Here is a 72089-nt window from a genome sequence, read left to right as displayed (position 1 = left end):
CTTCCCTCCTCTTCTCTACCCTCCTCTTCTCTTCCCTCCTCTTCTCTTCCCTCCTGTTCTCTACCCTCATCTTCTCTACCCTCCTCTACTCTACCCTCCTCTACCCTCCTCTTCTCTTCCCTCCTCTTCTCTACCCTCCTCTTCTCTACCCTCCTCTTCTCTACCCTCCTTTCCTCTACCCTCCTCTTCTCTACCCTCCTCTACCCTCCTCTACTCTACCCTCCTCTACCCTTCTCTTCTCTACCCTCCTCTTCTCTACCCTCCGCTACCCTCCCCTTCTCTACCCTCCTCTACCCTCCCCTTCTCTTCTCTTCCCTCCTCTTCTCTACCCTCCTCTCCTCTACCCTCCTCTCCCCTCCTCTTCTCTACCCTTCTTTCTCTACCCTCCTCTTCTCTACCCTCCTCTTCTCTTCCCTCCTCTTTTCTTCCCTCCTCTTCTCTACCCTCCTCTTCTCTTCCCTCCTCTTCTCTTCCCTCCTGTTCTCTACCCTCATCTTCTCTACCCTCCTCTACTCTACCCTCCTCTACCCTCCTCTTCTCTTCCCTCCTCTTCTCTACCCTCCTCTTCTCTACCCTCCTCTTCTCTACCCTCCTTTCCTCTACCTTCCTCTTCTCTACCCTCCTCTACCCTCCTCTACTCTACCCTCCTCTACCCTTCTCTTCTCTACCCTCCTCTTCTCTACCCTCCGCTACCCTCCTCTTCTCTACCCTCCTCTCCTCTACCCTCCTCTCCTCTACCCTCCTCTTCTCTACCCTTCTTTTCTCTACCCTCCTCTTCTCTACCCTCCTCTTCTCTTCCCTCCTCTTTTCTTCCCTCCTCTTCTCTACCCTCCTCTTCTCTTCCCTCCTCTTCTCTTCCCTCCTCTTCTCTTCCCTCCTCTTCTCTTCCCTCCTGTTCTCTACCCTCATCTTCTCTACCCTCCTCTACTCTACCCTCCTCTTCCCTCCTCTTCTCTACCCTCCTCTTCTCTACCCTCCTCTTCTCTACCCTCCTTTCCTCTACCCTCCTCTTCTCTACCCTCCTCTACCCTCCTCTAATCTACCCTCCTCTACACTGCTCTTCTCTACCCTCCTCTTCTCTACCCTCCGCTACCCTCCCCTTCTCTACCCTCCTCTACCCTCCTGTTCTCTACCCTCCTCTACCCTCCTCTTCTCTACCCTCCTCTTCTCTTCTCTATCCTCCTCTACTCTACCCTCCTCTACACTGCTCTTCTCTACCCTCCTCTTCTCTACCCTCCTCTTCCCTTCCCTCCTCTTCTCTACCCTCCTCTTCTCTACCCTCCTCTTCCCTTCCCGCCTCTTCTCTACCCTCCTCTTCTCTACCCTCCTCTTCTCTACCCTCCTCTTTTCTACCCTCCTCTTCTCTACCCTCCTCTCCTCTACCCTCCTCTTCTCTACCTTCCTCTTCTCTACCATCCCCTTCTCTACCCTCCTCTTCTCTACCCTCCTCTCCTCTACCCTCCTCTTCTCTACCCTCCTCTTCTCTACCATCCCCTTCTCTACCCTCCTCTTCTCTACCATCCCCTTCTCTACCCTCCTCTACCCTCCTCTTCTCTACCCTCCTCTACCCTCCTCTGCTCTTCTCTACCCTCCTCTTCTCTGCCCTCCTCTTCTCTACCCTCCTCTTCTCTTCCCTCCTCTTCTCTACCCTCCTCTTCTCTACCCTCCTCTACCCTCCGCTCCTCTACCCTCCTCTACCCTACCCTCCTCTTCTCTACCCTCCTCTTCTCTTCCCTCCTCTTCTCTTCCCTCCTCTTCTCTACCCTCCTCTTCTCTACCCTCCTCTCCTCTACCCTCCTCTACCCTACCCTCCTCTTCTCTACCCTCCTCTTCTCTTCCCTCCTCTTCTCTTCCCTCCTCTTCTCTACCCTCCTCTTCTCTTCCCTCCTCTTTTCTTCCCTCCTCTTCTCTACCCTCCTCTTCTCTTCCCTCCTCTTCTCTTCCCTCCTGTTCTCTACCCTCATCTTCTCTACCCTCCTCTACTCTACCCTTCTCTCCACTCCTCTTCTCTTCCCTCCTCTTCTCTTCCCTCCTCTTCTCTACCCTCCGCTTCTCTACCCTCCTCTACTCTACCCTCCTCTACTCTACCCTCCTCTTCTCTTCCCTCCTCTTCTCTACCCTCCTCTTCTCTACCCTCCTCTTCTCTACCCTCCTTTCCTCTACCATCCTCTTCTCTACCCTCCGCTACCCTCCTCTACTCTACCCTCCTCTACCCTCCTCTTCTTTACCCTCCTCTACTCTACCCTACTCTACCCTTCTCTTCTCTACCCTCCTCTTCTCTACCCTCCGCTACCCTCCTCTACTCTACCCTCCTCTACCTTCCTCTTCTCTACCCTCCTCTTCTCTACCCTCCTCTTCTCTACCCTCCTCTACTCTACCCTCCTCTTCCCTCCTCTTCTCTACCCTCCTCTTCTCTTCCCTCCTCTTTCTTCCCTCCTCTTCTCTACCCTCCTCTTCTCTTCCCTCCTCTTCTCTTCCCTCCTGTTCTCTACCCTCATCTTCTCTACCCTCCTCTACTCTACCCTTCTCTCCACTCCTCTTCTCTTCCCTCCTCTTCTCTACCCTCCTCTTCTCTACCCTCCTTTCCTCTACCCTCCTCTTCTCTACCCTCCTCTACCCTCCTCTACTCTACCCTCCTCTACCCTTCTCTTCTCTACCCTCCTCTTCTCTACCCTCCGCTACCCTCCTCTACTCTACCCTCCTCTACCTTCCTCTTCTCTACCCTCCTCTTCTCTACCCTCCTCTACTCTACCCTCCTCTTCCCTCCTCTTCTCTACCCTCCTCTTCTCTACCCTCCTCTTCTCTTCCCTCCTCTTCTCTACCCTCCTCTTCTCTTCCCTCCTCTCCTCTACCCTCCTCTTCTCTACCCTCCTCTTCTCTACCCTCCTCTACTCTACCCTCCTCTTCCCTCCTCTTCTCTACCCTCCTCTTCTCTTCCCTCCTCTTCTCTTCCCTCCTCTTCTCTACCCTCCTCTTCTCTACCCTCCTCTTCTCTACCCTCCTCTTCTCCTCCCTCCTCTTCTCTTCCCTCCTCTTTTCTTCCCTCCTCTTCTCTACCCTCCTCTTCTCTTCCCTCCTCTTCTCTTCCCTCCTGTTCTCTACCCTCATCTTCTCTACCCTCCTCTTCTCTACCCTCCTCTACCCTCCTCTACTCTACCCTCCTCTACCCTTCTCTTCTCTACCCTCCTCTTCTCTATCCTCCGCTACCCTCCTCTACTCTACCCTCCTCTACCTTCCTCTTCTCTACCCTCCTCTTCTCTACCCTCCTCTTCCCTCCTCTTCTCTACCCTCCTCTTCTCTACCCTCCTCTTCCCTCCTCTTCTCTACCCTCCTCTTCTCTACCCTCCTCTTCTCTACCCTCCTCTTCTCTTCCCTCCTCTTCTCTACCCTCCTCTTCTCTTCCCTCCTCTCCTCTACCCTCCTCTTCTCTACCCTCCTCTTCTCTAACCTCCTCTTTTCTACCCTCCTCTACCCTCCTCTTCTCTACCCTCCTCTTCTCTACCCTTCTCTTCTCTACCCTCCTCTACTCTTCCCTCCTCTTCTCTACCCTGCTCTTCTCTACCCTCCTTTTCTCTTCCCTCCTCTTCTCTACCCTGCTCTTCTCTACCCTCCTCTACCCTCCTCTTCTATACGCTCCTCTCTTCTACCCTCCTCTTCTCTTCCCTCCTCTTCTCTACCCTCCTCTACCCTCCTCTTCTCTACCATCCTCTACCCTCCTCTTCTCTACCATCCTCTTCTCTTCTCTACCGTCCTCTACTCTACCCTTCTCTACCCTCCTCTTCTCTACCCTCCTCTACACTGCTCTTCTCTACCCTCCTCTTCTCTACCCTCCTCTTCTCTTCTCTACCCTCCTCTACTCTACCCTTCTCTACCCTCCTTTTCTCTACCCTCCTCTTCCCTCCTCTTCTCTACCCTCTTCTTCTCTACCCTCTTCTACTCTACCCTCCTCTACCCTCCTCTTCTCTACCCTCCTCTTCTCTACCCTCCTCTACCCTCCTCTTCTCTATCGTCCTCTTCTCTACCCTCCTCTTCTCTACCCTCCTCTTCTCTACCCTCCTCTTCTCTACCCTGCTATTCTCTACCCTCCTCTACCCTCCTCTTCTCTACCCTTCTCTTCTCTACCCTCCTTTACTCTTCCCTTCCCTCCTCTTCTCTACCCTCCTATTCTCTACCCTCCTCTTCTCTACCCTCCTCTTCCCTTCCCTCCTCTTCTCTACCCTCCTCTTCTCTACCCTCCTCTTCTCTACCCTCCTCTTCCCTTCCCTCCTCTTCTCTACCCTCCTCTTCTCTTCCCTCCTCTTCTCTACGCTCCTCTCCTCTACCCTCCTCTTCTCTTCTCTCCACTTCTCTTCCCTCATCTTCTCTACCCTCCTCTTCTCTACCCTCCTCTTCTCTACCCTCCCCTTCTCTACCCTCCTCTACCCGCCTCTACTCTACCCTCCTCTACACTGCTCTTCTCTACCCTCCTCTTCTCTACCCTCCTCTTCTCTACCCTCCTCTTCTCTACCCTCCTCTTCTCTTCCCTCCTCTTCTCTACGCTCCTCTCCTCTACCCTCCTCTTCTCTACCCTCCTCTTCTCTTCCCTCCTCTTCTCTACCCTCCTCTCCTCTACCCTCCTCTTCTCTACCCTCCTCTTCTCTACCCTCCTCTTCTCTACCCTCCTCTTCCCTTCCCTCCTCTTCTCTACCCTCCTCTTCTCTTCCCTCCTCTTCTCTACGCTCCTCTCCTCTACCCTCCTCTTCTCTACCCTCCTCTTTTCTACCCTCCTCTTCTCTACCATCCCCTTCTCTACTCTCCTCTTCCCTTCCCTCCTCTTCTCTAACCTCCTCTTTTCTACCCTCCTCTTCTCTACCCTCCTCTCCTCTACCCTCCTCTTCTCTACCCTCCTCTTCTCTACCATCCCCTTCTCTACCCTCCTCTTCTCTACCATCCCCTTCTCTACCCTCCTCTACCCTCCTCTTCTCTACCCTCCTCTACCCTCCTCTTCTCTACCCTCCTCTGCTCTTCTCTACACTGCTCTTCTCTACCCTCCTCTTCTCTACCCTCCTCTTCTCTACCCTCCTCTTCTCTACCCTCCCCTTCTCTACCCTCTTCTTCTCTACCCTCCTCTTCTCTACCCTCCCCTTCTCTACCCTCCTCTACTCTTCCCTCCTCTTCTCTACCCTCCTCTTCTCTACCCTGCTCTTCCCTCCTCTACTCTACCCTCCTCTCCTCTTCTCTACCCTCTTCTTCTCTACCCTCCTCTTCTGTACCCTCCTCTTCTCTACCCTCCTCTTCTCTACCCTCCTCTACCCTCCTCTTCTCTACCCTCCTCTTCTCTACTCTCCCCTTCTCTTCCCTCCTCTTCTCTACCCTCCTCTACCCTCCTCTTCTCTTCCCTCCTCTTCTCTAACCTCCTCTTCTCTTCCCTCCTCTTCTCTACCCTCCTCTTCTCTTCCCTCCTCTTCTCTTCCCTCCTCTTCTCTACCCTCCTCTACCCTCCTCTTCTCTACCCTCCTCTTCTCTTCCCTCCTCTTCTCTTCCCTCCTCTACTCTACCCTCTTCTTCTCTACCCTCCTCTTCTCTTCCCTCCTCTTCTCTACCCTCCTCTTCTCTACCCTCCTCTTCTCTTCTCTTCCCTCCTCTTCTCTTCCCTCCTCTTCTCTACCCACCTCTTCTCTACCCTCCTCTTCTCTACCCTCCTCGTCTCTACCCTGCTCTTCTCTACCCTCCTCTTCTCTTCCCTCCTCTTCTCTACCCTCCTCTTCTCTACCCTCCTCTTCTCTACCCTCCTCTTCTCTACCCTCCTCTTCTCTACCCTCCTCTTCTCTTCCCTCCTCTTCTCTACCCTCCTCTTCTCTTCCCTCCTCTTCTCTTCCCTCCTCTTCTCTACCCTCCTCTACCCTCCTCTTCTCTTCCCTCCTCTTCTCTACCCTCCTCTTCTCTTCCCTCCTCTACTCTACCCTCCTCTTCTCTACCCTCCTCTTCTCTTCCCTCCTCTTCTCTACCCTCCTCTTCTCTACCCTCCTCTTCTCTTCTCTTCCCTCCTCTTCTCTACCCTCCTCTACTCTTCCCTCCTCTTCTCTCCCCTCCTCTTCTCTACCCTCCTCTTCTCTACCCTCCTCTTCTCTACCCTCCTCTACTCTACCCTCCTCTACCCTCCTCTTCTCTACCCTCCTCTTCTCTACCCTCCTCTACCCTCCTTTTCTCTACCCTCCTTTGCTTCCTGTAGCCTGTGGTTGCTTTCAATAGAGAAAAATGTACTCAATGTCCCCGACTGACTGACGTTGCCTTGATTCCCTCTCTCCGTCCTACACACACACACACACACAAAGGAACACAAGCACACACACCCTCCCTCTCTCTGAATGTCCCTAACTGACATGGCCTAGCTCTTCTCCTCCTGTCCTGTCCTCACGCACGGGAAACACTGTGCCCACAGAGTGATATTCACACACACACACACACACACACACACATACACAGATGTACACACGCACACAAACACTATGGATCTCTGTTGACCCACTGATAGCAGAGTTAAGGCCTTCCTTCTTGATGGCATTTACATTTGTTTCTTTCTCTCTGTGGTGAGTGGAAGCCTGGACTGTACAGTGTGTATTTTCAGGTTCCTTTCTTGGTGTGTGTGTGTGTGTGTGTGTGTGTGTGTGTGTGTGTGTGTGTGTGTGTGTGTGTGTGTGTGTGTGTGTGTGTGTGTGTGTGGAAAGCTAGCTGCTTTATTTAGAGTGAGTGCCGGAGGCTGTGTCTGTCAGTTCTCATCAGCTGTGTGGATAGAGGCTGGAGGGAGAGAAGGAGAGAGAAAGGCAGAGAGTGGGAGGAAGAGAGAGAGAGAGAGGTAGAGGGGGAAATTGCATCAGGCCCCTGGCCCTACTCTGAGCTTGGCTATAGCCCTCCTTTCTCCCCTCTCAGCCCTCTCTCCCTCCTTTCTCCCCTCTCAGCCCTCTCTCCCTCCTTTCTCCCCTCTCAGCCCTTTTTCCCTCATTTCTCCCCTCTCAGCCCTCTCTCCCTCCTTTCTCCCCTCTCAGCCCTCTCTCCCTCCTTTCTCCCCTCTCAGCCCTCTCTCCCACCTTTCTCCCCTCTCAGCCCGCTCTCCCTCCTTTCTCCCCTCTCAGACCTCTCTCCCACCTTTCTCCCCTCTCAGCCCTCTCTCCCTCCTTTCTCCCCTCTCAGCCCTCTCTCCCTACTTTCTCCCCTCTCAGCCCTCTCTCCCTCCTTTCTCCCCTCTCAGCCCTCTCTCCCTCCTTTCTCCCCTCTCAGCCCTCTCTCCCTCACTTCTCCCCTCTCAGCCCTCTCTCCCTCCTTTCTCCCCTCTCAACCCTCTCTCCCTCCTTTCTCCCCTCTCAGCCCTCTCTACCTCCTTTCTCCCCTCTCAGCCCTCTCTCCCTCCTTTCTCCCCTCTCAGCCCTCTCTCCCTCCTTTCTCCCCTCTCAGCCCTCTCTCCCTCCTTTCTCCCCTCTCAGCCCTCTCTCCCTCCTTTCTCCCCTCTCAGCCCTCTCTCCCTTCCTTCTCCCCTCTCAGCCCTCTCTCCCTCCTTTCTCCCCTCTCAACCCTCTCTCCCTTCTTTCTCCCCTCTCAGCCCTCTCTCCCTCCTTTCTCCAACATCATCCCCTTCTCATTCTGTCCTCCCCCCTACTCTCTATAACACCCTGCCACTTTAGAAGGCTCTTCTCCAGCCTTTCCTGCAGTTAAATGACCTAGTGGCCTCATGGGTGGAATGTTTTTCATGTTTTTCATAATTTCATAATTAATAAACATAGAATATCTGGTGTTTCTATGTCAAACAGTTTTGTAATATTTCAGTCTTCTGTGACTGTATATAAAGTGTAATATTGGGATGCAAACTCAACATTCTATACATTTCAACCTATATATCTGACATGGTGCAGGTGTCTTCTTTTTTTTAAGCCCGTAACCATGTGTGTGAGGTGTATACTTTTGTTTCAAAGTAGATTTGTTTGACTACCAAGAAACACTCTCTGCGACCCTGATTTAGCCCACTGCAGTAAAAGGTTAAATGATCCCACTATCCTCCTCTTTCTCCTCTCCTCCTCCTGCCACTGGTATTTTTCCTGTCCTCCTTTTCTCCTAAACCATCCTTTACCTCCCACATATTTTCTGGGCTACACTACAAACTCACTCACACTCACACACACACACACACACACACACACACACAGACACACACCTTCTCCTCTCTAAATCATCTACCTCTCCCCCTCTCCCCCTCTCCTCCCTGACTTTAAGACCCCATCCCTCTATTTCTCTTGACCAACTCAGTTGTCTTGTGGTTAGTGTCCGCCCTGAGATTGGAAGGTTGTGTGTTGGTCGAGTCATACCAAAGACTGTAAAAATGGGACCCGATGCTTCTCTGCTTGGCACTCGGCATTAAGGAGATAGATTGGGGGGTAAGGTCCTGCGATAGACTAGCGTCCTGTCCAGGGGGTGTACTGGTACATCAAGCTGCCTCACGCTACAGAAACAGGAGATGGGCTCCTTCCCCATGAGCTGTTCCGGCACAAGCCAAGGCTACTTACCTCTCTTTCTCACAGTGTTATAAAAGTTGGCTACAGGAAACTATAAATCGCTGCCCTCTGGCATCCCATTCTCGACCTCTCCCAAACACACACCCACACACACTGCCCCCTGGCGCCCCTCCTCTCCTGCAGCCTAGGATATAAATAGAGCATGGCACCAGAGCTCCGACATGTGTGTGGGAGGATGTCGAGAATGAGATAAACCAGGAACCAGCAAGTCAGTCAGAGAGATACCACCACCACTACGCCAGTCTGTCTGTCTGTCTGTCTGTCTGTCTCCTAGTCAGAGAGATACCACCACCACTAAGCCAGTCTGTCTGTCTGTCTCCTAGTCAGAGAGATACCACCACCACTACGCCAGTCTGTCTGTCTGTCTGTCTCCTAGTCAGAGAGATACCACCACCACTAAGCCAGTCTGTCTGTCTGTCTCCTAGTCAGAGAGATACCATCACCACTACGCCTGTCTGTCTGTCTGTCTGTCTCCTAGTCAGAGAGATACCACCACCACTACGCCAGTCTGTCTGTCTGTCTCCTAGTCAGAGAGATACCACCACCACTAAGCCAGTCTGTCTGTCTGTCTGTCTGTCTGTCTGTCTCCTAGTCAGAGAGATACCACCACCACTAAGCCAGTCTGTCTGTCTGTCTCCTAGTCAGAGAGATACCACCACCACTAAGCCAGTCTGTCTGTCTGTCTGTCTGTCTGTCTGTCTCCTAGTCAGAGAGATACCACCACCACTAAGCCAGTCTGTCTGTCTGTCTCCTAGTCAGAGAGATACCACCACCACTACGCCAGTCTGTCTGTCTGTCTGTCTCCTAGTCAGAGAGATACCACCACCACTAAGCCAGTCTGTCTGTCTGTCTCCTAGTCAGAGAGATACCACCACCACTACGCCAGTCTGTCTGTCTCCTCTGTCCTGGGGAAGGTACTCTTCTATTGCTTTTAAACTCTATCCCTCTAATACATACACTATATATACGGGGGGGGTCAATGCAAATAGTCCGGGTAGCCATGATTAGCTGTTCAGGAGTCTTATGGCTTGGGGGTAGAAGCTGTTAAGAAGCCTTTTGGACCTAGACTTGGCGCTCCGGTACCGCTTGCCATGCGGTAGCAGAGAGAACAGTCTATGACTAGGGTGGCTGGAGTCTTTGACAATTTCTAGGGCCTTCCTCTGACACCGCCTGGTATAGAGGTCCTGGATGGCAGGAAGCTTGGCCCCAGTGATTTACTGGGCCGTACGCACTACCCTCTGTAGTTACTTGCGGTCAGAGGCAGAGCAGTTGCCAAACCAGGCGGTGATGCAGCCAGTCAGGATGCTCTCGATGGTGCAGCAGGATAACTTTTTGAGGATCTGAGGACACATGCCAAATCTTTTCAGTCTCCTGAGGGTGAATAGGCTTTGTGGTGCACTCTTCATGACTGTCTTGGTGTGTTTGGACCATGATAGTTTGTTGGTGATGTGGACACCAAGGAACTTGAAGCTCTCAACATGTTCCACTACAGCCCCGTCGATGAGAATGGGGGCGTGCTCAGTCCTCTTTTTTTCCCTGTAGTCCACAATCATCTCCTTTGTCTTGATCATGTTGAGGGAGAGGTTGTTTTCCTGGCACCACACGGCCAGGTCTCTGACCTCCCTATAGGCTGTCTCATCGTTGTCGGTGATCAAACTTAATGATGGTTTTGGAGTCGTGCCTGGCCATGCAGTCATGGGTGAACAGGAAGTACAGGAGGGGACTGAGCACGCACCCCTGAGGGGCCCCCGTGTTAAGGATCAGTGTGGCAGATGTGTTGATACCTACCCTTACCACCAGGGGGCAGCCTGTCAGGAAGTCCAGGATCCAGTTGCAAAGGGAGGTGTTTAGTCCCAGGGTCCTTAGCTTAGTTATGAGCTTTGAGGGCTCTATGGTGTTGAGCTCTGAGCTGTAGTCAATGAATAGCATTCTCATGTAGGTGTTCCTCTCGTCCGGGTGGGAAAGGGCAGTGTGGAGTGCAATAGAGATTGTATCATCTGTGGATCTGTTGTGGTGGTATGCAAATTGGAGTGGGTCTATGGTTTCTGGGATAATGGCATTGATGTGAGCCATGACCAGCCTTCCGAAGCACTTCATGGTTACAGACATGAGTGCTACGGGTCGGTAGTCATTTAGGCAGGTTATCTTAGTGTTCTTGGGCACAGGGACTATGCTGATCTGCTTGAAACATGTTGGTATTACAGACTCAGTCAGGGACATGTTGAAAATGTCAGTGAAGACACTTGCCAGTTGGTCAGCGCATGCTTGGAGTACACGTCCTGGTAATCCGTCTGGCCCTGCAGCCTTGTGAATGTTGACCTGCTTAAAAGTCGTACTTACATCAGCTACGAAGAGGGTGATCACATAGTCATCCGGAACAGCTGATGCTCTCATGCATGCTTCAGTGTTGCTTGCCTCGAAGCGAGCATAGAAGTGATTTAGCTCGTTTGGTAGGCTTGTGTCACTGGGCAGCTCGCGGCTGTGCTTCCCTTTGTAGTCTGTAATAGTTTTCAAGCCCTGCCACATCCGACGAGCGTCAGAGCCAGTGTAGTACGATTCAATCTTAGTCCTGTATTGACTCTTTGCCTGTTTGACGGTTCGTCGGAGGGCATATCGGGATTTCTTATAAATGTCTGGGTTAGATTCCCGCTCCTTGAAAGCGGCAGCTCTACCGTTTAGCTCAGTGCGGATGTTGCCTGTAATCCATGGCTTCTGGTTGGGGTATTTATGTACGGTCACTGTGGGGACAACGTCATCGATGCACTTATTGATGAAGCCAGTGACTGATGTGGTGTACTCCTCAATGCTATCTGAAGAATCCAGGAACATATTCCAGTCTGTGCTAGCAAAGCAGTCCTGTAGCTTAGCATCTGCGTCATCTGACCACTTCCTTATTAACCGAGTCACTGGTGCTTCCTGCTTTAGTTTTTGCTTATAAGCAGGAATCAGGAGGATAGAGTTATGGTCAGATTTGCCAAATGGAGGGCGAGGGAGAGCTTTGTATGCATCTCTGTGTGTGGAGTAAAGGTGGTCTAGAGTTTGTTTTCCGCTGGTTGCACATTTAACATGCTGGTAGAAATTAGGTAGAACGGATTTAAGTTTCCCTGCATTAAAGTCCCCGGGCCACTAGGAGCGCTGCCTCTGGATGAGCGTTTTCCTGTTTACTTATGGCCTTATACAGCTCATTGAGTGCAATATTAATGCCAGCATCGGTTTGTGGTGGTAAATAGACAGCTACAAAAAATATAGATGAAAAGTATCTAGGTAAATAGTGTGGTCTACAGCTTATCATGAGATACTCTACCTCAGGCGAGCAAAACCTCGAGACTTAGTATTAGTATTAGATTTTATGCACCAGCTGTTGTTTACAAATATACACAGACCGCCACCCCTTGTCTTACCGGAGTCAGCCGTTCTATCCTGCCGATGTAGCGTATATCCCACCAGCTGTATGTTGTCCATGTTGTCGTTCAGCCACGACTCGGTGAAACATAAGATATTACAGTTTTTAATGTCCCGTTGGTAGGATAACCGTAATATTAGGTCATCCAATTTGTTCTCCAATGATTTAACATTGGCTAATAGGATTGATGGAAGAGGCAGTTTACTCGCTCGCCGTCGGATCCTTACAAGGCACCCCGACCTACGTCCACGATATCTCCATCTCTTTCTCATGCGAATGACAGGGATTTGGGCCTTGTCGGGTGTCTGTAGAATATCCTTTGCGTCCGACTTGTTGAAGAAAAAATCTTCATCCAATACGAGGTGAGTAATCGCTGTCCTGATATCCAGAAGCTCTTTTTGGTCATAAGAGACGGTGGCAGAAACATTATGTACAGAATAAATTACAAATAACGCGAGAAAACACACACAATAGTACAATTGGTTAGAGGGCTGTAAAACGGCAGCCATCTCCTCCGGCACCATTCGTAGGTATATTGTACATTGCGAAGTGGAAACGTCTAGGAGCAACAATTGGCTCAGCCGAGAAGTGGTAGGCCACACAAGCTTACAGAACGGGACCGCCGAGTGCTGAAGCGCGTAGCGTGTAAAAATCGTCTGTCCTCGGTTGCAACATTCACTACCGAGTTCCAAACTGCCTCTGGAAGCAACTCCAGCACAATAAATATTCATCGGGATCTTCATGAAATGGGTTTCCATGGCCGAGCAGCCGCACACAAGCCTAAAATCACCATGCACAGTGCCAAGCTTCGCCCGTTTTGAGGATAACACAGTGCCACTGACGAGGCCCACTACCAAGGACTGTGGCCTCTCCTTTTCCGTGGCCGACGTGAGTAAGACGTTTAAGCATGTTAACCCTTGCAAGGCTGCCGGCATCCCTAGCCGCGTCCTCAGAGCATGCTCAGACCAGCTGGCTGGAGTGTTTACGGACATATTCAATCTCTCCCTATCCCAGTCTGCTGTCCCCACACGCTTCAAGATGGCCACCATTGTCCCTGTTCCCAAGAAAGTAAAGGTAACTGCACTAAATGGCTATCATCATGAAGTGCTTTGAGAGACTAGTCAAGGATCATATCACCTCTACCTTTCCTGCCACAATAGATCCACAGATGATGCAATCACCATCACACTGCACACTGCCCTATCCCATCTGGATAAGAGGAATACCCTATGTAAGAATGCTGTTCATTGACTATAGCTCAGCATTCAACACCATAGTACCCTCCAAGCTCATCATTAAGCTCGGGGCCCTGGGTCTGAACCCCGCCCTGTGCAACTGGGTCCTGGACTTCCTGATGGGGCCCCCCTAGGTGGTGAAGGTAGGAAACAACACCTCCACTTCACTGATCCTCAACACAGGGGCCCCACAAGGGTGCGTGCTCAGCCCCCTCCTGTAGATGGGATAGGGCAGTGTGCAGTGTCACCAAAGCACCATATACTACCCATTACTGTGTCCACGCTCAAGGTCCTAAACGATATTATAACCGCGATCGATAATAGACAGTACTGTGCAGCCGTCTTCATCGACCTGGCCAAGGCTTTCGACTCTGTCAACCAACGCATTCTTTTTGGCAGACTAAATAGCCTTGGTTTCTCAAATGACTGCCTCGCCTGGTTTACCAACTACTTCTCAGAAAGAGTTCAATGTGTCAAATCGGAGGGCCTGTTGTCTGGACCTATGGCAGTCTCTATGGGGGTGCCACAGGGTTCAATTCTTGGGCCGACTCTTTTCTCTGTGTATATCAATGATGTCGCTCTTGCTGCTGGTGACTCTCAGATCCACCTCTACGCAGACGACACCATTTTGTATACATCTGGCCCTTCATTGGACACTGTGTTAACAAACCTCCAATACAACACTCCTTCAATAGCCTCCAACTAATCTTAAACACTAGTAAAACTAAATGCATGCTCTTCAATCGAACGCTGCTGGCATCCGCCCACCCGACTAGAATCACTACTCTCGACGGGTCTGACCTAGAGTATGTGGACAACTACAAATACCTAGGTGTCTGGTTAGACTGTAAACTCTCCTTCCAGACTCACATAAAGAATCTCCAATCCAAAGTTAAATCTAGAATCGGCTTCCTATTTCGCAACAAAGCCTCCTTCACTCATGCTGCCAAACATGCCCTCGTAAAACTGACTATCCTACCGATCCTTGACTTCGGCGATGTCATTTACAAAATAGCCTCCAACACTCTACTCAGCAAATTGGATGTAGTCTATCACAGTGCCATCCGTTTTGTCTCCAAAGCCCCATACGCTACCCACCACTGTGACCTGTACGCTCTTGTTGGCTGGTCCTCACTACATATTCGTCGCCAAACCCACTGGCGCCAGGCCATCTATAAATCACTGCTAGGCAAATCCCCGCCTTATCTTAGCTCATTGGTCACCATAGCAACACCCACCCGTAGTATGCGCTCCAGCAGGTATATCTCATTGGTCATCCCCAAAGCCAACACCTCCTTTGGCCGCCATTCCTTCCAGTTCTCTGCTGCCAATGACTGGAACGAATTGCAAAAATCTCTGAAGCTGGAGACTCTTATCTCACTCACTAACTTTAAGCATCAGTTGTCAGAGCACCTTACCGATCACTGCACCTGTACACAGCCCATCTGAAATTAGCCCACCCAACTACCTCATCCCCATATTGTTATTTATTTTGCTAATTTGCACCCCAGTATCTCTATTTGCACATCATCTATCATTCCAGTGTTAATACTAATTGTAATTATTTTGCACTATAGCCTATTTATTGCCTTACCTCCATAACTTGCTACATTTGCACACACTGTATATATATTTTCTGTTGTATTTTTGACTTTATGTTTTGTTTTACCCCATATGTAACTCTGTGTTGTTGTTTTTATCGCACTGCTTTGCTTTATCTTGGCCAGGTCGCAGATGTAAATGAGAACTTGTTTTCAACTGGCTTACCTGGTTAAATAAAGGTGAAATAAAATGTTTTTTTTAAACTCCCTGTTCACCCATGACTGAGTGGCCAAGCACGCCTCCAACTCAATCATCAAGTCTGCAGACGACACAACAGTAGTAGGTCTGATTACCAACAATGACGAGACAGCCTACAGGGAGGAGGTGAGGGCCCTGGCAGAGTGGGGCCAGGAAAATAACCTCTCCCTCAACTTCATCAAAATAAAGGAGCTGATCGTGGACTTCAGGAGACAGCAGAGGGAGCAAGCCCCTATCCACATCAACGGGACCGCAGTGGAGAAGGTGAAAAGCTTCAAGTTCCTCAGTGTATACATCACTGACAAACTGAAATGGTCCACCCACACAGACAATGTTGTGATGAAGGTGCAACAGCGCCTCTTCAACCTCAGGAGGCTGAAGAAATTTGGCTTGGCCCCGAAGATCCTCACAAACTTTTACAGATGCACAATTGAGAGCATCCTGTCGGGCTGTATCACCGCCTGGTATGGCAACTGCACCGCCCACAACCGCAGGGCTCTCCAGAGGTGGGTGCAGTCTGCCCAACGCATCGCCGGCGGCACACTGCCTGCCCTCCAGGACACCTGCAACACCCGATATCACAGGAAGGCCAAAAAGATCATCAAGGACATCAACCACCCGAGCCACGGCCTGTTCACCCCGCTATCATCCAGAAGGCGAGGTCAGTACAGGTGCATCAAAGCTGGGACCGAGAGACTGAAAAACAGCTTCTGTCTCAAGGCCATCAGACTGTTAAATAAATATCACTAGTCACTGTCACTAGCCGGCTACCACCCGGTTACTCAACCCTGCACCTTAGAGGCTGCTGCCCAATGTACATAGACATGGAATCACTGGTCACTTTAATAATGTTTACATACTGCTTTACTCATCTCATATGTATATACTGTATTCTATTCTACTGTATTTTAGTCAGTGCCACCCCGACATTGCTCGTCCTAATATTTATATAGTTATTAATTCCATTCTTTTACTTTTAGATTTGTGTGTATTGTTGTGAATTGTTAGATACTACTGCACTGTTGGAGCTAGGAACACAAGCATTTCGCTACAACCGCAATAACATCTGCTAAATATGTGTATGTGACCAATAACTTTTGATTTTATTTTATTTGAGTAGTCAAAACACGTTCTCTGGAGTAATGAATCACACTTCACCATCTGGCAGTCCGACGGATGAGTCTTGGTTTTGCGGATGCCAGGAGAACGCTACCTGCCCCAATGCATAGTGCCAACTGTAAAGTTTGGTGGAGGAGGAATAATGGTCTGGGGCTGTTTGTCATGGTTCGGGCTAGGCCTCTTAGTTCCAGTGAAGGGAAATCTTAACGCTACAGCATACAATACATTCTAGAGGATTCAGTGCTTCCAACTTTGTGGTAACAGTTTGGGGAAGGCCCTTTCCTGTTTCAGCTTGACAATGCCACAGTGCACAAAGCAAGGTCCATACAGAAATGGTTTGTCGAAATCGGTGTGGAAGAACTTGACTGGCCTGCACAGAGCCCTGACTTTAACCCCATCGAACACCTTTGGGATGAATTTGAACGCTGACTGTGAGCCAGGCCTAATCGCCCAACATCAGTACCTGACCTCACCAATGTCTTGCGGCTGAATGGAAGCAAGTCCCCGCAGCAATGTTCCAACATCTAGTGGAAAGCCTTCCCAGAAGAGTGGAGGCTGTTATAGCAGCAAAGGGGGGACCAACTCCATATTAATGCCCATGATTTTGGAAGGAGATGTTGGACGAGCAGGTGTCCACATACTTTTGGTCATGTAGTGAATGTACTGTACTACCTCAATGGAAACCCACTGGGTTGGAAATCGATTACAAATTCAGTGTGATTTGTGAGTGGTGATGCTCTTTCGTTTCTTTGCTGGTATTTTTTCACATAGTTTTTTGAGAGTCCAAGGCTAATCTCTCTCTCTCTCTCTCTCTCTCTCTCTCTCTCTCTCTCTCTCTCCCCTTCTCCAACTCCCCGTCCCCCTGTCCTCTAGGTGAGTCTGGACTCCCGGGTGAGAGAGGTGATTAACAGGAAGATACAGGAGCCCACGCCCCACACCTTTGAGGACGCCCAGCTTCAGATCTACACCTTAATGCACAGAGACTCCTATCCTCGCTTCCTCAACTCGTCTATATACAGATCACTGGTTCACCCGGGCTCCCACACCTCCTCAGAGTCATAGGTTCACCCGGGCTCAGACACCTCCTCAGAGTCATAGGTTCACCCGGGCTCAGACACCTCCTCAGAGTCATAGGTTCACCCGGGCTCAGACACCTCCTCAGAGTCATAGGTTCACCCGGGCTCAGACACCTCCTCAGAGTCATAGGTTCACCCGGGCTCCCAAACCTCCGAGTCATAGGTTCACCCGGAATCCCACACCTCCTCAGAGTCATAGGTTCACCCAGACTCCCACACCTCCTCAGAGTCATAGGTTCACCCGGGCTCAGGCACCTCCTCAGAGTCATAGGTTCACCCGGGCTCCCAAACCTCCGAGTCATAGGTTCACCCGGAATCCCACACCTCCTCAGAGTCATAGGTTCACCCAGACTCCCACACCTCCTCAGAGTCATAGGTTCACCCGGGCTCAGGCACCTCCTCAGAGTCATAGGTTCACCCGGGCTCCCAAACCTCAGAGTCATAGGTTCACCCGGGCTCCCAAACCTCAGAGTCATAGGTTCACCCGGGCTCAGGCACCCCATCAGTCATAGGTTCACAACATTTCACTCACACACACTCCTCTTTCTGTCTCTCTCTCTCTCCTTCTCACACTCCTCTCTCTCTCTCTCTCTCTCTCTCTCTCTCTCTCTCTCTCTCTCTCTCCCTCTCACACTCCTCTCTCTCTCTCTCTCTCTCTCTCTCTCTCTCTCTCTCTCTCTCTCACACTCCTCTCTCTCTCTCTCTCTCTCTCTCTCTCTCTCACTCCTCTCTCTCTCTCTCTCTCTCTCTCTCTCTCTCTCTCTCTCTCTCTCTCTCCCTCTCACACTCCTCTCTCTCGCTCTCTCTCTCTCTCTCTCTCTCTCTCCCTCTCGCTCTCTCTCCCTCTCGCTCTCTCTCCCTCTCTCTCTGTCTCACTCTGCCTCTATTCCTTGTCTCTATCTCTCCATCCACTCCCTTCTGTATCTGTCTCTCTCCATTGCACAACCACTAAAGGAGAAAATATCTAACCTTTTGGGGATTTTTATGATGTTCGTTTTATGATTTTTCTGTAGGATGTTTTTTTGTTGCCCAACCTGACTGCACAGACACCATAAATAGCATCCTATTCCCTATATAGTACACTACCCGCAGAGGGTTCTGGTCAAAAGTAGTGCACTATATAGGGAATATGGTGCCATTTGACAAGCCAAGGTAACTGGAAGACAGGGTTGTTCACTGAGAATAAAAACAGACACATTCATGGAAGACAGAGACATTATTTCTGTTGGATATCATTCCTTCCACTGCTGGTGGTGACTGCTGCTTCAGCACCTACTGATTATTCTGATTTACTTATAACAACCTGGTTTTTTGTATATAACATACAGTATGTTCATATTCTACTTTCTCCTGACAAACGTCCTGATTTGGGAAGAGAGCCCAGATAAAAAGAACCTTGGCAATAAGACACTGGAGTTATTCAGATGACTTTCTATCGTTCAACATTAAACACAACGTTCACGACCCGGACCGCCTGGACACTGCTGCTCTACTCTGCTTCTGACCTTTGAACTTTCACCTTTGACCTGTCCACTGTCTCCCTCACCTCACTGCTGTGATTGGCTATCAGAGGCATCGGGATGAGCTGTGGTTGGTCGATCGATCAGGGAGGGGAGGGGCTAAGATATTTTTTCCATCCCAGGTCGCAAAAAAAAAAAAAAAAAAGACTCACAAAAAAAATATACAAAATGCTATTGAACTGTTTTATGGGAAATGGAGTTTGAGGACAACAGATATCTGTAGTTAGAAGACTGAAGATAATGCCTAGGTCTTAACTAGACTTGCTGTCACTCAAAATGCTTTAAACTTACTATTATTAATGTTATTTATTTTACATTTTGTTAAACTGTGATCATTATTTTATTGTACATATATAAACAGAAACCCTTGACCAATCAACACAAACCAAGCAAGGTCTCAATCAAATCATCAACTGTGTTAAAAGTTCTCTATGTGGTACACTATTCGCTATATAGTGCATTACCAGAGGCCATAGCTCGCTGCTCCCGAGTTTGAGGTAGATATGTACATGAAGGCAGGGTAAAGTGACTAGGCATCAGGATAGATAATAATAAGGTATTTGAGGTAGATATGTACATGAAGGCAGGGTAAAGTGACTAGGCATCAGGATAGATAATAATAAGGTATTTGAGGTAGATATGTACATGAAGGCAGGGTAAAGTGACTAGGCATCAGGATAGATAATAATAAGGTATTTGAGGTATATATGTACATGAAGGCAGGGTAAAGTGACTAGGCATCAGGATAGATAATAATAAGGTATTTGAGGTAGATATGTACATGAAGGCAGGGTAAAGTGTCTAGGCATCAGGATAGATAATAATAAGGTATTTGAGGTATATATGTACATGAAGGCAGGGTAAAGTGACTAGGCATCAGGATAGATAATAATAAGGTATTTGAGGTATATATGTACATGAAGGCAGGGTAAAGTGACTAGGCATCAGGATAGATAATAATAAGGTATTTGAGGTATATATGTACATGAAGGCAGGGTAAAGTGACTAGGCATCAGGATAGATAATAATAAGGTATTTGAGGTATATATGTACATGAAGGCAGGGTAAAGTGACTAGACATCAGGATAGATAATAATAAGGTATTTGAGGTAGATGCTCCCGAGTGGTGCAGCGGTCTAAGGCGCTGCATCTCAGTGCTTGAGGCGTCACTACAGACCCCCCTGGTTCGATTCCAGGCTGTATCACAACCGGCCGTGATTGGGAGTCCCCATAGGGCGGCGCACAATTGGCCCAGCGTCGTCCGGGTTTGGTCCGGTGTAGGCCGTCATTGTAAATAAGAATTTGTTCTTAACTGACTTGCCTGGTTAAATAAAGGTAAAATAAAAATAAACAGCTTCAGTCAAAAGTAGTGCACTTTACAGGGAATAGGGTGCCATTTCGGACGAAGCTTATGAGTTTTGGTGTTTCCAGTTTGAACCGCTCTGGCGCCACCTGTAGGTGGTGAATGGTACGTTCTCTCTGTTAGGGTGGCTCCCTGCTGTGTTTACACAATCCCACTAATACACACAATCCCACTAATACACACATTCTCTGTGTGTGTGTGTGTGTGTGTGTGTGTGTGTGTGTTGCAGTGTGCGTGCATGGTAGTGTGTGTGTGTGTGTGTGTGTGTGTGTGTGTGTGTGTGTGTGTGTGCTAGCGTATGTGCAAGTGTGTGTGTGTGTGTTTCAAGTCCGTTTCCAGGTATGTTGGACAGGTGTGTCTTAGGTCTCCTATGGTAGGTGTCATGCCAACATTGCTCCAGAACAGCTCTGGAATGAAAGATGGCCAACAAACATTTCATCCACTCTGTCCCCTGGTGCTTCTGGGTAACATGCTGTGAACTGAACTCCTCCCATCACTGGTTGGCCTTGGCCCAAACAAGCTGCTGTATTACGATTGGTCCATGAATAATATTATACAGTGCCTAGTGAAAGTCTACGTACACTCCTTGCACCGTCTCCACATCTTGCTGCCTTAAAATTGAATCTAAAAAGTGATTCAATTAGTATTTTTTCCTACAGATTTACAAAATGTACACCACGTTGTCAAATTGAAAGACAATTATAAAAATGGCTTCCTATTTATACTCTTCTATGATTTATTATCATTTATTTTTGGCAGCATCATGTTATGGGTATGCTTGTCACCGGCAGTGACTGGGGAGTTTGTCTGGATCAAAATAAGTATGAAAAGTTGAAGGAAAGCCCGCCGTAGTCTTCTGAAAACCTAACCCTGGGATTGTTTTATGTTTCAGCGGGACAATTACTTAATGTGAAAGATAGACCAGAATGGCTTTCCAAGAGGTGATGAGGGTTCCCCTAATGTTTCGGTCTGTAACATGTCCCTGTTATTTCCTATATGTCTGGGTCAAGTCTCCTCACACTGTCTGGTCCTCCTTCCTGTCCCAAGTCAAGTCTCCTCACACTGTCTGGGCCCCCTTCCTGTCCCAAGCCAAGTCCCCTCACACTGTCTGGGCCCCTTCCTGTCCCAAGCCAAGTCCCCTCACACTGTCTGGGCCCCTTCCTGTCCCAAGCCAAGTCCCCTCACACTGTCTGGGCCCCTTCCTGTCCCAAGCCAAGTCTCCTCACACTGTCTGGTCTCCTCACACTGTCTGGGCCCCTTCCTGTCCCAAGCCAAGTCCCCTCACACTGTCTGGGCCCCTTTCTGTCCCAAGCCAAGTCTCCTCACACTGTCTGGGCCCCTTCCTGTCCCAAGCCAAGTCTCCTCACACTGTCTGGGCCCCTTCCTGTCCCAAGCCAAGTCCCCTCACACTGTCTGGGCCCCTTTCTGTCCCAAGCCAAGTCCCCTCACACTGTCTGGGACAGGAAGGGGCCCAAGCCAAGTCCCCTCACACTGTCTGGGCCCCTTTCTGTCCCAAGCCAAGTCCCCTCACACTGTCTGGGCCCCTTCCTGTCCCAAGCCAAGTCCCCTCACACTGTCTGGGCCCCTTCCTGTCCCAAGCCAAGTCCCCTCAAACTGTCTGGGCCCCTTCCTGTCCCATGCCAAGTCCCCTCACACTGTCTGGGCCCCTTCCTGTCCCAAGCCAAGTCTCCTCACACTGTCTGGTCTCCTCACACTGTCTGGGCCCCTTTCTGTCCCAAGCCAAGTCCCCTCACACTGTCTGGGCCCCTTCCTGTCCCAAGCCAAGTCTCCTCACACTGTCTGGTCTCCTCACACTGTCTGGGCCCCTTTCTGTCCCAAGCCAAGTCCCCTCACACTGTCTGGGCCCCTTCCTGTCCCAAGCCAAGTCTCCTCACACTGTCTGGTCCCCTTCCTGTCCCAAGCCAAGTCTCCTCACACTGTCTGGTCCTCCTTCCTGTCCCGAGTCAAGTCTCCTCACACTGTCTGGTCCTCCTTCCTGTCCCAAGCCAAGTCCCCTCACACTGTCTGGGCCCCTTTCTGTCCCAAGCCAAGTCCCCTCACACTGTCTGGGCCCCTTCCTGTCCCAAGCCAAGTCTCCTCACACTGTCTGGGCCCCTTCCTGTCCCAAGCCAAGTCTCCTCACACTGTCTGGGCCCCTTCCTGTCCCAAGTCAAGTCTCCTCACATTGTCTGGGCCCCTTTCTGTCCCAAGCCAAGTCCCCTCACACTGTCTGGTCTCCTTCCTGTCCCATGCAAAGTCTCCTCACACTGTCTGGTCTCCTTCCTGTCCCAAGCCAAGTCTCCTCACACTGTCTGGTCTTCCTTCCTGTCCCAAGCCAAGTCCCCTTGGATACACTGCTGCCATGAAGGGATGCACCCGATTGGCAATGATGTTCAGATATCCTGTGGCGTTCAAACGTTGCTCCACTTTTATCAAGGGACACAATGTGTGCCACGAAAACACACCCCACACCGTCACACCACCAGCCTGCAATGTTGACACGCTGCATGATAGTATGTAGTCATGAGGTTTTCGCCATACCCTAGTCCTCCCATCAGTGTGAAACAGCAGGGACCCGGGATTCATCAGACCAGGCGATGTTTTCCAATCCTCCAGTGTTTTCATTCCTTAGCCCACTGCAATCGCAGTTTCTTGTTTTTTTTTAAGGTCATCGGCTGCCATACCCCATTCATGTCAAGTTGTGCATTCTTTTATAGGTCTTTGGCCATTAATTTTGTACTGGACTGGCAGTCGACTAACTGTAGCCCGTCTGTTGCTCTGCACAACTCGTATCAGCCTCCTTTGTCCTCTTTTTCATAAACCCAGCAGTTCTTGACGCACTCGAACCGGAGCGCCTGGCACCTACTACCATACCCCTGTTCAAAGGCACTTAAATATTTTGTCTTGCCCATTCACCCTCTGAATGGCACACACACACACAATCCATGTCTCGATTGTCTCTAGGCGTAAAAATCCTTCTTTAACCTGTCTCCTCCCCTTCATCTACACGGATTGAAGTGGATTTAACAAGTGACATCAGTAAGAGATCATAGCTTTCACCTGGATTCACTGGGTCAGTCCATGTCATGGAAAGAGCAGGTGTTCCTAATGTTTTGTACATTTGGTGTATACCTGTATATACTGTATAAGGAGGTTGGAGAGAGAGAGGTTGGAGCGAGCGGGAGAGAGAGAGGGAGAGAGAGAGAGAAGGGAGAGAGAGAGAGAGAGAGGTTGGAGAGAGAGAGAGAGAGAGAAGGGGGAGAGAGAGAGAGAGAGGGATAGAGAGAGAGAAGGGGGAGAGAGAGAGAGGGGGGGAGAGAGAGAGAGAGAGGGATAGAGAGAGAGAGGTTGGAGAGAGAGAGAGAGAGAGAGAGAGGTTAGAGAGAAAGTTAGAGAGAGGTTAGAGAGACATAAATGAGAGAGAGGTTAGAGAGAGAAAGTGAGAGGTTAGAGAGAGAGAGAGCAGGTGTTCCTAATGTTTTGTCCACTCTGTATAGTCCTGGACTAGACTTGTTCCATGTCTGGGAAACCAGCTCTAGATGCTTCTTCATAATGAAGTTTACTTTCACAAATTGCATTGATCCTAAATATATATATATATATATATATATATATATATATATATATATATATATATATATATATATATATATATATATATATATATATATTTTGTAAATACACATGGAATAGTACATATTTAACATAATACATACATGTAGATAACATTGAATGTGAATATACTATATCATAGAGAACGCCATTATTATTCATTTTACCACAAAACAAAATAGTATAGAAATCCTACTGGGGAGTGGTTGATGCTCTGAACCGTTTAGGAGCATGCATGAGTGTATATATATATATTTTTTTTGGTTTTCAAAATGTATGTAATATGCGTATGTGTGCATATATGCTAAGGAATGCATAGTGTGTAGCCTTGGCAGGCATTTGAATGGTGTTATAAAGACATCTGAAGACTGTCATGTCAAGTAGATGTGATACCTCCTCACAGAGAGCAGTAGATGTGATAACAGAGAGCAGTAGATGTGATAACAGAGAGCAGTAGATGTGATAACAGAGAGCAGTAGATGTGATAACAGAGAGCAGTAGATGTGATAACAGAGAGCAGTAGATGTGATAACAGAGAGCAGTAGATGTGATAACAGAGAGCAGTAGATGTTATAACTCCTCACAGAGAGCAGTAGATGTGATAACAGAGAGCAGTAGATGTGATAACTCCTCACAGAGAGCAGTAGATGTGATAACAGAGAGCAGTAGATGTGATAACTCCTCACAGAGAGCAGTAGATGTGATAACAGAGAGCAGTAGATGTGATAACAGAGAGCAGTAGATGTGATAACAGAGAGCAGTAAATGTGCTAACAGAGAGCAGTAGATGTGATAACAGAGAGCAGTAGATGTGATAACAGAGAGCAGTAGATGTGATAACAGAGAGCAGTAGATGTGATAACAGAGAGCAGTAGATGTGATAACAGAGAGCAGTAGATGTGATAACAGAGAGCAGTAGATGTGATAACAGAGAGCAGTAGATGTGATAACAGAGAGCAGTAGATGTGATAACAGAGAGCAGTAAATGTGATAACAGAGAGCAGTAGATGTGCTAACAGAGAGCAGTAGATGTGATAACAGAGAGCAGTAGATGTGATAACAGAGAGCAGTAGATGTGATAACAGAGAGCAGTAGATGTGATAACAGAGAGCAGTAGATGTGATAACAGAGAGCAGTAGATGTGATAACTCCTCACAGAGAGCAGTAGATGTGATAACAGAGAGCAGTAGATGTGATAACTCCTCACAGAGAGCAGTAGATGTGATAACAGAGAGCAGTAGATGTGATAACTCCTCACAGAGAGCAGTAGATGTGATAACAGAGAGCAGTAGATGTGATAACTCCTCACAGAGAGCAGTAGATGTGATAACAGAGAGCAGTAGATGTGATAACTCCTCACAGAGAGCAGTAGATGTGATAACAGAGAGCAGTAGATGTGATACCTCCTCACAGAGAGCAGTAGATGTGATAACAGAGAGCAGTAGATGTGATAACAGAGAGCAGTAGATGTGATAACAGAGAGCAGTAGATGTGATAACAGAGAGCAGTAGATGTGATAACAGAGAGCAGTAGATGTGATAACAGAGAGCAGTATATGTGATAACAGAGAGCAGTAGATGTGATAACTCCTCACAGAGAGCAGTAGATGTGATAACAGAGAGCAGTAGATGCGATAACTCCTCACAGAGAGCAGTAGATGTGATAACAGAGAGCAGTAGATGTGATAACTCCTCACAGAGAGCAGTAGATGTGATAACAGAGAGCAGTAGATGTGATAACTCCTCACAGAGAGCAGTAGATGTGATAACAGAGAGCAGTAGATGTGATAACAGAGAGCAGTAGATGTGATAACAGAGAGCAGTAGATGTGATAACAGAGAGCAGTAAATGTGCTAACAGAGAGCAGTAGATGTGATAACAGAGAGCAGTAGATGTGATAGAGAGCAGTAGATGTGATAGAGAGCAGTAGATGTGATAACAGAGAGCAGTAAATGTGATAACAGAGAGCAGTAAATGTGCTAACAGAGAGCAGTAGATGTGATAACAGAGAGCAGTAGATGTGATAACAGAGAGCAGTAGATGTGATAACAGAGAGCAGTAGATGTGATAACAGAGAGCAGTAGATGTGATAACAGAGAGCAGTAGATGTGATAACAGAGAGCAGTAGATGTGAAAACAGAGAGCAGTAGATGTGATAACAGAGAGCAGTAAATGTGCTAACAGAGAGCAGTAGATGTGATAACAGAGAGCAGTAGATGTGATAACAGAGAGCAGTAGATGTGATAACAGAGAGCAGTAGATGTGATAACTCCTCACAGAGAGCAGTAGATGTGATAACAGAGAGCAGTAGATGTGATAACAGAGAGCAGTAAATGTGCTAACAGAGAGCAGTAGATGTGATAACAGAGAGCAGTAGATGTGATAACAGAGAGCAGTAGATGTGATAACTCCCCACAGAGAGCAGTAGATGTGATAACAGAGAGCAGTAGATGTGATAACAGAGAGCAGTAGATGTGATAACAGAGAGCAGTAGATGTGATAACTCCTCACAGAGAGCAGTAGATGTGATAACTCCTCACAGAGAACAGTAGATGTGATAACTCCTCACAGAGAGCAGTAGATGTGATAACCCCTCACAGAGAGCAGTAGATGTGACAACAGAGAGCAGTAGATGTGATTATAACAGAGAGCAGTAGATGTGATAACAGAGAGCAGTAGATGTGATAACAGATAGCAGTAGATGTGATAACAGAGAGCAGTAGATGTGATAACTCCTCACAGAGAGCAGTAGATGTGATAACTCCTCACAGAGAGCAGTAGATGTGACAACAGAGAGCAGTAGATGTGATTATAACAGAGAGCAGTAGATGTGATAACAGAGAGCAGTAGATGTGATAACAGATAGCAGTATATGTGATAACAGAGAGCAGTAGATGTGATAACTCCTCACAGAGAGCGGTAGATGTGACAACAGAGAACAGTAGATGTGATAACTCCTCACAAAGAGCATGGAAGAGAGAGAGGACACTTGGCAGCTTCACTATGTAACTCAGTAATGCTCTCAAATATCTATGAGTTACTGTTACCCTGTAACCCAGGCCTCCCTGTGAGTGGACTATCCTAGCTAAATAAATGTCACCTAAACTGTAGCAGCTTTGCAACACACAACTGTTTTACTGAATGTGTGCCAAATTAACCAAGTGTCACAGTTGAAAGTAGGCCCTAAACCTTCATCTTTCAATATTCCATTTTATGTTTTTGGCCAAAAATATTTTTGACAGAGATGAACAGAGTTTGTTCATCTCCTCAGCTTCTGTCGTCTGAGGGCCATCTGTTGGTTGCTAGAGGGACAGGAAGGAGGACAGGCTGGACAGGAAGGAGGACAGGCTGGACAGGAAGGAGGACAGGCTGGACAGGAAGGAGGACAGGCTGGACAGGAGTCAACCCTCACATATCTAGATTGAACAAAAATATAAACGCAACATGTAAAGTGTTGGTCCCATGTTTCATGAGCTGAAATAAAAGATCCCAGAAATGTTCCGTACGCACAAAAAGCTTATTTCTCCCAAATGTTGTGCACAAATGTGTTTACATCCCTGTTAGTGAGCATTTCTCCTTTGCCAAGATAATCCATCCACCTGACAGGTGTGGCATATCAAGAAGCTGATTAAACAGCATGATCGTTACACAGGTGCACCTTGTGCTGGGGACAATAAAAGGCCACTCTATAAATGTGCAGTTTTGACACACAAAACAATGCCACAGATTGGCAATTGGCATGCTGACTGCAGGAATGTCCATCAGAGCTGTTGCCAGAGAATTGAATGTCCATTTCTCTACCATAAGCTGCCTCCAACGTCGTTTTAGAGAATTTGGCAGTACGTCCAACTGGCCTCGCAACCGCAGACCACGTGTAACCACGCCAGCCCAGGACCTCCTTCTTCACCCGCGTGATCGTCTGAGACCAGCCAGTCACCAGAGAGAAAGAGGCTGAATACTTCACCAAAACAGAGACTATATATCCACTGAACCCTAATCAGACTACGGTAATTACGTGTCTAGTCTTGCAGCTCTCTAACACGCGTGTCTCAGTGTCTGTCAGAAGAGGCCCTGTCTAGACTTGACAGTTCATGCAGCTTTTCTATTCCGATCATAAGAGTTCTGATCATGGAATTTCGAACGTGTCATTGCATCTATACCTACATTTAAATGTGTCTACCGTGTCCACAGTGTGTCCGGATTCCCTTTTCCTGCGCTATATTCAAATACCAGTATGCATTCTACAAAACGGTGGAATAGGGAAAATATTATAATAACACAACTACTGATGGCAGTAGCTAACTAGCCAGCTAACCTCTGTAGCTAGCCAGCAACGCTAAAGGGATAGCAAACGGGTTAGCATAACTCTGTTAGCCAAACAAAAAAATCATTTTTCTAAATATTAGCTAGCTGGCTAGCATTTATGATGCCAGAAAACACGTTCCTCACACACTAGGAACGTATTTCCTCCAACGTTATAATGAAAAGGTGACTCTTGGTCCCAAAACACAAGTTTTCTGGAGACTTGTGGGAGGAGTGCCGATGACATCGCCCAATGTATGCACTTTCGGTAGCCTGATTGCGTCCAAACTGAGGAGAAATCTGCGCACGCAATGCACCCTTGACCACCTCCTGAAGTGGTCAGCCAGATCCGAACACAAAATCGGACCACAAAGCGACTTTTTCAATGCGATCTTCGTATTCTGATAGCCGAAGTCACATGTAAGTGTCAAGTGTAGACACGAGGGATTTGACAGGCTGGTCTGGTCCCGCTCTTGATCCACAGGTATGGAAATTACCTGCTATTGCCAAAATAAACACAGCGCTCCACACACACACACCACCTTGAAGCACTCCCAGCACACCGTAGCAAAATGCTTTGCTATGTAAAACCCAACAAAAAAAAAGCCACCTACCACTGTGTTTTTAACCGTTTTTGGTCAGTTTCCTACATTGTGAACAGGACCCTGTCTCGGCCGGGGAGGAAATGGCAGCTGCACCATTACAAACTAGTATGACTTACCTCATGACCTCGGTGGTACGGAACTACAACATTTAGTCATTTATAGATGTTTACAGGTTAATTACATTTACATTTTAGCAAGACGCTCTCATCCAGAGCGACCTACAGGAGCAATTAGGGTTAAGTGCCTTGCTCAAGGGCACATCGACAGATTTTTCACCTAGTTGGCTCGGGGATTAGAACCAGCGACCTTTCGGTTACTGGGCACAATTAGGTTTCTATTCCATGATAAGGTCAACAGCAGGTGGACTCCTAGGAATACCTAGAGTAAGTGTCATGCAAAGGTAGAGCTGAGATGTCATGCAAAAGAGTCAGGTGAATTGGCTAGTTTGTTCCTCTTCCGGTTTTTCCACAGCAAACTTTCAGTTGATCTGGTGAGAAGTAATGGGGAAATGTACATCAACTTCTATATTATATGATGAAGTTAAATGCAGATCTCTAGTACTCCCAAATATTTTATAAGATAGGGTGAGATTTCAGGCATAACAACTCAGGTAAAAATTGTCAAGGGGGGGTTCTTCTTTGGCCTTTTCCACAAGCAAACATTTCGTCATGTAGATGGAACTTTCCTTGGGTCTTTCACCTTCTTTGCATAGGGGCGTGTTCAGTGGGACACGATGTTGTAGAACGTTCAGATAGAAATATGCTATGTAGAACAAACACGCCTCTCTGACGTGGTTCCTTGTTCTACATGTCTGCTCTATTCATTACATTTCTATCTGCAACGTTAAACAATACCTGCACGTGGCCCAGTTGATAGCATTTACAAAGTGTTAACAAGAACTCACCAGGACCCCCAGACTCGTTCCACACTCCTTACATCTGTTTTTAATTAAATTGACACAAGTTCCCGTTGGGAGGACAAATGTTTACATACAAAATAAAATCACTTGCATGACAAAACTTTTCAAACCAGTCGACCGTTTTTGTCAGGATGCCCTCTTCTACAGTAGCCTGATATCCAACCAACATTTTAGATATGTTTTATCATTGGATATCAGGCTACTTCTCCAGTCCCTGCTAACCCTTTACTAACGTACGATCAGGCTACTTCTCCAGTCCCTGCTAACCCTTTACTAACGTACGATCAGGCTACTTCTCCCCGCTAACCCTTTACTAACGTACGATCAGGCTACTTCTCCAGTCCCTGCTAACCCTTTACTAACGTACGATCAGGCTACTTCTCCCCGCTAACCCTTTACTAACGTACGATCAGGCTACTTCTCCAGTCCCTGCTAACCCTTTACTAACGTACGATCAGGCTACCTGTCCCCGCTAACCCTTTACTAACGTACAATCAGGCTACCTGTCCCCGCTAACCTGTTACTAACGTACGATCAGGCTACCTCTCCCCGCTAACCCTTTACTAACGTACGATCAGGCTACCTCTCCCCGCTAACCCTTTACTAACGTACGATCAGGCTACCTCTCCCCGCTAACCCGTTACTAACGTACGATCAGGCTACTTCTCCCCGCTAACCCGTTACTAACGTACGATCAGGCTACCTCTCCCCGCTAACTCGTTACTAACGTACGATCAGGCTACCTCTCCCCGCTAACACCGTTACTAACGTACGATCAGAGAAGGACAAGAAGAGAAACTGACAGCTGTCCCCCTCCTCCTCATCCCATTCCACTCCTCTGCAACTCTACATCTTCTAACAGATCCTACAGTTTCTTTCGTTTGTTCGTTTTTTACGGAATAATTGAAACCTAATTGAAACTCTTTAAGAACCTGTGCCGTGTGTATGTTAGACTGTAGATTCAGAATAGCACCAAACAACAGCTTGTTCTATGTACAGCAAAAGCGCGTCCCAAATAGCACCCTATTCCCTATATAGTGCACTACTTTTAGTGTCCTGTGAAGTGAATAGCGTGCCATTTTGGGACGCACCCTAAGAGTGTATATACTCTATATACAGCAAGTGTATAAAAACTAACAGTAAAATCATCATTTGTGGCACAGAGACAAAGAAAGGCACCACTATGTTCCCTTAATGCCAAAAACAAAAGCTTTTTTAGTACGATATAGCTTCAACTAATAAACATCCAAACCAAAATCTTGTTTTAAGAATGAGTGCTCAACTTCAGCCTGGTCCGAGATCGGTTTGTGCTCTTGCCAACTCGTTGACATTCCATAAGAGGTTGTGGCAAGCAGAAACAGAAAGGCACCCAGACTAGCTCCTCAAAATATATTCCAGATTTATGAGTAAATGTAAAAAAAAAAAAAAAAAAAAAAAAGGTATCAAAACAAAATAAAAACAACAGGAAAAACTATTCGCAGTTGTAACAAAAATGTCAGCTCATCTCGCAGCAAATCCATGACATCATCTTCTCCTCAACAGAACTGGAGAGGTGGGAGAAAAGGTTGGATTAATCCATGACATCATATTTTATTAAAGGTTTTACTTGCAATGATCATGGCATGTGGTTGATTTCATTTAGTTGAATGCCCTGATTGCAAGTCACTCTGGATAAGAGCATCTGCTAAATGACTCAAATGTGGGTACACATGAGAGAATAAAGTGTCTGGTAGGTATGTTGTATTATCCTGATGGGAGAGAATGTAACAACTTCATTATAAGTCAGCATGTTCACACACCACAGTGGCACTGGTAGAGTCACCACTGCTTGACAATGTCTGCTGCCATCTTGTGGTGACACTGTTGTACTGCAGCAGGGCTGACTAGCCAAGCCCTTATTTACAAATCACACCGAGTCAAGGTTAGGTAACCTCGCATTAGTCAAATGTTGAGATTCCAAATGAACCCCTTGTCTCTACCCCTATACACATGCCTGCAGATCTGACAGGACTGGAGCAATATGGTAAACATTCCCCCTAACCAAATCAGAAGGTGAACCACCATACAAAATTACATTTACATTTAAGTCATTTAGCAGATGCTCTTTTCCAGAGCGACTTACATGAGCAATTAGGGTTAAGTGCCTTGCTCAAGGGCACATCGATAGATTTTTCACCAGGTCGGCTCGGGGATTAGAACCAGCGACCTTTCGGTTACTGGCACAACGCTCTTAACCACTAAGCTACCTGCCGCCCATATGACTACCGTTCCAATCATGTAAGATCTAGAGAAGTACTTAAGAGGGTAGGAGTTAGGGGGTCCATATGGAAATCAGTAATATGCCCAAACCCTTATCAATCCTAACTCCAACTAGAAAAAGTCGGACCAGTTCAGAAATGGACCTGCTGGCTCTTCGTGACTTCTGATTGGCCAACAACAAGCTGCACACGCCACTCTGGGGAAAAGCAAAGATCAGCAGCGTAGACGACACAATGTCTCTCGCCCTGGCGCTGCTGCAGCCGTCGCGTTCCGATCTGTACGGGTCCTCCTCATATCAGATCGGACCCTGACCTGTGACATTATTCACTCGCCCTGGCGCTGCTGCAGCCGTCGCGTTCCGATCTGTACGGGTCCTCCGGACAAGTCAGTTAAAATTACACATACCCGAGACAATCATATCAGATCGGACCCTGACCTGTGACATTATTTAGAATTTTTGTATCTGGACCGACTCGGGTCCCGGATCGGGTCTCAGGTATTCGGGTACAGGTGGATCCATGAAGACCTCTAGCTCCAAACACCACTTCAGATCTAATACATAAGGTGCTCCCAGGGTAGTGTCTATAACTAGGGAGCAGGGTAGTGTCTATGACTAGGGAGCAGGGTAGTGTCTATAACTAGGGAGCAGGGTAGTGTCTATAACTAGGGAGCAGGGTAGTGTCTATAACTAGGGAGCAGGGTAGTGTATATAACTAGGGAGCAGGGTAATGTCTATAACTAGGGAGCAGGGTAGTGTATATAACTAGGGAGCAGGGTAGTGTCTATAACTAGGGAGCAGGGTAGTGTCTATAGCTAGGGAGCAGGGTAGTGTCTATAACTAGGGAGCAGGGTAGTGTCTATACCTAGGGAGCAGGGTAGTGTCTATAACTAGGGAGCAGGGTAGTGTCTATAACTAGGGAGCAGGGTAGTGTATATAACTAGGGAGCAGGGTAGTGTCTATGGCTAGGGAGCAGGGTAGTGTATATAACTAGGGAGCAGGGTAGTGTCTATAACTAGGGAGCAGGGTAGTGTCTATAACTAGGGAGCAGGGTAGTGTCTATAACTAGGGAGCAGGGTAGTGTCTATAACTAGGGAGCAGGGTAGTGTCTATAACTAGGGAGCAGGGTAGTGTCTATGACTAGGGAGCAGGGTAGTGTCTATGACTAGGGAGCAGGGTAGTGTCTATAACTAGGGAGCAGGGTAGTGTCTATAACTAGGGAGCAGGGTAGTGTCTATGGCTAGGGAGCAGGGTAGTGTATATAACTAGGGAGCAGGGTAGTGTATATAACTAGGGAGCAGGGTAGTGTCTATGGCTAGGGAGCAGGGTAGTGTATATAACTAGGGAGCAGGGTAGTGTCTATAACTAGGGAGCAGGGTAGTGTCTATAACTAGGGAGCAGGGTAGTGTCTATAACTAGGGAGCAGGGTAGTGTCTATAACTAGGGAGCAGGGTAGTGTCTATAACTAGGGAGCAGGGTAGTGTCTATAACTAGGGAGCAGGGTAGTGTCTATGACTAGGGAGCAGGGTAGTGTCTATAACTAGGGAGCAGGGTAGTGTATATAACTAGGGAGCAGGGTAGTGTCTATAACTAGGGAGCAGGGTAGTGTCTATAACTAGGGAGCAGGGTAGTGTCTATGACTAGGGAGCAGGGTAGTGTCTATAACTAGGGAGCAGGGTAGTGTCTATAACTAGGGAGCAGGGTAGTGTCTATGACTAGGGAGCAGGGTAGTGTATATAACTAGAGAGCAGGGTAGTGTCTATGACTAGGGAGCAGGGTAGTGTATATAACTAGGGAGCAGGGTAGTGTCTATAACTAGGGAGCAGGGTAGTGTCTATGACTAGGGAGCAGGGTAGTGTCTATAACTAGGGAGCAGGGTAGTGTCTATAACTAGGGAGCAGGGTAGTGTCTATAACTAGGGAGCAGGGTAGTGTCTATGACTAGGGAGCAGGGTAGTGTCTATAACTAGGGAGCAGGGTAGTGTCTATGACTAGGGAGCAGGGTAGTGTCTATAACTAGGGAGCAGGGTAGTGTCTATAACTAGGGAGCAGGGTAGTGTCTATGACTAGGGAGCAGGGTAGTGTCTATAACTAGGGAGCAGGGTAGTGTCTATAACTAGGGAGCAGGGTAGTGTCTATAACTAGGGAGCAGGGTAGTGTCTATGACTAGGGAGCAGGGTAGTGTCTATAACTAGGGAGCAGGGTAGTGTCTATGACTAGGGAGCAGGGTAGTGTCTATGACTAGGGAGCAGGGTAGTGTCTATAACTAGGGAGCAGGGTAGTGTATATAACTAGGGAGCAGGGTAGTGTCTATAACTAGGGAGCAGGGTAGTGTCTATAACTAGGGAGCAGGGTAGTGTCTATGACTAGGGAGCAGGGTAGTGTCTATAACTAGGGAGCAGGGTAGTGTCTATAACTAGGGAGCAGGGTAGTGTCTATAACTAGGGAGCAGGGTAGTGTCTATAACTAGGGAGCAGGGTAGTGTCTATAACTAGGGAGTATGGTATACTGCCTACCTTCCAGCGGTTGCCACAGCCGTTGCACAGTACGAAGGTGGTCATGGGTTCATCAGCACTGCGCGTCTGCACCTAGAAAACACAGGGAGAGACAGCGTGTACAGCAGGGGTAGGCAACTAAATTCAGCCGTGGGCTGATTTTTGTCAGAGCGGATGGTCGGCGACTCCGGGGATGCTGACCTTGTAGGCAGAGTTGGAAATAAAAAGCCATATCTCAGACTGGCCAATAAAAAGAAAAGATTAAGTTGGGAAAAAGAACACAGACACTGGACTTTCTCTTTGCAACTCTGCCTAGAAGGTCAGCATCCCGGAGTCGCCTCTTCACTGTTGACGTTGAGACTGGTGTTTTGCGGGTGCTATTTAATGAAGCTGCCAGTTGAGGACCTGTGAGGCGTCTGTTTCTCAAACTAGACACTCTAATGAATTTGTCCTCTTGCTCAGTTGTGCACCGGGGCCTCCCACTCCTCTTTCTATTCTGGTTAGAGACAGTTTGCGCTGTTCTGTGAAGGGAGTAGTACACAGCATTGTACGAGATCTTCAGTTTCTTGGCAATTTCTCGCATGGAATAGCCTTCAAGAATAGACCGACGAGTTTCAGAAGAAAGTTATTTGTTTCTGGCCATTTTGATCCTGTAATCGAACCCACAATTGCTGATGCTCCAGATACTCAACTAGTCTCAAGAAGGCCAGTTTTATTGCTTCTTTAATCAGCACAACCGTTTTCAGCTGTGCTAACATAATTGCAAAAGGGTTTTCTAATGATCAATTTGCCTTTTAAAATGATAAACTTGAATTAGCAAACACAACGTGCCATTGGAACACAGGACTGATGGTTGCTGATAATGGGCCTCTGTACGCCTATGTAGATATTCCATTAAAAATCAGCCGTTTCCAGCTACAATAGCCATTTACAACATTAACAATGTCTACACTGTGTTTCTGATCAATTTGATGTTATTTTAAATGGACAAAAAAATTGCATTTCTTTCGAAAATTTCAATTTCTAAGTGACCCCAAACTTTTCAACTGTAGTTTATATATATACACAGTGCATTCTGAAATTATTCAGACCCCTTGACTTTTTCCACATTTTGTTACGTTACAGCCTTATTCTAAAATTGATTAAATACATTTATTTCCTCAATCTACACACAATACCCCATAATGACAAAGCGAAAATAGGTTTTTAGAAATGTTTGCTAATTTCTTAAGTATTCAGACCCTTTGCTATGAGACTCGAAATTGAGCTCAGGTGCATCCTGTTTCCATTGATCATCCTTGAGATGTTTCTTCAACTTGACTGGAGTCTACCTGTGGTAAATTCAAGTGATTGGACATGATCTGGAAAGGCACACACCTGTCTATATAAGGTCCCACAGTTGACAGTGCATGTCAGCAAAAACCAAGCCATGAGGTCGAAGGAATTGTCCCTAGAGCTCCGAGACAGGGTTGTGTCGAGGCACAGATCTGGGGAAGGGTACCAAAACATTTCTGCGGCATTGAAGGTCCCCAAGAACACAGTGGCCTCCATTATTCTTAAATGGATGAAGTTTAGAACCACCAAGACTCTTTCTAGAGCTGGCTGCCTTGCCAAACTGAGCAATCGGGGGAGAAGGGCCTTGGTCAGGGAGGTGACCAAGAACCTGATGGTCACTCTGACAGAGCTCCAGAGTTCCTCTGTGGAGATGGGATAAACTTCCAGAAGGACAACCATCTCTGCAGCACTCCACCAATCAGGCCTTTATGGTAGAGTGGCCAGACGGAAGCCACTCCTCAGTAAAAGGCACATGACAGACCACTTGGAGCCAAAAGGCACCTAAAGGACCATGAGAAACAAGATTATCTGGTCTGACGAAACCAAGATTGAACTCTGTGGCCTGAATGCCAAGCTTCACGTCTGGAGGAAACCTGGCACCATCCCTAGGGTGAAGCATGGTGGTGGAAGCATCATGCTGTGGGGATGTTTTTCAGCGGCAGGGACTGGGAGACTAGTCAGGATCGAGGGAAAGATTAATGGAGCAAAATACAGAGAGATCCTTGATGAAAACCTGCTCCAGAGCTCTCAGGACCTCAGACTGGGACGAAGGTTCACCTCCCAACAGGACAACGACCCTAAGCCCACAGCCAAGACAACGCAGGAGTGGCTTCGGGACAAGTCTCTGAATGTCCTTGAGTGGCCCAGCCAGAGCCCGGACTTGAACCCGATCAAACATCTCTGGAGAGACCTGAAAATATCTGTGCAGTGACGCTCCCCATCCAACCTGACAGAGCTTGAGAGGATCTGCAGAGAAGAATGGGAGAAACTCCCCAAATACAGGTGTGCCAAGCTTGTAGTGTCACAAACTATTTAATCTATTTTAGAATAAGGCTGTAATATTACAAAATGAGGAAAAAGTGAAGGGGTCTGAATACTTTCCGAATGCTCTGTGTATATAGATTAATATTTTTTTCCCACTAAAATCTTCGGCTGTCCAAAAAAAATACGATACTTTCAGTCCAGTTTTGGCCCGCGGGTCGCCAGTAGCCTACCTCTCGAGTACCGTATCTGTATTAGTATTAGGTCAGTATCTGTATTAGTATTAGGTCAGTATCTGTATTAGTATTAGGTCAGTATCTGTATTAGTATTAGGTCAGTATCTGTATTAGTATTAGGTCTGTATCTGTATTAGTATTAGGTCAGTATCTGTATTAGTATTAGGTCAGTATCTGTATTAGTATTAGGTCAGTATCTGTATTAGTATTAGGTCTGTATTAGTATTAGGTCAGTATCTGTATTAGTATTAGGTCAGTATCTGTATTAGTATTAGGTCAGTATCTGTATTAGTATTAGGTCAGTATCTGTATTAGTATTAGGTCAGTATCTGTATTAGTATTAGGTCAGTATCTGTATTAGTATTAGGTCAGTACCTGTATTAGTATTAGGTCTGTATCTGTATTAGTATTAGGTCAGTATCTGTATTAGTATTAGGTCAGTATCTGTATTAGTATTAGGTCAGTATCTGTATTAGTATTAGGTCAGTATCTGTATTAGTATTAGGTCAGTATCTGTATTAGTATTAGGTCAGTATCTGTATTAGTATTAGGTCAGTACCTGTGTAGAGGTCCAGTTGACTATGTCAGTATCTGTGTAGAGGTCCAGTTGACTATGTCAGTACCTGTGTAGAGGTCCAGTTGACTATGTCAGTACCTGTGTATAGGTGCAGTTCTTGCCCCTGCATTTGCCACATTGGAACATGTCCGTCTCGGTCCCGCCCACTTTGGACAGCTGGTGCTCTCTGATGGCGTCCTTGGTCAAAGTCTTCCTCATCTCTTTCAGCTCCGCACTCGCCATCTCCTGTCGGGTCACACACAGACACACCATTGTGTAAGAATTGACCTTCCAGAACGGTCTCAGTGTCAGATAAGAAGTTCACACAAACCATTATCACTATTTTAGAGTAAACCTCATATTTCAAGTGTGTAAAGGCGTCCGCGTGCTTCCCAGGGTTTTTTTCCTCGGCTGTTCGGGCACACAATTCTTTTGCTCGAGGCAAGCCGAAGTCGGTAGCCAAAGTCCACGCCCCTTCGTCGGTGATTGGTCAACCGTAAGGATTCTACATTGAAGCGTTTGTTGTCATTCAAACGAGATACGACTCGCTTTCATGCACATTTTTTACTTTGAGAAATACTGCACCAAACATCTTTGTTAGATGTAAAATTGCGCGACTATGATCTCCTCAGCAAAAAACGTCAAAATTAATGACACATTTCTTGAGTTATCTTAAGATTAATTCTGACTATTTTGTCTGGCTACGGCGTCTTCGTTTTTTCAAGCGAAGGTATTTTAAGGGAGTATACTCGTTCGGTTCGGGTAGACACCAGCTGAACTGAAGCATGCTGCCTTAAGGAGTTTACTGCTAAAACATGAAATACACAGACACCTCTCTCTCTCTCTCTCTCTCTCTCTCACAAACACATATTCTTCACCCCCCCCCCCCCCCCCCATGTACCTCAGCGGCCATGTTAGCGATGCGGTCTGCAGAGATGTTTCCAGCGAGGACGTTCCGTCGGAGGTCTGGGTTCTTCTGGTCCTTCAGGTTGGAGATACGGCTCCTCAGTCTCGACTTGTACTTCTGGTCTGTAGACTTAAACTCCTGGTAGATACGTGGAGCGGGGAAGTGAAGGAGAAGGCAGAGAAAACCTTGGCCACCAAAAGATAACCAAACCACAACTCAGTCCTCACACTTTTTACACATAAGAATGCATCTGGTCCTCACCACCACACCACCAGAAACATACAGCAACAAGAACACTATTGGAAAGGATATAGTCCTCAATCTGAGCGGCCAAGTTCTCAGTGTCTGCTCCAATGGTCTTGTGGTCATCTGGAATATCAAACAAGACTGGTCAGTAAAGGCTAGTTCCAATCCTCAAAGAAGGGCTTTAGTTTGAGATATCGCTACTCGTATAACAAAGCACTACCGTGTTTTTTCCCATATCTCTAAAAAGGTCTCCCATATATTTTTTTTTTTTATGGATGGTTGTATAAAAATATTTCACTGCAAAAGTGGTTAAATTGATAAGATTGTGACACAACCCCTTAACTTAAAAAGTGCAGAATAACGCCTGGCTGAATATTGCAAGCTGTGATGTTGCTAAAATGTGGAATACACGTAGCCAATTGTCTGCCCAACATACACAAACAAACAATGTTAGGATATCTTAATGCATGTAGGAAATATAGCCCTGTAAACACAGATACAATAGTCGGGGGGGGAGTGCAACTCAATATCAGGAAGGTGTTCCTAATGTTTAGTATACTCAGTGTATGTACATGCTTTAAATGAGAAATTGTTCAGATTTGTGTACTGCACTGATGACCTGTACTCAAGACTATGTTTGTGTAGACTTAAACTGTGTAGACTAAAAGTCACCGGCTTCGTCAATAAGTGCATTGATGACATTGTCCCCACAGTGACCGTACGTACATACCCCAACCAGAAGCCATGGATTACAGGCAACATCCACACTGAGCTAAAGGGTAGAGCTGCCGCTTTCAAGGAGAGGCACTCTAACCCGGAAGCTTATAAGAAATCCCGCTATGCCCTCCGACGAACCATCAAACAGGCAAAGAGTCAATACAGGACTAAGATTGAATCCTACAACACCGGCGCCGAAGCTCGTCGGATGTGGCAGGGCTTGCAAACTATTACAGACTACAACAGGAAGCACAGCCGCGAGCTGCCCAGTGACACAAGCCTACCAGACGAGCTAAACGACTTAAAGGCGCGCTTCGAGGCAAGCAACACTGAAGAATGCATGAGAGCACCAGCTGTTCCGGACGACTGTGTGATCACGCTCGCCGTAGCTGATGTAAGACCTTTAAACAGGTCAACATTCACAAGGCCGCAGGGCCAGACGGATTACCAGGACGTGTACTCCGAGCAGGCGCTGACCAACTGGCAAGTGTCTTCACTGACATTTTCAACCTATCCCTGAGTCTGTAATACCTACAGTTGAAGTCGGAAGTTTACATACACTTAGGTTGGAGTCATTACAACTAGTTTTTCAACCACTCCACACATTTCTTGTTAACAAACTATAGTTTTGGCAAGTCGGTTAAGACATATACTTTGTGCATGACAGAAGTAATTTTTCCAACAATTCTTTCCAAACAGATTATTTCATTTATAATTCACTGTATCACAATTCCAGTGGGTCAGAAGTTTACATACACTAAGTTGACTGTGCCTTTAAACAGCTTGGAAAATTCCAGTAAATGATGTCATGGCTTTAGAAGCTTCTGATAGGCTAATTGACATAATTTGAGTCAATTGGAGGTGTACCTGTGGATGTATTTCAAGGCCTACCTTCAAACTTAGTGCCTCTTTGCTTGACATCATGGGAAAATCAAAAGAAATCAGCCAACCTCAGAAAAAGAATTGTAGACCTCCACAAGTCTGGTTCATCCTTGGGAGCAATGTCCAAACGCCTGAAGGTACCACGTTCATCTGTACAAACAATAGTACGCAAGTATAAACACCATGGGACCACACAGCCGTCATACCGCTCAGGAAGGAGACGCATTCTGTCTCCTAGAGATGAACGTACTTTGGTGCGAAAAGTGCGAATCAATCCCAGAACAACAGCAAAAGACCTTGTGAAGATGCTGGAGGAAACAGGTACAAAAGTATCTATATCCACAGTAAAACGAGTCCTATATCGACATAACCTGAAAGGCCGCTCAGCAAGGAAGATGCCACTGCTCCAAAACCGCCATAAAAAAGCCAGACTACGGTTTACAACTGCACATGGGAAAAAATATCGTACTTTTTGGAGAAATGTCGTCTGGTCTGATGAAACAAAAATAGAACTGTTTAGCCATAATGACCATCGTTATGTTTGGAGGAAAAAGGGGGTGGCTTGCAAGCCGAAGAACACCATCCCAACCGTGAAGCACGGGGGTGGCAGCATCATGCTGTGGGGGTGCTTTGCTGCAGGAGGGACTGGTGCACTTCACAAAATACAGTGGGGGAAAAAAGTATTTAGTAAGCCACCAATTGTGCAATTTCTCCCACTTAAAAAGATGAGAGAGGCCTGTAATTTTCATCATAGGTACACGTCAACTATGACAGACAAATTGAAAAAAGAAATCTGAATTTATTTGCAAATTATGGTGGAAAATAAGTATTTGGTCACCTACAAACAAGCAAGATTTCTGGCTCTCACAGACCTGTAACTTCTTCTTTAAGAGGCTCCTCTGTCCTCCACTCGTTGCCTGTATTAATGGCACCTGTTTGAACTTGTTATCAGTATAAAAGACACCTGTCCACAACCTCAAACAGTCACACTCCAAACTCCACTATGGCCAAGACCAAAGAGCTGTCAAAGGACCCCAGAAACAAAATTGTAGACCTGCACCAGGCTGGGAAGACTGAATCTGCAATAGGTAAGCAGCTTGGTTTGAAGAAATCAACTGTGGGAGCAATTATTAGGAAATGGAAGACATACAAGACCACTGATAATCTCCCTCGATCTGGGGCTCCACGCAAGATCTCACCCCGTGGGGTCAAAATGATCACAAGAACGGTGAGCAAAAATCCCAGAACCACACGGGGGGACCTAGTGAATTACCTGCAGAGAGCTGGGACCAAAGTAACAAAGCCTACCATCAGTAACACACTACGCCGCCAGGGACTCAAATCCTGCAGTGCCAGACGTGTCCCCCTGCTTAAGCCAGTACATGTCCAGGCCCGTCTGAAGTTTGCTAGAGTGCATTTGGATGATCCAGAAGAGGATTGGGAGAATGTCATATGGTCAGATGAAACCAAAATAGAACTTTTTGGTAAAAACTCAACTCGTCATGTTTGGAGGACAAAGAATGCTGAGTTGCATCCAAAGAACAACATACCTACTGTGAAGCATGGGGGTGGAAACATCATGCTTTGGGGGTGTTTTTCTGCAAAGGGACCAGGACGACTGTACCGTGTAAAGGAAAGAATGAATGGGGCCATGTATCGTGAGATTTTGAGTGAAAACCTCCTTCCATCAGCAAGGGCATTGAAGATGAAACGTGGCTGGGTCTTTCAGCATGACAATGATCCCAAACACACCGCCCGGGCAACGAAGGAGTGGCTTCGTAAGAAGCATTTCAAGGTCCTGGAGTGGCCTAGCCAGTCTCCAGATCTCAACCCCATAGAAAATCTTTGGAAGGAGTTGAAAGTCCGTGTTGCCCAGCGACAGCCCCAAAACATCACTGCTCTAGAGGAGATCTGCATGGAGGAATGGGCCAAAATACCAGCAACAGTGTGTGAAAACCTTGTGAAGACAGAAAACGTTTGACCTGTGTCATTGCCAACAAAGGGTATATAACAAAGTATTGAGAAACTTTTGTTATTGACCAAATACTTATTTTCCACCATAATTTGCAAATAAATTCATAAACAATCCTACAATGTGATTTTCTGGATTTTTTCAATTTGTCTGTCATAGTTGACCTGTACCTATGATGAAAAATACAGGACTCTCTCATCTTTTTAAGTGGGAGAACCTGCACAATTGGTGGCTGACTAAATAATTGTTTTCCCCACTGTATGTAAACTTCCGACTTGAACTGTACATGTTTCAAGCAGACCACCATAGTCCCTGTGCCCAAGGACACTAAGATAACCTGCCTAAATGACTGCCGACCCGTAGCACTCAAGTCTGTAGCCATGAAGTGCTTTGAAAGGCTGGTCATGGCTCACGTCAACACCATCATCCCGGAAACCCTTGACCCACTCCAATTTGCATACCGCCCCAACAGATCTAGAGATGACGCAATCTCTATTGCACTCCACACTGCCCTTTCCCACCTGGACAAGAGGAACACCTACTTGAGAATGCTATTCATTGACTACAGCTCAGCGTTCAACACCATAGTGCCCTCAAAGCTCATCACTAAGCTAAGGATCCTGGGACTAAACACCTCCCTTTTACAACTGGAACCTGGACTTCCTGATGGGCTGCCCCCATGTGGTGAGGGTAGGCAACAACACATCTGCCACGCTGACCCTCAGGGCCCCCCTTAAGTTTGCTAACGACCCAGAGGTGGCCTGATCAGAGACGACGATCAGAGACCTTGCAGTATGGTGCCAGGACCAACAACCTCTCCCTCAACGTCAGCAAGACAAAAGGAGATGAGTGTGGACTACAGGAAACGGAGGGCCAAGCACGCCCCCCTATTGACATCGACGGGGCATGTAGTGGAGCGGGTCGAGAGTTTCAAGTTTCTCGGTGTCCACATCACTAAGGATCTATCATGGTCCACACAGTCGTGAAGCGGGTACGACAAGAACGTGAAGAGTGTACGACAATGTTTCTTCCCCTAAGGAGGCTGAAAATATTTGGCATCGTCTCTAGGGCTGTGGCGGTCACAACATTTATTCAGCCGGTGAATAACTGTCTGTAACTGATTGTCTAGCAAATAACTGACGGTCTCACAGTTAATTGACCGTTAATGAATATAAACACATTTAGCATCTCCTGGCTTCCACACATAGCCTACAAGCCATTTAAACAAAGTCTAAGAAATCCATTTAATATAGCCTACACCTTCACAATAAACCCATTATTTATTTTAGACAGGTCTAAAGAAGCATAATATGAATAAAATGTAGTCTATTTCAGAAGAACAGAATAGCATCTGAGTTGTCCTTATGTTAGGTCCTGATGTGGCTATGCCAAATGGCTGTGGGCTACACTAGTTAATTTAGCAGACAAGATTTACTTATAATTCCGTGGCATTATTTTATATTATTTTATAGTATGAAGAATAACTTCAAAAGGCACTGGCACATCTGAACATCTCTTTTGCAGGTGCCATGGCAACAGTTGAACAAGATGAGAAAAAAAGAAAAAAGAAGAAACCCGCACACTGCTCTTGATAGTATCACTGCTCTTGCTAGTATCAGTGCTCTTGATAGTATCACTGCTCTTGCTAGTATCAGTGCTCTTGCTAGTATCACTGCTCTTGCTAGTATCACTGCTCTTGATAGTATCACTGCTCTTGATAGTATCACTGCTCTTGATAGTATCACTGCTCTTGATAGTATCACTGCTCTTTAATAAGCTTTATGTATCCGCCTCAAGGCCTTCGTCAGAGCTTTTTGAGTTTTTTAAATTAGCACCCTTATGTAGACATAGCTCCGCCCACATCCGTTCCACGCATCGAATGGGGTTGGAGTCGAGGGAAAACAAGTAAGTGCTACCAAATATAACAATGTGCTTTTTCATAAATATTCTAATACAGTACAAGCAATTGATAATGCCTCGAATTTCACGGCGGCATCCCCTTTGTGGCCGTAATGCACCCTAAAAAAGAAACATGCCTTCTGCGGCCCGGAGTGCTGCGTTGTGCCCTTCTCCCTGAGTGTGCTGCGCAATCCGAAGCACCTCTAACTCACACGGCACTCCGTCACGTGATCAGGTCTTTCTCACAGGCTACAAGTGAAGACAGACACATCGGGGACGCAACTGTGCGCGTCCTTATCCAATTCCGAGGTGCATATAGAAGATATTGGAAGAACTGTCCACTGTGTCAGCCAACAAGAGTAGGCCCAACGAACAGCAAAAGCACTAGCCTGTCAACCTACTATCCCCCATAGTACAACATCAATCTACTATCCCCCATAGTACAACATCAATCTACTATCCCCCATAGTACAACATCAACCTACTATCCCCCATAGTACAACATCAACCTACTATCCCCCATAGTATAACATCAATCTACTATCCCCCATAGTACAACATCAATCTACTATCCCCCATAGTACAACATCAATCTACTATCCCCCATAGTACAACATCAATCTACTATCCCCCATAGTACAACATCAATCTACTATCCCCCATAGTACAACATCAATCTACTATCCCCCATAGTACAACATCAACCTACTATCCCCCATAGTACAACATCAATCTACTATCCCCCATAGTACAACATCAATCTACTATCCCCCATAGTACAACATCAACCTACTATCCCCCATAGTACAACATCAATCTACTATCCCCCATAGTACAACATCAATCTACTATCCCCCATAGTACAACATCAACCTACTATCCCCCATAGTACAACATCAACCTACTATCCCCCATAGTATAACATCAATCTACTATCCCCCATAGTACAACATCAATCTACTATCCCCCATAGTACAACATCAATCTACTATCCCCCATAGTACAACATCAATCTACTATCCCCCATAGTACAACATCAATCTACTATCCCCCATAGTACAACATCAATCTACTATCCCCCATAGTACAACATCAACCTACTATCCCCCATAGTACAACATCAACCTACTATCCCCCATAGTACAACATCAATCTACTATCCCCCATAGTACAACATCAATCTACTATCCCCCATAGTACAACATCAATCTACTATCCCCCATAGTACAACATCAATCTACTATCCCCCATAGTACAAAATATGACCTCTTCTATTCTGTGCCAGAAATAAATATTCCAAACATAGTCTGTGACAGTTGTGGGATGCGATAGATCCCAAATTAATACAACCACTAGCATCAAAAAACCTGTTTTAAGCAATGAGCCTGACGCAACAGATGAGAACATTTATCTTAAAATGTTGATAAACTATTAGGCTATTTCTTCACATTATAAGCACAGCAATGCGCACAGGGCAGTAGGTTATAAGCACGAATGTTCCATTAGCAGGAAAACCCCATTCTCAAAAGTGGCCACAAATGCAATTATGCATGTAATGCTTTTATTATAAAAGGTGCATTTTTATGGTGAAAATGATCTTCCCCAAACTTGAAACTCACGCGCTGCTTATGTATGCCAGTTAGGCTCTACACCCCTTGTAATGCGGATTAATGTGCTTCATTTTAAGACGTTATTTGGCCACTTTAGTTGTGATACAAACCTTATTAAAACATATAGGCCTATGGGCTAGGATACATGTGGTGTGCGACTATGATTCGAAAAAGTCGCAAAAAAATAAGCATTGTTTCTTATGCTGGGCATCATTCACAAGAGATAATATATAATAGTGATAGGGTAATATTGTCACCCATCAGACTATTCTTGATATAATCTTGTCTTTACATATACCGGTACTAAATAATATATGTATGAAGTTAGTTTTCATTTAGAATGGACCATTATCATGCACCTGTATCAAAACAGGGGCAGCGTCATCTATACACTTAAATAGCGAATGGAGGACGCTTTTCCCCCGTGGTTTATTTTCATGCCAGCCAGGTAGGCTATACTCCTGTTGTAAAGCGAAGCAATGTGCTTAATATTAGGAAGGTTGAGAAATAAATATAGTAGGCCTAGCCTATAGAAAGCTGATGGGATCCTCCTCTTTTTAATAGAGGCCATCAAAACTCTGTTTTCTCATGCAATTGCATAGCCTATAGAAATGTTGCGCAACATGAGCTCATGTGTTTGATTAGATTTTCATTTGCATTGATGTCAGAGTGATTAGAGGGACAATGGAGTGCTGAGTACCAGGCAGTTAGCAAGTTTGGTAGGCTACTAATGACCATCAGCAGCATCAGAACTTGGAGAAGCCTAATTACCGTGACTAAACGTGGAATTTGACTGCCTTCATGACTCGTGACCTCCGGTGTGGCGGTAACACGGTCACCGCAACAGCCCTAGTCGTCCCTCAGAAAAGTTCAACAGCTGCACGACGAAGAGCGCATCTTGACTGGCTGCATCACCGCTTGGTGTGGCAAACTGCTTGGCATCTTTACATTTACGTCATTTAGCAGAAGCTCTTATCCAGAGCGACTTACAGTTAGTGAGTGCATACATTTTTCATACTGGCCCCCCCCCCCGTGGGAATCGAACCCACAACCCTGGCGTTGCAAGCGCCATGCTCTACCAACTGAGCTACACGGGCCACCATACATAACCTTCCAGTTAGTGGAACTGAAACTACATTGGACAGAATGGCTGTTTAAAAAAATCTGACCACAAGGCGCTTCAATTGCGCCTCTCCAATGCCATCCTGAATCTCCCAGCACTGGCCTTGATATTCCCACTCCATCATCAGTCCTCCTGTACAGACAAGAGACACCATGGAACTTGACATGTTCGGAGGCCATTCAAAAAAGCCAAAAAAGATGTCTGGAAATTGCTGGTGTGCAATAGTGCCCTCCTATGTGTCTATGTACCAACCATCAACCATGACAGTCCAGCCCATGTGACACCTGAACTGGACTCTTATGTGGAAAAAAACGAGCGCTTATGCTGGGGTGACTCATTCATTGGTCTGGGAAACTGTGCAGTAATCCCAACATCCCTATAAGGACATAATGACATTTATGGCAAACAAGAAGCACCTTAGGATGGTAAAACTTGCTGTATGTGATCGTTTATGGTGGCTGGGGATCAACTGTGAGGTAGTGGTCTTGGTGCACCATGCTTGATCAGCTCCACCTGCTCTGCAACCCCTTTCACTGTCCATCAAAGCCCAGGGATCATCTTCAAATGTCTAGCTGTGCTATGGTACCTCACAACCAACACTTTTTAGTCATTTAGCAGACGGTCTTATCCAGAGCGACTTACAGTTAGTGAGTGCATACATTTTTCAAACTGGCCCCCCCCGTTGGAATCGAACCCACAACCTTGGCGTTGCAAGCGCCACGCTCTACCAACTGAGCTACAGGAGGCTACATAGTCATAGTCTATGACCTGGCTACACTTTAACTTACCTCTAAGTAATCTGAGGTCCCCCCCTCACTCTCCACATCTCCTGCTGGCCGTGCCCCAGTCCACAATCACCCACACTTAATAATCTGCCAAATTATCGTTACCTAAATAAAGGTACCTGTTTGTTTTTGTTTTTTTAAATAATTTGGTAAAACATTTTAAATCCTGTATTCGCTTTGTCAGTATGGGGTATTGTGTGTAGATTGATGAGGAAATGTTTTTTTTTTTATTATTACATTTTAGAATAAGGCTGTAACGTAAACAAAATGTGGAAAAAAGGGAAAGGATCTGAATACTGTATCTGTGTTTACAGGCCTATATTTACAAGATGCATTAAGATATCCTAATGTTGTTTATTTGTATTTTGTAGGCAGACAATTGACTATTTGTATTCCAAACATTTTAGCAATATCAGAGATTGGGTTACATGACCTTATGTCAGCCAGGCATTATTGTGTCACAATATCTATCAATTTAATCACTTTTACAGTAAAATATTTTTACTATTTCATATACAGTGGGGAGAACAAGTATTTGATACACTGCCGACTTTGCAGGTTTTCCTACTTACAAAGCATGTAGAGGTCTGTAATTTTTATCATAGGTACACTTCAACTGTGAGAGACGGAATCTAAAACAAAAATCCACAAAATCACATTGTATGATTTTTAAGTAATTAATTTGCATTTTATTGCATGACATAAGTATTTGATACATCAGAAAAAGCAGAACTTAATATTGGGTACAGAAACCTTTGTTTGCAATTACAGAGATCATACGTTTCCTGTAGGTCTTGACCAGGTTTGCATACACTGCAGCAGGGATTTTGGCCCACTCCTCCATACAGACCTTCTCCAGATCCTTCAGGTTTCGGGGCTGTCGCTGGGCAATACGGACTTTCAGCTAGGGCTGAACGATTAATTGCATTCGCGATAATATCGCGATTTGACTGAACGCGATTTTCTAATCGCAACGTGCGCGATTTGAGGTGGTCACGTGACGCGACTTTTCATGCTGTCCAGCGCAATGGCCTCTTGCTCGACGGAACAGTCAGAAACTGACACAGCTGATACTTTAATATCGAAGAGGAACAGCACGTCGGTGGTGTGGAACTATTTTGGTTTTAAAAAAGAAGATGCTGAGCAGCGTCAGGTGTTGTGCAGAGCATGCCGTGCTCCGATTGCTACTTCACGGGGTAACACTACAAACCTGTTTCAGCACTTAAAAAAATACCACAAATCAATGCATGACAGTTGTATGACCAAAATGCCGAGCATCAGTGCGCGAGACAAGCCAAATACCTCAAGACAGGGATCACTGACAGAAATGTTCGAAAGTGTCACTCCGTATGAACGTAATTCAAAACGGCACGGAGAAATCACTCGGACAATAACCGAGTTCATAGCCAAAGATATGATGCCTCTCAGCACGGTGACCAAGCCTGGGTTCATGGCATTAATACATACGCTTGATAAACGTTACAGTATACCCTCCCGCACATACTTCAGTCAGACTGCCATACCGGAGCTGTACAAAAAGTGCAAAGAGAAAGTCGCCGCGGAACTTAAAACGGTGGAGTTTTTTGCTAGCACTACTGATATGTGGTCAAGCCGCACAGCTGAGCCGTACCAGAGTCTTACAGTCCATTTTATTGATGAAGATTTCAACCTCCGAGCTCGCTGCCTACAAACTACCTACTTCCCAGACGATCACACAGGGGAAAATATTGCAGCCGGCCTGAGAGAAGGGCTTGTCAGCTGGGATCTCCACGAGGAGAATCACGTCTGCATCACGACGGACAACGCGTCGAATATGGTGCTTGCTGCGCGGCTTAATGAATGGACGAGGCTCCAATGTTTTGGCCACAGATTACATCTTGCCATTGGTAAGTTATCGTGTGTGTGTGTGTGTGTGTGTGTGTGTGTGTGTGTGTGTGTGTGTGTGTGTGTTTGTGTGTGTGTGTGTGTGTGTGTGTGCGCGAGTGCGAGAGAGAGAGATGCGTCGATTAGTAAAGCTGAATATACAAATATATATAAATGATATTATATAAATCGGATGGGATTAAATAAATTCATACTTCCACTCCTTTTCTAATATGTAAATTCATTTTACTTGCTTATATCATATGTCTGTCTGTGGTGGAATGCCCACCTGCATTTTTTTTCTTTTCTTGTTTTTGTTTTTTACATGTTTTTTTAGTGTTTATGAGAGAGAGAGAGAGAGAAAGAGAGAGAGAATTGACATGCAAATAAAGACCCTTTGAATTGAGAGAGAGAGAGAGGATGTGTTGTGGATGTGTGTATTTCAGAATTACAGCTAATTTGAGTGTGTAATAGTGAGAGCCTTGTATCAAAACTCAAATTGTGTGTAATACACTACTTTTTATTTCTTTTAGAAAATGCACTCAAAGATGACAGAGTGTCAAGGGCAACAGCACTGTGCAGGAAGCTGGTGGGGCACTTTTCCCACAGTTGGAAGAAGAAAGCAGCCCTGACGGAGGCACAGAGAGAGCTCAAACTCCCTGAGCACAACCTCATAACGGAGTGCCCAACAAGATGGGGTTCTAAAGAAATGATGATTGCCAGAGTGCTTGAACAGGCCAAAGCCATTTCTCAGGTATTGTCTGGAGATCGATATGCACGCTCCCTTATCCCAACCTGGCAGGATATTGACGTGTTGGAGTCGATTCACAAGGCACTGCATCCTCTACTGGAGTTTACTGATGCTCTTTCTGGAGAGGAGTATGTAAGCATCTCCTACCTCAAGCCAGTTCTCCACCTTTTTGCCACATCAGTCCTGGCTGAAGATGCTGAGGACACTGACCTGACTAAATCAATAAAAACCAAAGTCCTAGCATACCTCAATAACAAATATGGAGACCCAAACATCCAGGAGCTTTTGGATGTTGCCTGTTTCCTGGACCCTAGGTTCAAAATACAGTACATCAGTACAGACAACATCCCTGCTATCAAGACTCGTCTGAAGACAGAGATAGTAGACTTGGCACAACGTACATATCATTGGGTAAATAATTATGTATTTCACAAAAACAAAAATTTTCTGTAAAATCTAACTGGAAAACTAATGGCTGTTGTTTTCATCTAATAGGAGAAGAGGTCTCGTACTGAAACTGTTCAGATGCCTCAAAGTGCACAGTCCTTGGGGGAAAAGACGAAGAGGTCTCTTGGCAGTTTTTTCAAGACCAGTTCAGCCTCTCCTTCTTTGCCTGTAAATCTTGAAGATGTCGCAGAGGCAGAGATAAACAATTACCTGATGACTCCTACCATTGATGGAGAAGATGATCCATTGGCTTGGTGGAGGGTGCACAAGATCAGCTACCCACAGTTGTGCACCATGGCACGCAAGTATCTTTGTGTACCTGCTACAAGCGCTCCCTCAGAGCGTCTTTTTAGCACAGGAGGGAATATTGTGACTTGCACTCGCTCATCCTTGAAGCCAGAAAAAGTCAATATTCTGGTTTTCTTAGCAAAAAACATGTGAGCCACTGAGAACAGAACTGTTGGATAAGTATGGCTGGCAGTGCCATACTCGTAGTGAACTTTAGTCTGTGTGGTGTGTTATTGTTGTGTACTTGAGATAAGTGAGGCTCATCTATTTTATATTATAATATTCAAATCGTTTATAAAAAATAGTTTGTCTAAATTAAAAGTGCATTTCTCATTTTTTATTTATAACTTTATTTACTTTGATTTTACAAAATATTTTCAAAGCAAATTCCTTGTTTCAGTTGTGTGAAATGTTACTGACTTGGGAGCAGTAAGATACATACAATTTAAAATTATTTTTTTCTTAAGACTGTACCTTTTGCACACAGTGTTTACAAAGTTCATGCCTTTGTTTAAATTATTTAAATGCACAGTGGCAAAGCCACAGATGTTTCTGTAATGAGCAGTTCAATAAAAATGTCATTTATTTCAAGTCATACATGTTTGAATTTAATTCTAACAAATAGACCCAGCCTATGGGAAAGAACATTTCACACTAAATGTATATACTATTGTGTTGGTCATATTTAAATCATTCATTATGTTTTGTAGGGGAAAAAGGATAAATAAATTAAATCGCATATTAAATCGCAATCGCAATATTGGGGGCAAAAAATCGCAATTAGATTATTTTCCAAAATCGTTCAGCCTTACTTTCAGCTCCCTCCAAAGATTTTCTATCGGGTTCAGGTCTGGAGACTGGCTAGGCCACTCCAGGACCTCGTGATGCTTCTTACAGAGCCACTCCTTAGTTGCCCTGGCTGTGTGTTTCGGGTCGTTGTCATGCTGGAAGACCCAGCCACGACCCATCTTCAATGCTCTTACTGAGGGAAGGAGGTTGTTGGCCAAGATCTCGCGATACATAGCCCCATCCATCCTCCCCTCAATACGGTGCAGTCGTCCTGTCCCCTTTGCAGAAAAGCATCCCCAAAGAATGATGTTTCCACCTCCATGCTTCACGGTTGGGATGGTGTTCTTAGGGTTGTACTCATCCTTCTTCTTCCTCCAAACACGGCGAGTGGAGTTTAGACCAAAAAGCTCTATTTTTGTCTCATCAGACCACATGACCTTCTCCCATTCTTCATCTGGATCATCCAGATGGTCATTGGGAAACTTCAAACGGGCCTGGACATGCGCTGGCTTGAGCAGGGGGACCTTGCGTGCGCTGCAGGATTTTAATCCATGACGGCGTAGTGTGTTACTAATGGTTTTCTTTGAGACTGTGGTCCCAGCTCTCTTCAGGTCATTGACCAGGTCCTGCCGTGTAGTTCTGGGCTGATCCCTCACCTTCCTCATGATCATTGATGCCCCACGAGGTGAGATCTTGCATGGAGCCCCAGAACGAGGTTGATTGACCGTCATCTTGAACTTCTTCCAATTTCTAATAATTGCGCCAACAGTTGTTGCCTTCTCACCAAGCTGCTTGCCTATTGTCCTGTAGCCCATCCCAGCCTTGTGCAGGTCTACAATTTTATCCCTGATGTCCTTACACAGCTCTCTGGTCTTGGCCATTGTGGAGAGGTTGGAGTCTGTTTGATTGAGTGTGTGGACAGGTGTCTTTTATACAGGTAACGAGTTCAAACAGGTGCAGTTAATACAGGTAATGAGTGGAGAACAGGAGGGCTTCTTAAAGAAAAACTAACAGGTCTGTGAGAGCCGGAATTCTTACTGGTTGGTAGGTGATCAAATACTTATGTCATGCAATAAAATGCAAATTAATTGCTTAAAAATCATACAATGTGATTCCGTCTCTCACAGTTGAAGTGTACCTATGATAAAAATTACAGACCTCTACATGCTTTGTAAGTAGGAAAACCTGCAAAATCGGCAGTGTATCAAATACTTGTTCTCCCCACTGTATGGGAGACCTTAAAGATATGGAAAAACATGGTTGTGTTTTGTTATACTTCGGGTAGGGGTATCTCAACATTTAGCCTTGCCTCTGGCCTATTAGTTTGTACCACAAATTACACATTTATTTAAAAATGGCCCTCCAGCCACCCCATATCTTCGATCCCCCTTGTGAATGGGCTCGGTTACACCAGCAGAGTGCCTTCAGAAAGTATTCATAACCCTTGACTTATTCCACATTTTGTTGAATTCAAAATGGATAAAAAAAAATAATAATTGTATACATCACCAATCTACACACAATACCCCATAATGACAAAGTTTAAAAAAAACATGTTTTTATAAGATTTTTGCAAGTTTATTGAAAATGAAATGAAGACCAAATTTACGTAAGTATTCACACCCCTGAGTCAATAAATGTTAGAATCACCTTTGGCAGCGATTACAGCTGTGAGTCTTTCTGGGTAAGTCTCTAAGAGCTTTGCACACCTGGATTGTACAATATTTGCACATTATTCTTTTTACAAATCTTCAAGCTCTGTCATGTTAGTTGTTGATCAATATTAGACAGCCATTTTCAAGTCTTGCCATAGAGTTTCAAGATGATTTAAGTCAAAACTGTAACTAGGCCACTCCAAAACATTAAATGTCGTCTTGGTAAGCAACTCCAGAGTATATTTGGCCTTGTGTTTTAGGTTATTGTCCTGCTGAAAGGTGCATTTTCCTCCCAGTGTCTGTTGGAAAGCAGACAGTCAGGTTTTCCTGCAGGGTTGTAACTAGATTTTGCCTCTGCTTAGCCCTATTCCATTATTTTTTTAAATTTAAAACATAATTCCCTAGTCCTTGCCGATGACAAGCATACCCATAACATGATGCAACCACCACCATGCTTGAAAATATGACGAGTGGTACTCAGTGATGTGTTGGATTTCCCCCAAACATAACACTTTCTCTTCAGGACAAAGTTCATTTCGTTGCAATATTTTTTTCAGTTTTACTTTGGTGCCTTATTGCAAACAGGATGCATGTTTTGGATTGTTTGTATTCTGTACAGGCTTCCTTCTTTTCACTCTGTCATTTAGGTTAGTATCATGGAGTAACTACAATTTAACTCTGTAGCGGCTTTAAAGTCACTATTGTTCTCATGGTGAAATCCCAGCAGTTTCCTTCCTCTCCGGCAACCAAGTTAGGAAGGACGCTTGTATCTTTGTATTGACTGGGTGTATTGATAATCAATCCAAAGTGTAATTAATAACTTCACCATGCTCAAAGGGATATTCAAAATCTGCTTTTTTTACCAATAGGTGTCCTTCTTTACGAGGCATTGGAAAACCTCCCTGGTCTGTGATTAAATCTGTGTTTGAAATTCACTGCTCGACTGAGGGACCTTACAGATAATTGTATGTGTTGGGTACAGAGATGAGATAGTCATTAAAAAATTATGTTAAACACTATTATTGCACACATAGTGTAGTGCAACTTATTACACTACATTGCCAAAAGTATGTGGACACCCATTCAAACTATTTCAGCTACACCAGTTGCTGACAGGAGTATAAAATTGAGCACACAGCCATGCAATCTCCATAGACAAACATTGGCAGTAGAATTGCCTTACTGAAGAGCTCAGTGACTTTCAACGTGGCACCGTCATAGGATGCCTGCAACCTTTCCAACGAGTCAGTTCGTCAAATTTCTGCCCTGCTAAAGCTGCTCCGGTCAACTGTAAGTTCTGATATTGTGAAGTGGAAACGTCTAGGAGCAACAACGGCTCAGCCGCGAAGTGGCAGGCCACACAAGCTCACAGAACGGGACCGCCGAGTGCTGAAAAATCGTCTGTCCTCGGTTGCAACACTCACTACCGAGTTCCAAACTGCCTCTGGAAGCAACGTCAGCACAATAACTGTTCGTCATGACATTCTAGACAATTCTGTGCTTCCAACTTTGTGGCAACAGTTTGGGGAAGGCCCTTTCCTGTTTCAGCATGACAATGCCCCCGTGGGCACAAAGCGAGGTCCATACAGAAATGGTTTGTCGAGATCGGTGTGGAAGAACTTGACTGGCCTGCACAGAGCCCTGACCTGTAGTGTATACAACTTGTTCAGCGAATTTTTACTCCTGAACTTATTTAGGCTTGCCATAACAAAGCGGTTGAATATTATTGACTCAAGACATTTTAGCTTTTCATTTTTAATTAACGTGTTAAAAATTCTAAAAACATAATTCCACTTTGACATTGAGGTATTGTGTGTAGGCCAGTGACACAAAATCTCAATTTAATCTGTTTTAAATTCAAGCTGTAACAACAAAATGTGGAAAAAAGTCAAGGGGTTGTGAATACTTTCTGAAGGCACTGTATAACACTTGAATGGCTGAAGTCATAAACCTATACAGCTCTGGAATGTGCCGATAACGGCAGCCATCTTGGTAGGGTCTGTCTCACCGTCGGTCTGCAGGGCAGTCACCAGCAGCTCTCGGCACTTGGTGCGCACGCTGTCAGTGGTGACGGGAGTGGGGGGGAAGGAGGTGAACTTCGGGGTCGTAGGGGAGGTGGGAGTCTTCGGGGGCTCCAGCAGTTGTTGTTTCTTGCTAGAGAAGACAAGATGGTGACAGAGAGAAAAAAGTGTTACATCATGTTATGAGTCACCCTGATCCTTCCATTTATTCTGACTGGGTATCAAACCCCTGTCGTCTACCTACCCATCAACCCCCTGTCGTCTACCTACCCATCAACCCCCTGTCGTCTACCTACCCATCAACCCCCTGTCGTCTACCTACCCATCAACCCCCGTCGTCTACGTACCCATCAAACCCCTGTCGTCTACCTACCCATCAACCCCCGTCGTCTACCTACCCATCAACCCCCTGTCGTCTACCTACCCATCAACCCCCGTCGTCTACGTACCCATCAAACCCCCGTCGTCTACCTACCCATCAAACCCCCGTCGTCTACCTACCCATCAAACCCCCGTCGTCTACCTACCCATCAAACCCCCGTCGTCTACGTACCCATCAAACCCCCGTCGTCTACGTACCCATCAAACCCCTGTCGTCTACCTACCCATCAAACCCCCGTCGTCTACCTACCCATCAAACCCCCGTCGTCTACCTACCCATCAAACCCCCGTCGTCTACCTACCCATCAAACCCCCGTCGTCTACCTACCCATCAAACCCCCGTCGTCTACCTACCCATCAAACCCCCGTCGTCTATCTACCCATCAAACCCCTGTCGTCTACCTACCCATCAAACCCCTGTCATCTACCTACCCATCAAACCCCTGTCGTCTACCTACCCATCAAACCCGTCGTCTACTTACCCATCAAACCCCTGTCGTCTACCTACCCATCAAACCCCTGTCGTCTACCTACCCATCAAACCCCCGTCGTCTACGTACCCATCAAACCCCTGTCGTCTACCTACCCATCAAACCCCTGTCGTCTACCTACCCATCAAACCCCCGTCGTCTACGTACCCATCAAACCCCTGTCGTCTACCTACCCATCAAACCCGTCGTCTACCTACCCATCAAACCCCTGTCGTCTACCTACCCATCAAACCCCCGTCGTCTACGTACCCATCAAACCCCTGTCGTCTACCTACCCATCAACCCCCTGTCGTCTACCTACCCATCAAACCCCCGTCGTCTACGTACCCATCAAACCCCTGTCGTCTACCTACCCATCAAACCCCTGTCGTCTACCTACCCATCAAACCCCTGTCGTCTACCTACCCATCAACCCCCTGTCGTCTACGTACCCATCAACCCCCTGTCGTCTACCTACCCGACCCAAGTCTTTTGGGCTCAAGCTAGATTACCCATCACCCACGAGTAGTTCATTGAACCACCTCTGCTAGATATGACTCCACATCAGCCCGCTGAGCTAAAGCCTAGGCATTAGTTCAGGGAGCTCACACAAGTCTTCAGAGCTCAGACAAGGTGATTCACTGAACTACCTCTGGTACATGACTGACACTCGGTTGTCACGGTGTCTCACCTCCTGTCGCTGGATCCAGGACTGTCCTTGGACGTTGATGACCTCAGAGGAGATCCCTCCCTCTTCTTCTCCTCCACAGCCTTCCCCTCTGCGCCGTCTGCAGAGAAAACCATTCAGGTGTTTACTATCTATGTAGGGATGGTTTGAAATTTACACAATGGGTACCTGGGAGGAAAATGAGGGAGGTTTTTTGCTTTTACATTTTTTTGTCAAGGGGCGATTTAGTATTTTTTTCAATCTAGTCCATGGGAGGGACGTGTAATTTGTAAGTGATTAAATGTCAATATATCTCAGTGTTTTAGAAGTAGTAGCTTATTAGGCTATATATGGATATGTGCCCGATGCCGCCCCTCACCTCTGATTCTCCATGTGCTATATCAAGTGCGCCTATAGGCTTTTTAGTGTGGTCTCAATCAAATGATCCATAGCCTATAGGTTATGAATTGCATGCTGGGAAAAGCACAAAGTAATATTTCTAATATGGCTGCTGGGATGGTGTAAATAAAACTAGGCTGCATTCCAACCCTGAGCCCCGGCCTGCTCTGTTCTTACTGATCAAAAACGTTTTTGTGTGCTGCCTGACCAAGGCTGTGCAGGCCCACGGCTGCCTGACCAAGGCTGTGCAGGCCTACGGTTGCCTGACCAAGGCTGTGCAGGCCCACGGCTGCCTGACCAAGGCTGTGCAGGCCTACGGCTGCCTGACCAAGGCTGTGCAGGCCCACGGCTGCCTGACCAAGGCTGTGCAGGCCTACGGCTGCCTGACCAAGGCTGTGCAGGCCTACGGCTGCCTGACCAAGGCTGTGCAGGCCCACGGCTGCCTGACCAAGGCTGTGCAGGCCCACGGCTGCCTGACCAAGGCTGTGCAGGCCCACGGCTGCCTGACCAAGGCTGTGCAGGCCCACGGCTGCCTGACCAAGGCTGTGCAGGCCCACGGCTGCCTGACCAAGGCTGTGCAGGCCCACGGCTGCCTGACCAAGGCTGTGCAGGCCCACGGCTGCCTGACCAAGGCTGTGCAGGCCCACGGCTGCCTGACCAAGGCTGTGCAGGCCCACGGCTGCCTGACCAACGCTGTGCAGGCCCACGGCTGCCTGACCAAGGCTGTGCAGGCCCACGGCTGCCTGACCAAGGCTGTGCAGGCCTACGGCTGCCTGACCAAGGCTGTGCAGGCCCACGGCTGCCTGACCAAGGCTGTGCAGGCCCACGGCTGCCTGACCAAGGCTGTGCAGGCCCACGGCTGCCTGACCAAGGCTGTGCAGGCCCACGGCTGCCTGACCAAGGCTGTGCAGGCCCACGGCTGCCTGACCAAGGCTGTGCAGGCCCACGGCTGCCTGACCAAGGCTGTGCAGGCCTACGGTGGCAGTTCAGGAGGAGAGTGAAAGGCTTCTTCCGAATTTTTTGTAGTTGATTAGGCCTAGTCCAAAAAGCTCATTATTTTACACATGGACTAGTCTATGTTCTGTTCTGTTTGAGAATGAGAGCGCGAAGATGAGGAGGACCGGAGGATGGAGGAGGACCGGAGGTCAACTACTATAATAGATTTTATTAAAAACAATGTGTGTCTTGCCCATGATATATTTATCATAGTTATTGGCCTCACGATAAGCCAGATTCCAGTAACTTACACTGAGTGGACAAAAGAAAGAACACCTGCTCTTTCCATTACATAGACTGACCAGGTGAATCCAGGTGAAAGCTATGATCCTTTATTGATGTCACTTGTTTAATCCACTTCAATCAATGTAGATGAAGCGGAGGAGACAGGATAAATAAGGATTTGTAAGCCTTGAGACAATTGAGACATGGATTGTGTGTGTGTGCCATTCAGAGGGTGAATGGGCAAGACAAAAGATTTAAGTGCCTTTGGACGGGGTATGGTAGTAGGTGCCAGACGCACCGGTTTGTGTCAAGAACTGCAACGTTGCTGGGTTTTTCACGCTCAACAGTTTGCTGTGTGTATCAAGAATGGTCCACCACCCAAAGGACATCCAGCCAATTTGACACAACTCTGGGAAGCATTGGAGTCAACATGGGGCCAGCATCCCTGTGGAACGCTTTCGACACCTTGTAGAGTCCATGCCCCGAAGAATTGAGGCTGTTCTGAGGGGTGCAACTCAATATTTGGAAGGTGTTCCTAATGTTTGCTATACTCTGTGTTTATTGTGGCGCTGAAACTTGAAGCAGCAGCCGCGGCACAATCAATCAGAAATGGACAGCTCATGGTGCTGAAAGTAGACATAATTAATTTAAACCGTCTTCATTTTAATTAGACTTTACTAACAACAAGAGGGCTTTATGTTGGAGGCGATTTTTCCTACAGGAGAGATAAGAGGTAGGTCTACCTGTTTGACAGATGAAACTAGGCTTTAGGCTGCCATAGCCATAGATTTGTTGGTCAATTCCTCCACCCACCATGCGATCTTTAAATAGCCTACCTCCGTGTCAGTGAAGGGCTGTTAGTTAAAACCAAGACACAAATTGAGGGGGTATGAGAGGGAATGCCATAGGTCTACCTTTTATTAAAGAAAATTGTAAAATAAAAATAAAAAAAAAGGTACAGGCCTTTTTAAGAAAACGTACAGGCTTAAGATTTTTAAGAAATCAAAAACAGATCCGATTATATAAAGTGATCTATAACGGCACTTTCTGTCCGCGATGCTTTATGCTACAAAACAAGCCAGGAAAGACATGACTCCGATGCATATGGGGATGTCATTGTTTCGTTTCTTTGACATTCAGAGGCGGAGCTACAACCTTCTATAGCCGAGGAGACAAAAAATTGACTTTGCCTGGGAAGTTATCTAATTCAGTCACTATCCATTGATTAAGCTATTCACTTTCTGTGCAATAGAAGATTAAACCCAGTTTAAACCCAGACAGCTTTTAGGGAAGCCCTTGTGACCTTCTCTCATTGGGTTAAGCCACAGAAGAAGAGTAGCCAGAAGTTAAAGCTTACGTCTTTATGTGTCGGTAGGCCTACTCTGTCTGGGGTAGAAAGGTAGGCCTAACTTCTGAAAGTACAATGCTCAGATTCCTAATGACGTCTCAGATGTAATTATTTGCAGACAGGGATAGTTTTATTTGCAAACAAGACACACTGATTTGACATTGGAGAAATATGATAAGATGAACACACAAGCCTCTCTCTCTGTCCATTCTCAGCCTGGAACTTTCTGTAATTTGGGTGGTATTAAAAAAAGATTCTGCTAATATGTAAAATGAGGGAGGGCCATCCATTTCCATTTCAGAGAGTGCCGATTTTCTAATAAACGTTCACTCCCTTAGAAACATGCTTTCTGTTTGGTCTTCTTAAACTATAGCGTGTTCATTACCGTATTATAATCATTTTCCCATCCCTGTCTCTCTAGAGCAGACAGGATCCCACCTGTCCAGTACAGACAGACAGACACCACATTTCACAGGTATGAGGCAGACCTGCAGGACAGACAGACAGTGGTACGAGGCAGACCTGCAGGACAGACAGACAGTGGTATGAGGCAGACCTGCAGGACAGACAGACAGTGGTACGAGGCAGACCTGCAGGACAGACAGACAGTGGTACGAGGCAGACCTGCAGGACAGACAGACAGTGGTACGAGGCAGACCTGCAGGACAGACAGACAGTGGTACGAGGCAGACCTGCAGGACAGACAGACAGTGGTATGAGGCAGACCTGCAGGACAGACAGACAGTGGTACGAGGCAGACCTGCAGGACAGACAGACAGTGGTACGAGGCAGACCTGCAGGACAGACAGACAGTGGTACGAGGCAGACCTGCAGGACAGACAGACAGTGGTACGAGGCAGACCTGCAGGACAGACAGACAGTGGTACGAGGCAGACCTGCAGGACAGACAGACAGTGGTACGAGGCAGACCTGCAGGACAGACAGACAGTGGTACGAGGCAGACCTGCAGGACAGACAGACAGTGGTACGAGGCAGACCTGCAGGACAGACAGACAGTGGTACGAGGCAGACCTGCAGGACAGACAGACAGTGGTACGAGGCAGACCTGCAGGACAGACAGACAGTGGTACTAGGCAGACCTATAGCAGACGTACCCAGTAGTTTCTTCCAGGATTTGATGAGTGCCTTGGCCAGAGTCTGGACCTCTTCCTCTGAACTCTGCTTCCTCACAGCGTTCACCGACATGCCGATCCTGGTGGACTGACAAACATGGTGTATTAGCTTCACCATTACCGTTCCTCACAGCGTTCACTGATCCTGGTAGACTGACACCGGCATTGAGACATAGTATTGACCATAGTAATACAATATTATTTTATTCAGACAGAGAGGCCTACAGTAAGAAGAGAACAAGCTTAGGTCTACCTGTAGCGTCTCCAGAGACATCTTCATTATCTTCAACTCCCTCAGCAGATATATGGCACCGTCCTGTGAAGAAAGGAGACAGATAAATATTGGCACCTGTTGAATTGAATTGGATGCCGTCTACAATAATGTAAATCAATGTTTAGTTAGCAAGCTGTATGCATATTCCAACACAGGCTAGAATCTATGATAGGACAAAAATTCTAAATTCAAAATCGTGCAGGCCTATTGTGATACAGGAAAGATAGAAAGGCAGGTGGGGGGCCTAATTTGGTCAGGCTAACGGTCAGTGGCAACGGCAGGTCATCCATGTGGCGAGGACTGAATGTGTACGGATTTATGGAGTTTACCTCCAGGTAAAATATTCTGGTGTCGCCTCCAGGCAAGGGTCGACAGAAGAGGTGGTGGTATGGTAGAAACATTAGATTATACACAGGGCCGGCATAGGTGGGGGCCTTGGGGGGGGGGCTATCCCCCCCCACCCCCCCTACCGTACCTCCTTGTCCAGCCAAATAAAATATTTAAGTATTGATAATTTATTTGACCGAGATGCGCGCAGACAGAAAGACGCATCGATCTCAGATAAAGCGAAACAGCGCCCCTCTGTCTTAGTATGTGTAGCCAGCCCAGCTTAGTGGTAAAGAGCGTTGTGCCAGTAACCGAAAGGTCGCTGGTTCTAATCCCCGAGCCGAATAGGTGAAAAATCTGTCGATGTGCCCTTAAGCAAGGCACTTAACCCTAATTGCTCCTGTAAGTCGCTCTGGATAAGAGCGTCTGCTAAATGACTAAAATGTAAATGTAAATGACTATCCCAAGGAATACCTGGGATAGGATACAGTAATCCTTCTACCCCCACCCCCCTTTCCCCACCCCCCCCCCCCCAAAAAAAAAAACATATTGTAAAGTGGTTATCCCACTGGCTATAAAGGTGAATGCACCAATTTGTAAGTCGCTCTGGATAAGAGCGTCTGCTAAATGACGTAAATGTAAATGACTGATTCTGTCTAGACTAAGAGCGTGTAGCTCTGTAGCTCAGCTGGTAGAGCACGGCGCTTGTAACGCCAAGGTAGTGGGTTCGATCCCCGGGACCACCCGTACACAAAAAAAAATGTATGCACGCATGACTAAGTCGCTTTGGATAAAAGCGTCTGCTAAATGGCATATTATTATTATTGTTATTATTATTATATATGTAATACTATTTCTGGCCACAACGCATCAGATACATGGTTACATGTGGTGAGACAGAGGGGCGCTGTTTTTCTCACTCGGATGCTATTTTGGACAAAGGTGCTAAGGTAATCTACTTTGATTTGCTTGACAATCAGATGAAAACATCATGTCTGGTTGTGTTCATGCCACATTAAAAGGTAATACATTTTTACAGTTAAATTACATGTCTTTACTATAAAACCAACACTAGAACCGCTAAAGCAGTCATTTGGACTGCTCATGAATTAAAAAAATTTTATTACTCTGGCGAGGTAGTGCAGTTGTTTTTTTATCGTCTGTCTGTATATAGCCTGTAAATACTCTATTTTCGTACATTTTTCGTACATATTTCCCTATCAGACTTTTCATCCTTCTACAAGATATACTTTCCTGCAACCCGCCTCACTCAATGTGGAACGGATTCTATTATTGACTTACCTTTGTCTAGAATCTAGAATCTCCAGTTGAAACTAGCTAGCCAGCTAACTAGCTACTTGCTTTTAGCCACAGCTAAGGTGTTTTCATCCAGAACATTGGATTTTTTCCGCGGGATTAATTTTAATCACTGGACATTGATCACCGGATATTCGGCCAGTCTGCACAGCGCGTTATCGACCCAGAACATATCAGTTCTTCCGCGGAATCACTGATTCACTGGACCTTTAACTCCGGATTCATCGCCACCAGCTGGCTACAACAAAACGGACGCTGTGGTCTGGCTAATCAACCTGAGCTAGGCCCATCTCCCGGATATCTACCTCTCTATCAACTGGACGGGACCACATAGTATTGACGCGGAGCCCCGCCGATCCTACACGACTGGTCTACCGACGAAATCGTCTGATGTGGTTACGACGTTAACCACGAAGATTCCATCCATCTGCTAGCCCTGGCCCGCTAGCACACGCTAGCCGTGGCCTCTTACTAGCGCTTCACCACCGGACCTTATGATAACTCAGCTATACAGCTGATATCTGCTGGACTGTTCCTTTTTACGGTACTACATCCTGTTTATGTTTAGCCTCAGCCCAAACATGGTTAGTTTATTGTTGTTTCGGTTATTTCTAATTGTACTATATCACTGTAGACCCCCCAGCCTAGCTAAACATGCCTTAGTTAGCTCCTTTGTCCCTCCACCAATACACAAAGAAACCGACTCAATTGATGCCTCTAGAGATACTATCTCTTTCAGTGTTACCCAACGCTTAGGTTTACCTCCACTTTACTCATGTCCTTCCATATCCTTGTCTGTACATAATGCCCTGAATCTTTTCTACAATGCCCGGAGAACTGCCCCCTTTATTCTCTGTACCCAACGCACTAGAAGACCAGTTCTTAAAGCCTTTAGCCGTATCCTTATTCTAATCCTCCTCTGTTCCTCTGGTGATGTAGAGGCTAACCCAGGCCCTGCAGCCCTCAGTATCACTCCTACACCCCAGGAGCTATCATTTGTTGACTTCTGTAATCGCAAAAGTCTTGGTTTCTTGCACATAAATATCAGAAGTCTACTTCCTAAGTTTGAGTTATTCACTGCGTTAGCACACTCTGCCAACCCTGATGTTCTAGCAGTGTCTGAATCCTGGCTCAGGAAGGCCACCAAAAATTCTGAAATTTCCATCCCCAACTACAACATTTTCCGTCTAGATAGAACTGCCAAAGGGGGTGGAGTTGCAATCTACTGTAGAGATAGCCTGCAGAGCTCTATCATACTATCCAGGTCTGTGCCCAAACAGTTTGAGCTTCTACTTCTAAAAATCCACCTTTCCAGAAATAAGTCTCTCACTGTTGCCGCTTGCTACAGACCCCCCTCAGCCCCCAGCTGTGCCCTGGACACCATATGTGAACTGATTGCCCCCCATTTATCCTCTGAGTTTGTACTGCTTGGTGACCTAAATTGGGATATGCTTAATACCCCAGCCATCCTACAATCCAAGCTAGATGCCCTCAACCTCACGCAAATTATCAACGAACCTACCAGGTACAACCCTAAATCCTTAAACATAGGTACCCTCATAGATATCATCCTGACTAACATACCCTCTAAATACACCTCAGCTGTCTTCAACCAGGATCTCAGCGATCACTGCCTTATTGCCTGCGTCCGTAACGGGTCCGCGGTCAAACAACCACCCCTCATCACTGTCAAACGCTCCCTAAAACACTTTAGCGAGGAGGCCTTCCTAATTGACCTGGCCCAGGTATCCTGGATGGATATAGATCTCATTCCGTCAGTAGAGGATGCCTGGTTGTTCCTTAAAAGTAATTTCCTCTCAATCTTAAATAAACATGCCCCTTTCAAAAAATACAGAACTAAGAACCGATATAGCCCCTGGTTCTCCTCAGACTTGACTGCCCTTGACCAGCACAAAAACATCCTGTGGCGTACAGCATTAGCATCAAATAGCCCCCGCGATATGCAACTTTTCAGGGAAGTTAGGAACCAATATACACAAGCAGTCAGGAAAGCAAAGGCTAACTTTTTCAAACAGAAATTTGCATCCTGTAGCACTAACTCCAAAAAGTTTTGGGACACTGTAAAGTCCATGGAGAATAAGAGCACTTCCTCCCAGCTGCCCACTGCACTGAGGCTAGGAAACACTATCACCACCGATAAATCTACAATAATCGAGAATTTCAACAAGCATTTTGCTACAGCTGGCCATGCTTTCCATCTGGCTACCACTAACCCGGCCACCAACTCTGCACCCTCTGCTGCAACTTGCCCATGCCCACCCCGCTTCTCCTTCACACAAATTCAGACAGCTGATGTTTTGAAAGCGCTGCAAAATCTGGACCCCTACAAATCAGCTGGGCTAGACAATCTGGACCCTTTCTTCCTAAAACTAGCCGCCGAAATTGTCGCAACCGCTATTACTAGTCTGTTCAACCTCTCTTTCATAACGTCTGAGATCCCCAGAGATTGGAAAGCTGCCGCGGTCATCCCCCTCTTCAAAGGGGGTGACACTCTAGATCCAAACTGCTACAGACCTATATCCATCCTGCCCTGCCTTTCGAAAGTTTTCGAAAGCCAAGTTAATAAACAGATCATCGACCATTTCGAATACCACCGTACCTTCTCCGCTATGCAATCTGGTTTCCGAGCTGGTCACGGGTGCACTTCAGCCACGCTCAAGGTCCTAAACGATATTATAACCGCGATTGATAATAGACAGTACTGTGCAGCCGTCTTCATCGACCTGGCCAAGGCTTTCGACTCTGTCAACCACCGCATTCTTATTGGCAGACTAAATAGCCTTGGTTTCTCAAATGACTGCCTCGCCTGGTTCACCAACTACTTCTCAGATAGAGTTCAGTGTGTCAAATCGGAGGGCCTGTTGTCTGGACCTATGGCAGTCTCTATGGGGGTGCCACAGGGTTCAATTCTTGGGCCGACACTTTTCTCCGTGTATATCAATGATGTCGCTCTTGCTGCTGGTGACTCTCAGATCCACCTCTACGCAGACGACACCATTTTGTATACATCTGGCCCTTCATTGGACACTGTGTTAACAAACCTCCAAACGAGCTTCAATGCCATACAACAATCCTTCAGTAGCCTTCAACTGCTCTTAAACACTAGTAAAACTAAATGCATGCTTTTCAATCGAACGCTGCTAGCACCCGCCCACCCGACTAGAATCACCACTCTCGACGGATCTGACCTAGAGTATGTGGACAACTACAAATACCTAGGTGTCTGGTTAGACTGTAAACTCAACTTCCAGACTCACATAAAGAATCTCCAATCCAAAGTTAAATCTAGGATCGGCTTCCTATTTCGCAACAAAGCCTCCTTCACTCATGCTGCCAAACATGCCCTCGTAAAACTGACTATCCTACCGATCCTTGACTTCGGCGATGTCATTTATAAAATAGCCTCCAACACTCTACTCAGCAAATTGGATGTAGTCTATCACAGTGCCATCCGTTTTGTCTCCAAAGCCCCATACACTACCCACCACTGTGACCTGTACGCTCTTGTTGGCTGGTCCTCACTACATGTTCGTCGTCAAACCCACTGGCTCCAGGCCATCTATAAATCACTGCTAGGCAAATCCCCGCCTTATCTTAGCTCATTGGTCACCATAGCAGCACCCACCCGTAGTCTGCGCTCCAGCAGGTATATCTCACTGGTCATTCCCAAAGCCAACACCTCCTTTGGCCGCCATTCCTTCCAGTTCTCTGCTGCCAATGACTGGAACGAATTGCAAAAATCTCTGAAGCTGGAGACTCTTATCTCCCTCAATAACTTTAAGCATCAGTTGTCAGAGCACCTTACCGATCACTGCACCTGTACACAGCCCATCTGAAATTAGCCCACCCAACTACCTCATCCCTATATTGTTATTTAATTTGCTCTTTTGCACCCCATTATCTCTATTTGCACATAATCTCTTGCACATCTAGCATTCCAGTGTTAATACTATTGTAATTATTCTGCACTACAGCCTATTTATTGCCTTACCTCCATAACTTGCTACATTTGCACACACTGTATATATATTTTCTGTTGTATCTCTGACTTTATGTTTATTTTTTTTACCCCATATGTAACTCTGTGTTGTTTTTTGTTGCACTACTTTGCTTTGTCTTGGCCAGGTCACAGTTGTAAATGAGAACCTGTTCTCAACTGGTTTACCTGGTTAAATAAAGGTGAAATAAAAAAAATAAAAAAAATAAATTGTTAAAGTCATGCCCCCTCCATCTTTGACATTTTCCTAAATAAGTCTATATAAACACACCGTCCTTGTTAGAACCTTAATATCACAAACAGAACTGGAGTTAGAACCAGTTTTAGGAGGAAGAGGACTGTAGGGCCTGCTCCTCTCCTTCCCCCGATAGTTGAAGGTGCCGTGCCCAGTTCAAATCGAATCAAATTGTATTTGTCACATGCTTCGTAAAGCAGGTGTAGACTAACAGTGAAATGCTGACTTACGGCCCGTCCCGATAACGCAGAGAGAAAGAAAATAGAGAAATAATAGAACAGTAAAACACGTAATAATAAAAGTAATAATAAATACACAATGAGTAACGATAACTTGGCTCTATACACGGGGTACGAGTACCGAGTCAATGTGCAGGGGTACCAGGTAATTGAGGTAGATATGTACATATAGGTAGGATTAAAGTGACTAGGCATCAGGATAGATAATAAACAGTAGATAGTAGAGTTGATAACCACCCCATACAATTGCCTCGAAACTGAACCGAAACGAACTTCACACATATAGACAGATGAAATAAATTAAGTCAAGTTGATGACCAAAGGGGAAGCAAGCGATGCATAATTATGGAATCACCAATTGTGTGAATGAAGAACAGGGCGGGCCATTCTTATTGTATCGATCCATTCTAATTATAATCTCAAAATGGTAAGTACCCTCTATCAGTCCACCAAATCCAAGCAGTTTTATCAGTCTACTCTGGCCTACACAGTGAGAGAGTGTGCATAATTTACAATGGCAAGAATGGGGAAGAAATGAATCATGATGAAATCTCTGATGATTTGTCTTCGGAGTCTCAGCCTGAACCCTACACCTCCGAGGCCTAAACGCAAAAAAAGCCAGAATGGTGCGCACTGAGCAGGTGCCCATGCCACCACCAAATGAAACCGTGAGACAGGAGAGAAGGAACAGAGAGCGCATGCTCAAGCAAAAAAACTAAATCAGCAATGCACTCAGCTTTCGTCGTTTATGTGACATGCTCCAACTGATAATTGACCGTTTTTGACTGCGGTCATATCGACACATTCATTATAATGACATTATTTATTTTGTGCCAGTTTTACATTTTAGTCATTTAGCAGACGCTCTTATCCAGAGCGACTTACATTGCATACATTATTTTTTTTATTGTTTATTGTCCTGAGTGGCGCAGTGGTCTAAGGCACTGCATCGCAGTGCTAACTGTGCCACTAGAGATCCTGGTTTGAATCCAGGCTCTGTCGCAGCCGGCCGCGACCGGGAGACTAATGGGCGGCGCACAATTGGCCCAGCGTCGTCCAGGGTAGGGGAGGGAATGGCCGGCAGGGATGTAGCTCAGTTGATAGAGCATGGCGTTTGCAACGCCAGGGTTGTGGGTTCGATTCCCACGGGGGGCCAGTATAAAAAAAATATATATATGTATTCACTAACTGTAAGTCGCTCTGGATAAGAGCGTCTGCTAAATGACTAAAATGTAAAATGTAAAAATGTTCATACTGGCCCCCCGTGGGAATAGAACCCACAACCCTGGCGTTGCAAACGTCATGCTCTACCAACTGAGCTACCTCCCTGCCGGCCATTCCCTCCCCTACCCTGGACGCTGGGCCAATTGTGCGCTGCCCCATGGGTCTCCCTGTCGCGGCCGGCTACGACAGAGCCTGGATTTGATCCAGGATCTCTAGTGGCACAGCTAGACCACTGCGCCACTATTATCAACCACATTTGGCGCTTATAATGATGTTTTCATCATTTGACCGCGCGTCTTGCTGACCGTTCGTCTTTGTGTTTGGTGCATTTGGTTTATTTTGTCATTATAGAAAGAAGCTGTTACCGCGCTCCAACACATATGCTTTCTGTTTCATAGTTGTAACTAAGGCACTCCACGAATAAACACTTAAATGTTTTTACATATATCCTACAGTAACACACTAATGAAAATGCTTGTTGTATTTACAATATGTATTTTTCGTATTTTAATGTTACCTTAGACCTTCAAACAACCATTTGTTTTATTTTATGCCATATATGAAATGCATTAATTACACTTTTAGCTTAAAGGGGGGCTCACCTTAGTGTTAATAATTTGATTAGTTTGCACACATAAGGTCCCGTGAAAAAACGTGCCCCCCTATGGAAATCAAATGGCCATCCAACTGATTCGTTCTGGCCCTGTCCATACAGATATCAAATGATCCCACTGATTAACCTGCATAGCCATGATTGGGCTTGCCTTCCGACCCAAACTCCGGCCAAACGCTACGCCCATGGACGTTAGTTTCTCCTTGAAGTAGGCTATGTAGCGAACTATACAGCAACTCAACAATTCAGTTTGAGTCGTCAGGCAACGATTGGGCCTGACTAATTATGAGGGGGCCGGGGACGTGTGGACAACCATTCATTAACAAAATCACCCCGTTAATTTAACGCTCTTTCACAATATCTAGCCATCATTACAACCTACGCTGCCCACACAGTAGCGAAGTGCAACCATTCACTTTCATTTCAAAATCGACCGAGTAATCAACTCGTTTTTTTTTTTTAGTTCAGAACAACCGAAAAAAAACAAATAGCCGACACCTTTCAGTAGCTTTCCAGAATGTTCGATGGCTACAAAGGTGCATCACACGAACACCACAGCACTCCTGCACTGCCTCTACCTGATTTCTGATGTTGGGGGGCGTTGGGTCAGCGTCCACTGCTGCGCTAGCTAGCAAACTCAACTTACCGTGTTCTTCTTGTGCACCATTTTGTCCAGCTTTTTAGCAATGCGTTCGACCTCGTGGTCTTTCGCCATTTTGCTTGTATTTTTGTAGCTGCTCTTCTCTCCGGCTACGGATGAACCTCCATTTATATGTTGGAAAAAAACCTCTATCTCCTGTTTTCTTTTCTCACAGTCCCCAACGCATCCACTTCTTTCCCCACGGCGCGCTGGTTCCGATGCCTGCTTCTTTTCTTCTTCAGTGGGGTTTATCGGCGGTTGGCATCCAACGTTACGATGCATTACCGCCACCTACTGTATTGGAGTGTGGGCCAGCGACAGGGAGAAACTAAATCCTACCTGCCAGCCCCGTTGCTCTTAAAAAAAAGATAACAATATATTTGACACTATATCTAATGACGTTCTACTCAATATACTCTTTAAACCAATTTCCTGTATCCCCTTCTCCCTCATAGTAGATCTCATCCTCTCTCTTTCCCTCTGATACTGCCCACACTGTAGCAATACATGCTCGACGGTCTCTGTTTCCTGACAATAATCACACTTTCCTGTTGGATGCTTTCCTATCACATTTAATGTCTTATTCAACCGGCTGTGTCCCACCCTTAATCTTGTAAATATAGCCTCCTCTCTTCTGTCCCTTCCTGCCGTCCTCCCATCCCCAACTTTCCTCTGTACTTGAAATAAATGCCTTCCCTTATTATCTCTATTCCACTGCTCCTGCCATCTCTGCACCATCACTGTATATGTCAGTCTTTTTCGCCTCTGCCTTGCTCATTGAAACTTAAACGTCAACATCCCTACTACTAAGTTAAGATGCCACCAGCTGCTGGCACCCTGTCCAGCAACACACACTATCCCAACATCAGTAGCAACAGGCTGGATACAGCTAACACTGCTGGACAGGGTTGGCTCTGCACGCGGTCCAGTTCGTCTTCACCCAGCCAGGCACAACTTTCCGTCAGCACCACAGGGTTCAGTGCCTCCCAGCTTGGAGAACCTATCTCTATGTGGTCCTGACGGAAAGGACCTATCTCTACTGTAAGTCGCTTTGGATAAAAGCGTCTGCTAAATGGCATATTATTATTATTATTATTATTATTATTATTATCTCGTACCTCTCTGAACTCAGCGGCAGGCAGAGAGCCCCTGCCGCTCTCCTACGTAACTCTTCGGGAGCAGCGTTGTGTATTGAGCTGGTTCCTGAGCTGGGGCACTGCCCAGAGGGAACGGTTTCTGCAGCACCTGTTGGGGAAAGCTGTGCCAGGGAAAGCGTGTATGCTCCTCGAGTCGCTCAATATGCTACAGGTTAAGGACAGCCCACCAAATATCTCTGAGTGCCAACTGCGCCTCTGGACCCAAATGGTTTGAGTCATGGAGTGAGGAGGAGAGGAACAGTTTCCTGCACATTCTAGAAGAGAGGGACCCGATCTTTGTTGCCCACTTCTACAGAGGTGTAGCTGGGACAGCAGGCAGGGGTTGAGGGATACGGGAGAAGAGGGTGTAGAATGGGTAGACAATGCGTGGGTGGTAGACAGATAGAAACAAGTCAAGTTGGAGTGGTACATGGGTATTACCCACCCACCCAAAGCTCATGTTCTGTCTTCGCTCATGTTCCCAGCATGCCTGTAAAATCCCTTTCGCGGGATGAGACACCCCATGTCCCTGTAGGTCGACCCAATAATTAATTACCAGCTGCTGTCTCCTAATCTGCAATGGCATATCCCCCATCTCCACCTGTAATGCAGCCACTGTGAACGTCCGAAACGCCCCACTACGAAACGCCCCGAACCATACTGTCACGGTTTCGGCCGAGGCTGCCTCTCTCCCTTGTTCGGGCAGGTTTCGGCGTTCGTCGTCTCTGGAATTCTAGCTGCCACCGTTGCATGTTCCATGTTTCCTGTTTGATTAGTTTTGTCTGTTAGCCACACCTGTCTTGTGTTATGTCTCATTAAGCACCCTATTTAGTTTCCTTGTTGTTAGTGTAGTGTTGTGTGTAATTGTTTCGTGTCAGGTGTTTGTGCGTTACCCGTGTTTCGGTACGCCAGTTACGATTTAACTTCCTCCTCGGTTGAGGAGAGTTTTTGCGCCCTGTGTTTGTGCGCTCGTTTTGACGCCTGTGTGCGTCTGTTGGCCTCTGGCCGTTTTTGGATTATTTTGCACTCGCTAGTAAAGTCTTGTTGGACTGTACATCTGCTTCTGCGCCTGATTCCACACCTCACCATTTCTAACACCGTGACAGAATTACACACCTTGACATGGAATCAGCAGGAG

At 46.3% G+C, this 72089-nt stretch overlaps 1 protein-coding gene and 1 pseudogene across 4 annotated transcripts; one reads left to right on the top strand and one right to left on the bottom strand.

Annotated features, from left to right (window-relative positions):
* Positions 1-29493: 29493 nt before the first annotated feature.
* Positions 29494-70006, bottom strand: LOC311147416 (transcription elongation factor A protein 2-like). 3 transcript variants are annotated; one of them, XM_084184118.1, is made up of 10 exons: positions 69822-70006; positions 61182-61244; positions 60911-61016; positions 56852-56948; positions 55297-55442; positions 38574-38630; positions 38256-38410; positions 37454-37600; positions 34268-34339; positions 29494-31039 (listed from the first exon to the last, which is right to left on the bottom strand). In XM_084184118.1, exons 1-10 carry the CDS (start codon positions 69888-69890, stop codon positions 31031-31033), a joined length of 921 nt encoding a protein of 306 aa, XP_084040244.1. In that variant the 5' UTR covers positions 69891-70006; the 3' UTR covers positions 29494-31030. The 3 variants fall into 3 exon arrangements, with proteins under 3 accessions (XP_084040244.1, XP_084040242.1, XP_084040243.1); XM_084184116.1 differs by lacking the exon at positions 69822-70006 and adding an exon at positions 63609-63979; XM_084184117.1 differs by lacking the exon at positions 69822-70006 and adding an exon at positions 62832-63377.
* A 625-nt stretch (positions 70007-70631) lies between these two features.
* On the top strand, positions 70632-71298 carry LOC311148197 (uncharacterized protein C14orf119 homolog; annotated as a pseudogene). Its single transcript has 2 exons — positions 70632-70825; positions 70933-71298. The product of its transcript is annotated as an uncharacterized protein C14orf119 homolog (transcript).
* The last annotated feature ends 791 nt before the right edge of the window (positions 71299-72089 follow it).

This window comes from Coregonus lavaretus (genome assembly GCF_964263955.1).
Source record: "Coregonus lavaretus genome assembly, chromosome: 20".
NCBI classification, from domain to species: domain Eukaryota; kingdom Metazoa; phylum Chordata; class Actinopteri; order Salmoniformes; family Salmonidae; genus Coregonus; species Coregonus lavaretus.
This window is presented reverse-complemented; position numbering and strand designations above follow the sequence as displayed.

Bases quoted from the DNA above. Each gene is read 5' to 3' on its own strand.
- LOC311147416 (XM_084184118.1), bottom strand. From the start codon at position 69,890: ATGGCGAAAGACCACGAGGTCGAACGCATTGCTAAAAAGCTGGACAAA. The intron at 56,949-60,910 runs GTACGTCTGCTA...TTTTCTCTGCAG, and splicing joins ATCCTGGAAGAAACTACTGG to ACGGCGCAGAGGGGAAGGCT. The intron at 38,631-55,296 runs GTGAGACAGACC...TTGATATTCCAG, and splicing joins GACTGCCCTGCAGACCGACG to ATGACCACAAGACCATTGGA.